Consider the following 72,089-nt stretch of genomic DNA (forward strand, 5'->3'; position numbering starts at 1 on the left):
CAAGACCGGAGGTGCCCTGATGTACTCGCCCAGAAAGGTGTGTCAGATTGTGGTGGCATGCTGTATGCTCCACAACCTGGCCATTCGCAAGGAGATCCCTCTGCTCCTGGTTGCTGATGAGCAGCCAAGGCCCCTGACTGCAAACCAACCTGTGTCCAGTGACGAAGGTAGTGGAGATGAGGAAGGTGTCGACCTGCGTCTACAGCTCATCAACCGCTGCTTCACTTGAAGGTGAGTGACGATGTACAACGGACCCATTGTATGATGATGTTGCTGTTGTTGTCAGGGTGTATGTAAGCTTTGTGACTGCAGCCGGTTGTTGACTCAGTGGTGGCTGACAATGGTTCTTGGACAGTTCATTTGGGTACATCTACAGGATGTGTAGGTTGGCAATGTTGCTAATTGTGATGTGTGCATGATGAATTGACTTGATGGTAAGTGTTGTGTGATGTCTGTGATGCTGCACCCAGACTAGTGAACATTGTTCTGTTGTGTTTCCCTAGGTCCCTTAGCCTCTCCTTGCATACATACATTCAATACTCCTGGTACATTGCAATCATGGTGGAGATTGCACATCCAGGAATAAATACGGGGCAGAAACAACGTCATGTGTGTAAGGATTATTTATTTACAATGGTGACATGCGAGGGTGGGTGAACATTTACATTGAGGTGATTAGTGAAGCAGTGAGTTGACAGTTATGGTAAAAGAGAGAATCGATTAGTCACCACATTGATGCAGTGACCCGGTCCAACAGATATGCCATTCACAAGTCAGTATGGGTAAGGAAAGTCCAAAAGAGTCAATGCAGTAATGAAGAGTGTTGCCATATTGGCTGGCTCCGTGACTGACGTTTGGCAGGTGCTTTGCCACGGGATACTCCCAGGGATTTCATGGGACAGCCCCTTCGTCTCTTGGCAGGGGGGCCTCTGCAGTAGGGCCAGTTGGGTCTGAGGACTCACCCCTCTCTGTGGCCGCAGGGGAGGATGTTGGACTGTCATCCTACAGACCACTAGTGGGAGGGGGAGGCATTGTTTGTGGCGCAGACCTGTCCCTCTGTACTGCTACTTGGTGGCCCAAGAGGTCCACAGTTTGGCCCATGCGCGTGTCCATGGACATCATCAGCAGGAGGAGCTTATGGGAATCATCTTCTGACCGGCCTGTTCATCCCTGACTGACTGACTGACTGACTGACTGACTGACTGAAGTATTTGTAGAGCGCACGAATGCCGCGGCGTCTTGGCGCTAACAGATCCAGAAAAGAGAGGCAGAGGAGCAGGTTGATCTAGACAAAGAGCCAGGTTTTTAGATCTTTTCTGAAGCGCGTTTTAGATTTTTGGGCACGAAGAGCTGGGGGTAACGAGTTCCAGATTTTTGCCACGTGGAGAGATCTGTGGACCAGGCAGAGAGCTTTGAAATGTATGCGGCGCCTGACTGGGAGCCAATGTAGCTCTCGAATAGCCTTGGATGTGGGGTGTTGTCTGGGAATGTTTAGTAGGGCTCTGGCTGCCGCGTTTTGGATTGCCTGAAGTTTAGACAGCTGTTTTTCTCCTGCTCCCAGATAGAGGGAGTTACAGTAGTCAATGCGGGATAAGACCAGGGCTCCCATTACCCTTTTCATAAGGGTGTCTGGGATGTAGGGAAGTACTTTCCTGATCAGTTTGATGTTATGAAAGCAAGCTGAGGTCACCTGGTTCACCTGGGCTTTGCAGGAGAGTTCTTTGTCAAACAAGAAACCAAGGTTTCTGACCTTGTCTACGGGGAGAGGGCAGGTTCCTGCTTTTGGGGGCCACCATAGGTCGTTCCAGATGGAAATTTTGTGGCCGAACTCGATGACTTCGGTTTTATCCGTATTCAGTCTTAGGAAGTTGTTGCACATCCAGTTTTTGACCTGAGAGAGGCAGTTCCTGAATCGTTCTGCAGTGGCGTCGATAGATTGGGAGATGGACACTATGATTTGTGTGTCGTCGGCGTAAGACACCAATTGTAGGCCGTGGGATCTGGTCAGAGCAGCTAGGGGAGTGACGTAAAGGTTGAAAAGGGTTGGAGACAGTGCTAAGCCTTGGGGGACTCCGCCTGGAAGAGAGAATTCAGCGGATTGCAGTCCATTCCAAACCAGTTGATTGGTTTGGTTGGTTAGGAAGGAGGCAATAAGGGCCAGCGCGGAACCGGTGAAGCCGAGTGACATGAGTCTTTTTAATAGGACGGCGTGATTGACAGTGTCGAAGGCCGCTGTGAGGTCTAAAAGTATTAGGGCGGATCGCCCAACTTCGTCCATGGTTTTGCGAATTTTTTCAGTGGCCATAATGAGGGCTGATTCTGTGGAGTGAAGGGGTCTGAAGCCGTGTTGAGATGGATCAAGTAGCTTTTTTTCCTCCACATGGCGCATTATTTCCTGATTTATAGCTTTTTCCAAGATTTTTGAAGGTAGGGGCAAGCAGGAAATGGGCCGGTAGTGTTTGGGTTCAAATGGATCAAGGGAATCTTTCTTGAGGATAGGTCTAATGCAGGCCATTTTCCAGTTTTTTGGAAGTTCTCCTTGGGAGATGATTTTGTTGAGCAGGGGAGTCATGGTGTTTGCGATGGTCTCGGGAATTTGGTGAAGCACATTGGGGGGGCATGGATCCAGAGGGGAGCCGGATTTTATCTGGATTAGAAAATCATGTACTTGTTGTTTTTCAAGTGCAGGGAAGCTGGAAAAGCAGGGGGGAGTTATGTTGGTATGTCCTTCTATGTTAGGACGTATGGTGGAGACCATGGTGCTAAGGTCATCATATACTGATTGTACCTTTTCTTGGAAGAAGGTGGCCATTTTATCGACGAAACTCTGATCAGGGTTAAATACTGTGTCTCGTGGGGTTTTTGTTAAGTGGGCCACAGTTTTAAAAAGTTCCCTGGAGGAATTGGCCGATTTCTGGATTTTTTCTGTGAAGTAGGGGGCCTTTGCCTGAACTATTATGGATTTGTACTCCTGTAACGTATTTAAGTATTCAAGTTTTTTCTCACAGCTACAATCAGAGTGCCAGCTGCGTTCTGCGCGTCGGCACTTAATCTTGGCAGTTTTTACCTCAGCCGTATACCATTGGGCGGTTACGAGCCGTTCTCTGGGTTTCTTTGATTCAAGTGGGGCAAGATCGTTCATTGCATCAGTGATCCATTGATTAAAGTTGGAAGCCCAGTCTTCACTGCTTCCGTGGTCGAATTCAGGAGAGTTATTTTCCAGAATCTCGATGAGTTGGTTGGGTTCGAGTTTTTTCCAGGGGCGGGAGGTTTCGGGGGGAAGGTAGCTTCTGCGCTGAATTGCAGAGTTTTTTATTTGTAAATTGAAGTAGATGGCGTTGTGATCTGACCAGGGTATGGGAGTAATGGATAGGATTTTGATGGAGTGGCAGTTGGAGAATATCCCATCAAGGGTATGCCCTGCTGTGTGGGTGGGTTTGTCTATCAGTTGTTTCATGTCGAAGCTGAGAAAGTTATCAATGAGGGTGGCGGAATCTGAGTCGTTCTCTAGCTCTAGATGGAAATTGAAGTCGCCCAAGATGGTATAGAAGGCTGCATCAAAGGTGGTTTCTAAGAAAGTGAGTAGAGCTTTGGTGAAGGGAGTCCTGGGTCCGGGAGGGTGGTACACCAGCAGTCCCTCAAAAATCAAATGATTGTTTTCTTTGATCTTAAAGGACATTGCTTCTGCTTCGAGTTCAAGTTGGGGGCAGGAGGTTATTTTGAGGTGCGATCGGTGGATTATCGCTATACCTCCTCCGGTGGTTCCTGTGCGATTCAGGGATTCAACCGAGTAGCCTATGGGTGTGGCGGTGTTCCAATCTGGTCCTGAGGTCGAAGAGGCCCAAGTTTCCGTTAAGAACATGAGGTCAATGCTGTTGTCATTGAGTAAGGCTTCAATCTCATGTTTGTGTTTGGGCATAGATCTAACATTAAGGAGTATGCATTTAAGCGACCTATTTTTGTGGGGCATAATCTGGGACCTGTTGTTAGAGGTAAAGGGGGTAGCTAGTAGAGGGTTGGTCCCACCAGGCTGTGAGGATTCGGTAGGGGGAAGTAGTGGTGAGTTATGTGTGAGGCTCAGTGGAAAGGCTGGTATTTGGGTGCCACAGGAGGGGCATGTGAAGGAGCTATAGATTTTTCTGAATCCATTTTAGTCGGTTGGTCACAGGGGCATTGATCAAGTTTATATAGATCAGGTTTAGAGTATTGAGGGTAGGGAAAACGGGCAGAGTTTCTGGCACTAGGCACGGAACCGGCGCGGACGGGCGCAGACGGGCTTGCCTAAGGCGCGCCTTCGGCGAGTGGAGTCTGTTTACCGTCGCGCTCTTGATCAGCACGTTAAGTAGTTGTGGGAGGTGTGGACGTGGCCGACCGTAGTGGGCGTGGCCTCAGGGAGTCCCCGTCAGTATCGTCACTGGCAAATTAGCAGGGGTGGCGGCAGCGTTTGATCCGCTACGCGGGAAGATTGGTTGTGGTGCAGCTGTGCACAAATGAAGGTAGGCAGCAAAGGACGATTTTAGAAATACAATACAAACAATTTTGCTTTTAAAAACAAATAGCTAGAGCCTATCTCCCGGCTGTGCCTCAGGAGAGTGGAGTCTGTTTATCGTCGCGCTCTTGATCAGCGCGTTAAGTAGTTGTGGGAGGTGTGGGCGTGGCCGACCGTAGTGGGCATGGCCTCAGGGAGTCCCCGTCAGTATCATCACTGGCAAATTAGCAGGGGCCGCGGCAGCATTTGATCCGCTACGCGGGAAGATTGGTCGTGGTGCAGCTGTGCACAAATGAAGGTAGGCAGCAAAGGACGATTTAAAAAATACAATACAAACAATTTTGCTTTTAAAAACAAATAGCTGGAGCCTATCTCCCGGCTGTGCCTCAGGAGAGTGGAGTCTGTTTACCGTCGCGCTCTTGATCAGCGCGTTAAGTAGTTGTGGGAGGTGTGGGCGTGGCTTACCGTAGTGGGCGTGGCCTCAGGGAGTCCCCGTCAGTATCGTCACTGGCAAATTAGCAGGGGCCGCGGCAGCGTTTGATCCGCTACGCGGGAAGATTGGTCGTGGTACAGCTGTGCACAAATGAAGGTAGGCAGCAAAGGACGATTTTAAAAATAGAATACAAACAATTTTGCTTTTAAAAAACAAATAGCTAGAGCCTATCTCCCGGCTGTGCCTCAGGAGAGTGGAGTCCCTGGGCCCGTTGATAGACCCCAAGGACTCTGTTTATGTTGTCTAGGGCTTCGTTCCCAGTCTCTTGTTGTCTGTGACTGGCCCTGCCCCTCCCACCTGCCCTGCTGCTTTGGACCTGTTTTCTCACTGGTATGTGCCTCTGCATCCTCTCCCTACCCTCCTCAGTTGGTGGTGTGGGGTGGTCATCCTCTGTGACAGGGAGAGTGTTGCAGGCAGCACTAGTGGTGATGGTGGTGGTGGTGGTGGTGGTGATAGTGATGGTGGTGGTGGTGGAGGATGTACTGGCCGTAACAGCAGGGGTCTGCAGAGAGTTTGGTGTTGCAGCAGATGTGATGGGAGGACAATGGTGTCCTGGGACCTGTTGCACCCTGGCACACCAGATGGGCTGGCTTCGAGCTACTAGGAGTCAACATCTGAGAGTCCATGTTCCTGGTGTGAGTAGTGATGGTGTGTTGATTTGCCTCTCATTTGTGCTCTGGTGTTGGGCCCTTTAGTTGTGGAGTATTGCAAAGGATTCTGGTCGGGGAAGGGGCTGATTTTATACTCAGCTATGTTGATGTGTCCAAATGGGGTATTGCTGTCAGGTGTGCTGTGTGGGTTGTCCTGGGATTTTCTATTCTGTAGTTGCCATGTGGTTGTGTCAATGGGGTGTGTTCTGCATTTTTGGGGGCATGGCTTGTTTGCTGTGTGCACTTTGTGGCCATGTTGTGAGCATTTTCTGTTGACCGCCATATTTGTCACGGAGCGTCCGCAGCGGTGGCTATGTTACAGCTCTTCCGCTGGCTCGCCCATTCATCACAGTTTGCGAGTGCGGCGGTCGGAAACAGCAGAACGTACTGCGGTCACATCAGGGGTATCCTCATTTTCCGTGCAGTATCTCCACTGTTGTGGCTGCGGTTTGGTGATTTTCCGCCTCGAACATAACCGCAGCAGACAGATTTTCTCCTTCTCCACCCGCTACAGGTGTTTTTTCAATGCCTCGTTCCGCCGAGTTTGGCTTTTTTGGGAGGTTGATCCTAATTGTACCGCAGTTTTTCCTGTGGTACTGGCGGGGAGTTGATTTCAAACTGCCATCCTGATGGCCCCCTAAATTTGTGTAGTCTCTAAAAGGGTGCACAGACAAAATATCGAGTTGGGAATATCTAAGTCCCATAATATTGAGTTGGAAATATCGAAGTTACAGAATATCAACTGCAAGAATATCGTGGACCAGAATATCGACTTTAAGGTAAGGAATATTGTTTTTGTTAACATCGAAACCAGTAATATCGTTTGTAAAAATATTGTTGTTAATATTATCAATGTTTCTATTAGTGTTATGTATTTTAGTATGTATTTTAAATGTATGTGTTCTATATTTTTGTTTAAGTGTTGTATTTTTTTTAATATGTATTACATTTTTTTAAGTTATTAATTTCTTTCAAAGTAAATGTGCTTTTATTCCAAAGCGGGTTTTTGTGTGCGAAGTAATTTACTTATAATAAATTAATAAATATTTTTATTTAACTAATATTTATATATTTAATATTTTATAGTGTTAATTGTGGTAATTAAATCATTATCAATCCGCTATTAATTGGTTGTTAATTATTAATAATTATTTTGATAAATATCTTAATGGTGTTATTTTTTCAGGAGCGGGTTGTACGTTTATAGGGTAATTGGGTGGGAAGTAATTTAATAATAATTTATTTATTTACATTTTTAATTATTTAATATTTATGTACTAAAAATGGCATATTGTAAATTGTTGTAAATAATAGATTGTTCATTACTTATTAATTGGTTATTAATAAATATTAGCTACTTAATAATTATGTTACTTGTGTCATTTTTTTAAAAGCGGGCTGTGGGTTGGTGGGGGAAGAGGCTGGGAAGTAATTTAATGTCAATATACTTTTGTATTTGTTTATTATAAAATGTATTTTAAGTTGTTTATACTGTTAATTGTGTGAATTAAATTATTATCGATTATTTTAAACTGCTTGTTAATTTTAATTACTTAATTCATTAAATATTAGGTAAGGCATCCAGATCTCCACTAGCTGAACTGACAAGGTTTCTTTTATTAATTTTCCCCATTCCCTTTTCAACGCTGGGACTGTTGTTGGTTGATGGATGTAACTGCAACATCAAAAGGAGTGCTAAAAAGTAGAGGGGAGAAGACATCGCACATGTGGAAAATGTTGGTCTTATGTGAATGGTGAGTGTTACATGCAGCCCCTATTCTGCTCGGTACTTAGGCGCTCTATAAAACATGTGCAAGGCTTACCCTTGCAGCCTGAATGCCAAGCCTAAAATGTAGCTTTTATTACAGAGTGGTCAACCCAAGGGAGGCCCTAGGAATTCCATAAGACAGGGTTCTCTGTAACTGAAAGGTTGACATGTACTCTACGTTATACTTGTCCTGGTAATGAAAAACTCCTAAATTAGATTTTCACTACTCTGAAGCCTACGCCTCCCTTAAGATAACATTAGGGATCCTTCACACGGCAGGCATCTATCACCCGTGGAGGATTGCCAATGTGAAGTGCTATCCCACCCAGCCACGACGCTTGACCTACACCTTATGCCACGCCGCCGCCGCCGTGGCTCTCTTGTTGCTCCCTGTGGCCCCTTGCAATGTGAAAGGAACTCTTGGCTCAAAAAAGAGAAAATTCAGCAGGACTAATCAGAGACTGTATCCAATCCACGCTCCATCACGGATGGCCTGAACATTTGAATTGTACCTGGTCTAGTGCGACCAGAGAGCCACGGTAGGTGCTTATGCTTTTGGGCTCTATTCCACACCTTGAAAAGGCACTCTTGCATTGGACTCACACCGCGTGCTCCGAAATTCAGTGTGAGCTACTGCCTGCCTATCTCTTCATACAGCAAGCATTGATCACCCGTGGAGGACTGTCAATGTGATGTGCCAACCCACCCAGCCACAACGCTTGACCTGCTCCTTGTGCAATGCCGACCACCACCTGTGACTCCTTGCTCCCTGTGGCCCTTTCCAACAAGAAAGGAACTCTTGGCTAAGGACTTTACAGCACACTCCTCAGTCACTCTATGCCATCAATTTCTTGTTTATCATTGGCACTAGTTTTGTGACAGATATTTAATACCACTGTGGTGCTACGTTTGGATTGCTACAGGACTATTTTTTTTCACCATTATTATGTTTGCACTTGTAAAGCGCGCTGCTACCCGGAGGTTTCCTGGTGCTTTGCAACGCTGGGGAAACCCGTCCTGGCTTTTCCTGTGGGATGGTCCCTGCTGGGAGTCCCCAGGGTGGAGCCAGGCATCCCCGGCGTTGGGGGGGGGGGGCCGTTGTGGAGATTAGGCAAGCTAATGCCCAGAGTTGCCGAGTGTGACCCCAGATTAGAGTAGGCACCGAAGCGAGAATTATCGAGTCCGCTGACCCAAGTCCACAACGCGGGGAAGTGAACCCTGGTCCTGGCTGACTTCTGCTCCCGGGTCTGCCGCCTCTAACTGTTGAGCCACACCACATCACACCACGTGTCTATTGAAGCTGACTACTACTGAATGGACACTATCTTATGTGAAAGAACTGCACCATACCTCATGGTTCGAGAAGTACAATTGCATCTTTCTTGCCAGAGAAATCTACGAGATCTGTATGCTGCAAACATTACAGCTTATCCTGTGCTGGAGAGCATGTTTGAATAGGGTCCCTTTGTAGGTTATGGTACACACTGAGACATAATAATTATAATTTTTTTTTTAAAGTATAAGCAAAGGATGTTATTATTCCAGGTTCAAATTCACATGATTTGGGACACAGAAACTGTAAAAGGCATGATGTTTGACTTGCATACGACTCTTGATTATGAAGTTCCTTATTTGAATGCATTTAATTACAAAGAAGCACCTTGTTTTCATCAGTATGCACACTATTATATACATCGAACTAGTTAACCACACGAAATATATAGTTACGCATAGTGGAACAGTGAGGCTCTACCCCTTAATAATCATTCAAACATTTTAAAGAAATTCTCCTATTTTTAGCATGGAGACAGGTCTCATCTTACAGCATTCAGAACGACTGGAGAAACTCATGAAAAACCTAATTAACACCAATAAATCTTGCCATACAGGGATAATAGTATTGCAAAGAAAATATTGAGGGGGAAAGTATTTGGGGACCTCAACATTGGTAAATTCAAGGAAAATAATCCCTTTTCCGAGCATGCATTATACCCAATGAAATGCTTTTTTCTGACTGAAACAGTCCAGCAGACAGCCTGTCAGTGATTTGGAACTATGAAAGACCTTAAAAAACCCTCCATTACAAAAGTTGACTTAACACAGCTTTCCAACTCGTGACCCAAAATAAACATTTCAGACTCTGAATTAAATAGTATGGTCCAAAATGAAACTCATAATTCTTCACAATTCTCACCTGAAAGTTTAGCCCAGTAAGCCACTTGATTCAAATAACATGCATGCATAATTTTCGTTCCAATACTCCTGGTCCAAAAGCTAATCACCCTTATGACAAATGCATACCTGTGGTCTTTTTTATATATAGTGTGGGTGTGCTTTGCCAACGACGGTTACAGTCTGTCGTCTGTGAAGGAGCATTTGTCAGGGAAAATTTATTTTTCCGATTACCTCCTGGAACCATGCCCTTCTTGAATTAAACAATTCGTTGTAAAAGTCGTATATGCTATTTACAACAAATGGAGCGCAAATTCAGAAACAGAAGTGGCTGAAAGAATTTGACGAGTAGATAGAGAAAATAAGCAATCCGTTTTTAGTAAACTCAAACTCAAAGAATAACATTATGACCTCAGCATTAGTTCTCCTGAAAGGAAACTTAGGTCTTTTGCAACATGCCCGGCTCAGTTAAGGACCAGACTACATACTACTTTTCAAGCAAATCACGCACCTTTGCAACTCATGAATGAAACAGCCATGTTTGAGCCCTACGACTTAACATTAACAGAGAAAGCAATGACTGAGAAAGAATCAACATACTCTTTGTTGAGTAGTTAAAAAGTTGAGGTAACCCCTATTTCTGCTAGTGGAAATCCACAGTTTACTTGGCTAATATTCACTAATTTACCTTCAGATCACAATGTTTCATTTTTATGAGTGCAAGACATATACATCTATGGGCTGGTGAGGGAGAAAGTGCCGAAGGTACATCTATATAATTTGTGAAATTTTCCCCATTTCCATATGTGTTTAAATGAAGATGGCTCTTTGTTTATTAGTGTTTCTAGCCACAGAAATCTACTAGGTCACTCACCACTGTGTGATTCTATTTCTTTGCATGGAATGTAAAACCGTTTGAAGTTAAGGTTAACCTCTGTCTTTTCAAATCATGTTTCATGAATCCAAATTTACCACACACTTTAAAATAATTGTGCGAGTTTAATGTTAACCAAAATCAGATGTTGTGGGTAGGAGCCTGTCCAATTGTATGCGATTTCGCCTCCCGAAGACACTCCAGACTATACAATACTTAGCTGCAAGACTCATCCTCAGAATAGGTGGGAATTGGGGGACTTGTTCCAGCCAAATCCCGCCAACCGCAATTGGTAGATTACTTCCAGGGACGCTTCAGAAATGTGACCAAGAGTGAGAATTGGAATACCCTAGCGCCATTTTCTAATGCTGGTGGTTGTACCAAGAGGGTCGCTTCTTGGGTATATTTGCTGCTGCTTGAATAGATTTCTTACTCAAGAGGTAGACAATCACTTTGAAGGCCACACACTCTTGCCTGATCTTTTAGCACTGCTCGTGCAACTGGCACAAAATTGCAGTGTGAGCAGAACTCCATGAAATCTCATGGAGTATTTATGTAACTCCACAGAATTTCACAGAGTGAAGCTGAGTGAGTGCCACCCATCCCTAAAGAGGAGCTTACTTTGACCTCTACGGCTAAGACCTACGACTTGCAAATAGCCATAACTACTTTGGAAATACAGAGGATGTAACATACAAACTACTCATTTTGCGGATTGTGTACACTCAAAGCTCCACACATGTAGTTCAACTGGTATTGTACACTTGCTTATGAACATTGGATATTGGTGACTGAATTTAAAGCTGTTTTTGGGTTAATTCTCTCATTAGTGCACTCATGTTTTTTGGGAGGATTCCACACCATCCTTCTAATAATCCATTGTGGTGTTGTTTCCTTCCCGATAAAATAAGGGTATCAAACTATTGTGTAGTTCCAACAAATCTATATGGGATCTGTGCCTTTAGATAATATACAATAAGGGTTTGGTGTCCAGACTGACTCCAGACACCCCTAAAGGATATGTTAGTCTGTAGACCATCTAGTTCACAGTGCCACTATGAACCCCTCTCACCAAGAAGCAAGTAGCTTTTGGCAACTATCAGACATGACAACCATGCTCCTTCAGGGAATGTGGAAACAGTACAATACTTTTTGCTCAGTCACTCGTGCTCACTTTGTCTGAGGGAGATACACAACATAAACAATGGGGTTGTTTTCAATAAGTATTCATTGAACCAGCATCATTCTAGTCAAAAATATGTGTGCTGCAACAACCTGAGACAGATATGTGGTGGTTATAAGCACCAGCAGAGTAAAAAAAAGGTAGAAATGTACCATAGTGCTAAAACAATGAATATATGCAGGCATATTGATACATGACAGTAATAATGCGTACTCCTATGATACCAGCCCTAACCAGATGCACCTAAGTGTACCTAGCAGGTATGTAGATGTAAATCCTCTTTGGATAAAGCCAACCCCATTACCTAATGTGGGAGAGCAAAGGATCATGTCTTGGTCTCAAGAAGGACACAGTTTATAAGCAAAGAGAATCCACCCATTTAAGATAGGTGAAAGGTGGGAAGGAGAGAAGGAAGAAAGAAGATGTGTCTCCTACAATGGTGGGGTGCACACAGTGTCCTTTAAATACCCCTCACACACCAAAAGGGTTCTTTGTGACATGCTTCATCATAGGGGTCTTCCAGTCCCTCTACGAACGCGGCGTGCTACTGACCAGCAAGGAGCACTGATAACTTCGCTATGTGTTGTGTGTGAGGGTTGTGTACATCCCCTCAACGGCTCTGTGGTGATATGAGGAGAGGAGTCGGGGAGTGTCAAATATATATATATATATATATATATATATATATATATATATATATATATATATATATATATATATATATATATATATATATATATATATATATATATATATATTACCTACTGGCGTTCGCCAGTAGGTATATATAGTTAGGATTTTTTCCCTATGGCATTTCTGAAAATTCTATGTCTAATAACTTTGGCGTTTGTGGACGGAATCGGCTGAAATTTTCAGGAAAATGGCACATTTTGTTTCTGAGCAGCCCCTTAAAATTTGGTGGGGTTTCGTCAAGGGGGGGCTGAGAAAAAAGGGGGGTCCCAAAACGCGTTTTTTACATTGAGTTTTCCATAGGGCGGTTGGACTCACTTTTAGCTCGAACGGCTGAATGGATTTGCACGAAACTTGGCAAAATTGTAGGGACTGTTAGCCCGATGTGCCTTTGCTAGGTCTCAATATATGTGCTTCAGTGGATTTTGAGAAATTAACGTTCAAAACAAGATATATATCTGTAACAGCGCTCTGGGCAGCGATCCGGTCCGCTTACTTTTCGCGAAACGGAACTTTGCGCGCAGAAAGCTGATTGGCTCTCCGGTGTCTGTCAACATTCTAAACAGTCCGGAGCGGCCGCCATCTTGTCTCTCGGTAGGATCGAGAGAGAAGAAGAGGTGAAAAACGAAAGGGGAATTTAATGAAAGGGGGCAAGGTATCCCCCTCTTGACCCCCTAGGAATGTTGTTGGGGTTATTAAAGGGTCCCGTGGGGAAAAGAAAAAAAAAATGATTTTTCACGGTAGAAGCGCTTCACGGGCCGCGAACTGGGCCGCAAACTGGTAGCGAAACGGGAATTCGCCATTTTGTGCTTCGTTAATTAAATTATTAGGTATAAGGGGGTGCGGGAGACGTATCCTAATCCCCTATGTTTCCTGAGGGTGGCTGAGAAGGCTGATATATGTTGATACATCTCTTCCAGCGGCTGTGCGTGAGCTTTTTTTTTTTTGCTGCGTGACAGTCCGGAGCGGCCGCCATCTTGTCTCTCGGTAGGATCGAGAGAGAAGAAGAGGTGAAAAACGAAAGGGGAATTTAATGAAAGGGGGCAAGGTATCCCCCTCTTGACCCCCTAGGAATGTTGTTGGGGTTATTAAAGGGTCCCGTGGGGAAAAGAAAAAAAAAATGATTTTTCACGGTAGAAGCGCTTCACGGGCCGCGAACTGGGCCGCAAACTGGTAGCGAAACGGGAATTCGCCATTTTGTGCTTCGTTTTAATTGTTTAGAGATAAAAATTATCGCCGCACATCGGCCACAATGCATGAGTATCGTTGAAAAGTCAACGATATTCATGCATTATCCAGCAAATGCTCCTAGCCGTGTTATCCACCTTCCATTGGATAACATGGTTAAAAACTGCTCTGTGCGTGAGCTTTTTTTTTTTTTTTTTTTTTTTTTGCTGCGTGACGTTTGTTAACGTTCGATTCGATGGAAATCAGGAAGTGTTGACCACCATTTTGTCACTGCGAGTAAATATTTTGTTATAAATGAATCCTTATTGAAAAACATTGTCTGCGCCATCTTGCCTTTTTGTCCAATGCCACAATTTTGTCGTGCACGGCAGCCATTTTAGATGCCTTGACCAGGCCCACTCTCTGCACGCCACCGATCCTCAGCATGGCTTCCCACCCTCGCAAGCATCTCCCCCACGCACTGGTCATCCCCGCTCTCTCTCTCATGCATGGGCCATATACTTCCCCCCATCTGCGCTGCTCTTCTCTGAGAATCACACCCTGTGCCCTCCCGACACCTCTCTTTCACCCTATTCACTACCGCACCCTCTGACACTCCTCTTCCTCTGTGTCCGATTGTCCAGGCCGGACCTAGGCTATCACCTACCCCTGCGGATGTAGTTTATGGCCCCAGCTGTAGAGAATTCAGACATGCCAACCCTCCCGATTCAGGCGTGTGACTACTGATTTCAGTGCTAGTCTCCCGCCTCCCGATTTCTGCAAGCAAAAACTCGGGGGCATATTACGAACAACTAGCGATAATTTTTGTCTCTAACTTGTTTAGAGACAAAAATTATCGCCGCACATCGGCGATTTTTATCGCAAATAAACCTTGCTTTTATCGCAGAAAAGTCAGCGATATTCATGTATTATCGAGCAAATGCTCTTAGCCATGTTATCCACCTCCCATTGGATAACATGGCTAAGAACTGCTCAGGGCAGGTGTTAGATTTTGGAGATATTCGCGCTTAGCGCGAATATCTCCAAAAGTTGGTAATAGGAGATAGCGATGTTAGGGACTGTTTCCAGTCGCTAACATCTTGGCACGCCCGCTTTGCATGTCATTAGTGATAAGTATCACTGACATGCAAAGCGGGGCCCAAGATGGTCGCTATCTCCTTTTAGCTGTCACTAACTGGTGTTAGCGACAGCTTGGTAATAGGGAGATATTTTTATCTCCGCTTTCTTGGCTTTTAAAGCCAAAAAAGCGGAGATAAACCCCCTTGATAATATGCCCCACGATTCCTTGGGGGTTTCAGCTGACAGGGCTTGGTATTGTGTTACATGGTAATTTTTCCAGGAAACGTCAGAGGGTCGATGCAGGGGTTCTAGAAGAGGTGATAAACCATTTAAGCCTCATGAACAAGCGCATGGTCTTTTAAAGATTTGTGAAGTACTCGGGGCGGCGGTGTGTGTGTGTCCTCTTTCAGGAGCGGGCGGGGGGGGGGGGGGCACTGCCAGCAACTTGCCAGGTCAGGTAGTGTTCAACACGTGCATCACCCTTTCTCTGCCTGCTATTGCGCTCCATGCTTCGGAAAGGTAAGAAAAAGAACGTGCATTTGAGTTTGAAATGTCCGATCCTGCTGCAGCACACTTCCAAAGCCCACACATGACAATAACCCGATTCAAGGCCCCATTCACCCGTTTTAAAAAAAATAGATAACACTCCAACAAAGTAAGATTATAAAACTTTATTAACTATTAACTATAACGAACGGAACAAAAACTAAAAACATTTAAACATTTTTCAACACAAAAAGCAACAATGGTTAGAAGCTGTCTTTTGTGCGAATAGTCCCAAGGCAGCACAACGTGCAGAGTTCTGGACGGCACCCAGGTGATGTCGCCTGGGTGCCGCACTGGTTTTGGGATCCTACAATGCAGCACAGAAAAACAGCGTGGGGCGTCCCGGGTGGTGCAGGGGGAGGCCTCGTCAGTAGCGGTCTGTTGTGCGAATAGTCCCAAGGCAGCAGAACGCGTTGAGATGTTGATGGGACTGTGTCCAGTGTCACATGGCTGACACAACATGTACGACAGGCACCCAGGTGATGTCCTGTAAACTGCCGCACTGGTTTTGGTATCCTACAATGCTGCTCCGAAAATTGGCGTGCGGCGGCCCGGGGGTGGGGGAGGCGGCGTGAACGGGCCTCCCCAGGTGGCGGCCATCTAGCTGAGTTGCGCTCGCTTTTGCGGCTACAGTGTCTCGCTCACCATGTTGTTGAGTTGCTTCCACTCTTGCAGTGCAGCGATAGGCGGCTGCCACATGGCTCTTAAAATGGCGGACGGCTCCTCGGTTTTGGGCCTGGTCCACTGAAATGGCCCTGGGACACCTTGGAACTCGGACGCTTGCCTGCTAGGGCTTGGGCTCCATTCTCGAAAAGCGTCCCCTCAGCCGTGAAGATTCTACAAAAGTCTTGGGGGCCCCCGACTCCCGCAGGCTTCCGGTGGGGAGCGGCTGCCATGATTGCTCGCGGAATGACCACGACGGAGCCACGAGATGGTGGTGCTCTCATGCTGACGCCAGCTTCAGTCTGAATGATCCAGAAACAAGGTGGGGCTTTCATCGTTTGGGAAAAAAAAATGTTCTAAACCAATGAAAAGTGTTATTTTTAGGTCATATGACCAAGCCTTCCATCTTTAGGAAACCAAAAGTAAAATGAACCAATGAAAAGTTTTATAAACAAGTCACATGACCTGTTATGCGGCATAGGGCTACAAAAAGCGTAGAAAATCCGTTGGCACGTGAGGCGGCGTCAGTAGCGGACCGATGTGCGAATAGGCCGAAGGCAGCACAACGCGCCGAGATCCGGATGGCACCGAGGTGGTGTCCAGCAAATTGCCGCACTGGTGTGGCCATCCTACAATGCTGCGCCGAAAGACGGCGTGTCCAGCTGAGTTGCGGTCACTGTTGCGGTACAGTGACTCGAACGCGCCGAGATCCGGATGGCACCGAGGTGGTGTCCAGCAAATTGCCGCACTGGTGTGGCCATCCTACAATGCTGCGCCGAAAGACGGCGTGTCCAGCTGAATTGCGGTCACTGTTGCGGTACAGTGACTCGAACGCGCCGAGATCCGGATGGCACCGAGGTGGTGTCCAGCAAATTGCCGCACTGGTGTGGCCATCCTACAATGCTGCGCCGAAAGACGGCGTGTCCAGCTGAGTTGCGGTCACTGTTGCGGTACAGTGAGTCGAACGCGCCGAGATCTGGATGGCCCCGATGTTGTGTCCAGCAAGTTGCCGCACTGGTGTGGCCATCCTACAATGCTGCGCCGAAAGTCGGCGTGGGGTGCCCCGTTGGCTTATGAGGTGATGTCAGTAGTGGACCGATGTGTGAATAGGTCGGAACCAGCACAAGGCGCCAAGATCCGAATGGCAAGTCCTGGATGTTGAGTGCCTCAGTTGAGAGTTCTGAGCAGTGGTTGTAAGACTATCTGAAGTTTATTATAAGAATCAGAGTAAGTTGAAGACTGTCTGAAGCTTATTCGCACCTTTTGCAGCTTCACTATTGCCCAAGGTGGTGTTCAGCGGAACTTTTTTCCTTTTCCTTTCTGCTTCTTTTCCTACAATCCGTTTCATCTGAAGACACGACCAGGTCCCTGAATGTGTGTAGGGGGACGCTATTGAGTGAATGAAAATGGCGGCTTGTCCAGCTGAATTGCGGTCACTGTTGCGGTACAGTGAGTCGAACGCGCCGAGATCCAGGACCGATGTGTGAATAGGTCGGAACCAGCACAAGGCGCCAAGATTCGAATGGCAAGTCCTGGATGTTGAGTGCCTCAGTTGAGATTTCTGAGCAGTGCTTGTAAGATTGTCTGAAGCTTATTTGCATCTGCTGCAGCTTCACTATTGCCCTTGTGTGGCCAAAGGTCGCCCATGACATAGGCGGCCGGCTCCTGAGGTCCGGCGGAACTTTTTGCCTTTTCCTTTCTGCTTCTTTTCCTACAATCCGTTTCATCTGAAGACACGACCAGGTCCCTGAATGTGTGCAGGGGGACGCTATTGATTGAATGAAAATGGCGGCTTGACACAAAGCTGACTCAAGCGTTACTGTTGATGCTATACAGACAAAAATTGGTTTTCAGTTTGTACATTCTTCATGTTTTTTTTTTCCATCCAAGTCTGATTGAGAGTTTGTAGAAAAATGGCTTCAGATTTTCCACATACTACTCTTCAACATTCTTCCTAAATGTAACAATGTGAAACTCACTAGGAGAACGGCTGTTTCTGTTTCCTTTCAAAATGCTGCCAACAATATTTTCTGAATGGAAGACACCATCTTGTAGCATAAAGGGCCGAAAGGGGTTCTGGTCTGGCCGATGGTTGGTGGAGACATTTTGACTATATCTTGGACCTGCCCGGCCTCGCCCAAAATGGCGCCGGTATAAATGGGACTCGTAACTCCTTGCCCGCAAATGTATATCTAGAAAATGTTATTGTAAGTGGCCCTGTCCTATTTTAATTACAAAATGTATGTCCACCGATTCCGCAACTGTTAGACACCTTAGTTCTTGCAACCTAATGGCCCGCTCGTTACGTTCCTCTACAGGGTAAATGTCTCCTCATCATATACGATTTCAGTTTGCTCCGTGGCCGGCCCACGTGGTTATAGGCCCGTATTTGTATACTGACATTTTCACAATAAAGGTTTTTAAAACAAAACACGGTAGTAGTATTTACATTGGTAAAGTTTTTACTTTTAGTCACTGTTTTCGAATCAGTAAAAGGCAAGTGAAATAAAGCAGTCCAATTACATGACGGATAAAAGGTATAATATGTAGGAACGCAGTAAAGATAAATGGTCAAGGGCAGTTGTGTTTTTCATGTCTGCAACATAAAGTGATCGATAAGAATCTGATAATCAGGCGTATCGGCGACTAAGACAGCAGGCCGAATCTCTTTTACTCAACGGTCCCGTCATGGAAGGAAGAAACGCCCTTTTTCTCGAAAAAGGAATATATTTTACTTGCAAGACAGTTGTAAATTTTCCGGGAAAGTACATTAGCCTGGAATATTATAACATATGTTTGAAAAAAAAATATTGTTCGAAAACAATAAAAAGCGTAATTTTTAGGTCATATAACCAAGCTTTTCATCATTAAATTAACAAAAGTAAAATGAACCAATGAAAAGTTTTATTAACAAGTCACATGACCTGTTATGCTTACGTTACGCGCTGCGCGCCGCGCCTCGGATCACTTCCGGGTGCGCTAACGCGGCGTGTCATATAACGCATTACGCGACAACGTAGGTCAAGAATATAGTCAAAATGTCTCCACCAACCAGCGTTCAGAACACAACCCCTTTCAGCAGTCCAAAAAGTTCTGTTAAATGACAACAGAGGGGACAGGCAACAAGAACCATCAGTCAAAGAGGGGAGGGCAAGTTCTTCTCTTCCGGGTCATGTTGGGGCGCTACCGGAACTGATCGAATTGGTAGTCTACAGTGTTTCTGGATGTTTCAGACTAAAGCTGGCGTCAGCATGAGACCACTACCATCTCGTAGCTCCGTCGTGGCCATTCCACGAGCAATCATGGCAGCCGCTCCCCACCAGAAGCCTGCGGGAGTCGGAGGCCCCCAAGACTTTTGTAGAATCTTCACGGCTGAGGGGACGCTTTTCGAGAATGGGACCCAAGCCCTATCAGGGAAGCGTCCGAGTTCCAAGGTGTCCCAGGGCCATTTTAGTGGACCAGGCCCAAAACCGAAGAGCCGGCCGCCATTTTGAGAGTCCTGTGGCAGCCGCCTATCGCTGCACCGCAAGAGCGGGAGCAACTCAACTACATGATGAGCGAGACGCTGTAGTCGCAAGAGCGGGCGGTAAACAGCTGAATGGCGGAAGAGGCACAGTGTAGCAAAAGCGGGCGGAATGGCAACTAAAATGGTAAAGGGGCACCCCACTACAGCTTGTCTTCAGGTGAAACGGATTGTGGGACAAGGTCCAGAATTGAAGAGTCATCAAAAGGCAAAAAGTTCCGCCGGACCCCGGGAGCCGGCCGCCTATGTCGGGGGCGATCTCAGGCTACACCAGTGCTATAAGACTTGGGGAGGGTGTCGGAGCCAAGCGTCTTCTCCGAGTCCATGGCCATCACACCGCCCAAGTTTTCTAATGCAGTCAGGTCCACAAACGACAATCACTTACTTTGAGAATAGTGAAACTGCAGTAGGTGGAAATAAGCTTCAGACAGTGTTACAAGCGCTGCTCAGAACTCTGAACTATGGCACCCAACATCCAGAACTTATGCTATTTGAGAATGGCAGTGACATCGAAGCATCTCAGGGACCAAAACCATTAACGTACTTTCACGTATGAAAATCTTACTTGGGGAGGGGGCAGGAGCGAAGCGCCCCCTCCCAGTCAGCGCCACCACACCGTATGTTGAAAATTTGAAGCCATCGTTCTACAAAGTCAACCAAACTTGGATTGAAAAATCTAGAAAAATGTACAAACTGAAAACCAGTTTTGGTCTGCATAGCATCAGTAGCAACGCTTGAGTCAGCTTTGTGTCAAGCCGCCATTTTGATTCAACAAAGCACAGGCATTGAAAAAGGCTCAAATTCAGAACTCTAAACTATGGCACCCAACATCCAGGAGCTTGCCATCCGGATCTTGGAGCCTTGTGCTGCTTTCGATCTATTCACACATCGGTCCACTACTGATATCATCTTATAAACCAACGTTATGTAAATAGTTTTTTAATAAAATGTTTTACCCTGTTTCTTTGCTGGTGTGTTGTCTATATTTTTAATATTTGCATAGGGTTTGTCGTTATTTTGTGCGGGATGGGTGATGGAGCCGAGCTGTCTTGCAGCCCTCATGGTGTGGAGCTCAGTTCATCTCACTATTTTCATATTTCTCATGTATGGTTGTTCCTAATATTTCTATTTTAGCGAGGTCAAAAAGAGATCCAATTAGTGGCCTACTGATTTTGCTCGATTACTTTTATTTTTTTTACACGATTTTTCACTATCTGCAAAGACTAAACAGAGTATTGCGACTTTGTGCTTGTTTGTAAATAGAGAATGATCCAAAGAGAACCAATTCTAAAACAGTAAATGCTTGGACAACAATCAATCAAATGGAGAGACAAGCAGGCACGACGGGTTAAAAAAGGGGGAAAGGCTTGCGTTAACTACCGTTCACTATCTGCAAAGAGAGAGTACTACTAAGACAAAAGAGGGGAGGGGGGGGGGTGCAGCGTTCAAAGCACATCAGCGTGCATAAATACGAAAATGTTTTCATCTATCACGTACTTGACATTTTAAAGCTTTTCATATTTGCTATTAAAAAACCATTGAAATTCACAGAAAAAACCATAGGTTATAGTGGATATATAGTTAGGAATTTGCATTTACAAAACCTTGAAAATTCTATGAAAAAACCATTGGTTTTAGGCCATATATAGTTAGGGATTTGCATTTACAAAACCTTATTTTACTCGCATAAAACCATTGAAATTCCATATATAGTTATAAGCGCTAACTATATATCGCCCACCCGCAATCCACTGCTGATGATGTCACATATTACATCATTCATGACATGGTTAGTGACATCACTGATGACATCACTGATGACATCTCAAATGACATCACTGATGACATCACTGATGACAACATGCAGTGACTGTATGTTTCTGTAAAGTTAAAATATCTCTTACATATTGAAGAATGAGTGGTTTTAACAGAATAAAAAGGATGTTTCCTGTTCTTCTGCGGAGTGGCGTCTCTGAGCTCTGGGGCATCTGGAATAATTTTGGCACGGCGGCCTCGGCCGTGGGAGATTGCACCGCCTCATGGATCGAAGAAGAGGTCTGTCTGGCAGTTTTAAAAACGGCAGCCAGTCTTCAGCACGGAGGAACTCTGTCATTGAAAACCGGAGCACTTTCCAGAAGCCCACTGGAGGGCTACAAACATTGAACAAGAACATTTGGGGTGCAAAAATGATAGCAACTACACGGACCCCACCAGAGGGTGTAATTCGGACTGCAATACCCAGCATGCCACAAATTGAGGGGTGGTTACATTACAAAGGGTGAAAAGTAATTGCAGTCTGCTCCGTGTTTTTGAACTTTCCCCTTCCCTATTGAATAAGATGCAGGTGCATTGAAACGCGTCAGGGACAGAATCATTTGGGAAAGTGAGCTGGTTTTAACAGAATAAAAAGGATGTTTCCTGTTCTTCTGCGGAGTGGCGTCTCTGAGCTCTGGGGCATCTGGAATAATTTTGGCACGGCGGCCTCGGCCGTGGGAGATTGCACCGCCTCATGGATCGAAGAAGAGGTCTGTCTGGCTGTTTGAAAAACGGCAGCCAGTCTTCAGCACGGAGGAACTCTGTCATTGAAAACCGGAGCACTTTCCAGAAGCCCACTGGAGGGCTACAAACATTGAACAAGAACATTTGGGGTGCAAAAATGATAGCAACTACACGGACCCCACCAGAGGGTGTAATTCGGACTGCAATACCCAGCATGCCACAAATTGAGGGGTGGTTACATTACAAAGGGTGAAAAGTAATTGCAGTCTGCTCCGTGTTTTTGAACTTTCCCCTTCCCTATTGAATAAGATGCAGGTGCATTGAAACGCGTCAGGGACAGAATCATTTGGGAAAGTGAGCTGGTTTTAACAGAATAAAAAGGATGTTTCCTGTTCTTCTGCGGAGTGGCGTCTCTGAGCTCTGGGGCATCTGGAATAATTTTGGCACGGCGGCCTCGGCCGTGGGAGATTGCACCGCCTCATGGATCGAAGAAGAGGTCTGTCTGGCTGTTTGAAAAACGGCAGCCAGTCTTCAGCACGGAGGAACTCTGTCATTGAAAACCGGAGCACTTTCCAGAAGCCCACTGGAGGGCTACAAACATTGAACAAGAACATTTGGGGTGCAAAAATGATAGCAACTACACGGACCCCACCAGAGGGTGTAATTCGGACTGCAATACCCAGCATGCCACAAATTGAGGGGTGGTTACATTACAAAGGGTGAAAAGTAATTGCAGTCTGCTCCGTGTTTTTGAACTTTCCCCTTCCCTATTGAATAAGATGCAGGTGCATTGAAACGCGTCAGGGACAGAATCATTTGGGAAAGTGAGCTGGTTTTAACAGAATAAAAAGGATGTTTCCTGTTCTTCTGCGGAGTGGCGTCTCTGAGCTCTGGGGCATCTGGAATAATTTTGGCACGGCGGCCTCGGCCGTGGGAGATTGCACCGCCTCATGGATCGAAGAAGAGGTCTGTCTGGCTGTTTGAAAAACGGCAGCCAGTCTTCAGCACGGAGGAACTCTGTCATTGAAAACCGGAGCACTTTCCAGAAGCCCACTGGAGGGCTACAAACATTGAACAAGAACATTTGGGGTGCAAAAATGATAGCAACTACACGGACCCCACCAGAGGGTGTAATTCGGACTGCAATACCCAGCATGCCACAAATTGAGGGGTGGTTACATTACAAAGGGTGAAAAGTAATTGCAGTCTGCTCCGTGTTTTTGAACTTTCCCCTTCCCTATTGAATAAGATGCAGGTGCATTGAAACGCGTCAGGGACAGAATCATTTGGGAAAGTGAGCTGGTTTTAACAGAATAAAAAGGATGTTTCCTGTTCTTCTGCGGAGTGGCGTCTCTGAGCTCTGGGGCATCTGGAATAATTTTGGCACGGCGGCCTCGGCCGTGGGAGATTGCACCGCCTCATGGATCGAAGAAGAGGTCTGTCTGGCTGTTTGAAAAACGGCAGCCAGTCTTCAGCACGGAGGAACTCTGTCATTGAAAACCGGAGCACTTTCCAGAAGCCCACTGGAGGGCTACAAACATTGAACAAGAACATTTGGGGTGCAAAAATGATAGCAACTACACGGACCCCACCAGAGGGTGTAATTCGGACTGCAATACCCAGCATGCCACAAATTGAGGGGTGGTTACATTACAAAGGGTGAAAAGTAATTGCAGTCTGCTCCGTGTTTTTGAACTTTCCCCTTCCCTATTGAATAAGATGCAGGTGCATTGAAACGCGTCAGGGACAGAATCATTTGGGAAAGTGAGCTGGTTTTAACAGAATAAAAAGGATGTTTCCTGTTCTTCTGCGGAGTGGCGTCTCTGAGCTCTGGGGCATCTGGAATAATAATAAATATATATATATATATATATATATATATATATATATATATATATATTCACAGACAAAACCATAGGTTTCACACAAGTTATAGTTAGCTTGAAATTTTACTGACATAAAACCATTGAAATTCCCACGTTGTAGTTAGTTGGACTCACTATAACTTGCGCGCCTGCAATGCACTGCTGATGACGTCACATATTACATCACTTATGACATGGTCAGTGACATCACTCATGACACCACTGATGACACCATCCAGTGAATGTGTGTCTTTCTGAAACATAAATATTAGTGAGTAATGTTTAAATATTTAAATATATGTATTAGTGTTTCACTTTGTGTATAAGTGGCTGCATGGGTTGGTGAGTAGCTACATGTGTATGTATATGGGTTATTAGATGTTTTTCTTAGTATCAGTATGAGTGTCTATATGGTTTGGCGGGGGTATTACTTAGCACATAGATGCATGAGTGACTGACTCTCTGTTTGTATGTGTTTTGAAGACAGCATATGTGCAGGACTGTAGGGGTAGATGAGTGTGCATATGTGTATGTTAGTGAGTGAATGACTGTCTCACTAGTGTCTTTATCAGTAACTACATATGTTTTAATCTAGTATATGTGAATATTGATGTATATAAGTGAGTATATGTGAGAGTAAGAGATTGTAATAGTTCCTGTTTAAATAAGTATGTATTTCTATAAGTGATTGTTTAAGAGAATAAATATGTGTACGTTTCAATAGAAGTAAGGTGGTAGTGTGTGTATAGCTCTATATGCAAATAAATGGTTGTTCAATAGTTTATTTGCATGTGTGAGTATGTGTGTGAGTAACTTTTGGATGACTGTCGGTGTGTAACAGGATGTATAGGTGTTTCCCTACATATGATGAGTGAATATATGTATGAGTGACTATGTAGAACTGTTGGTGAATGAGTGGATGTGTATATAGATGGTGGTATTACTGAATTGGTTGTTGTAACTGGTATGGGTATCTCTATTTATTTGAAAATTTTAGTTTCTATTTTTGAATATGTGTTTCAAGGGTTACATTACACTGAAAGGAGGTCTGTCACAAGGATGATGTCATCAGTGATGTCATGAGTGATGTCACTGACCATGTCATGAGTGATGTAATATGTGATGTCATCAGCAGTGCATTGCAGGCGCGCAAGTTATAGTGAGTCCAACCAACTATAACGTGGGAATTTCAATGGTTTTATGTCAGTAAAATTTCAAGCTAACTATAACTAGTGTGAAACCTATGTTTTTTTCAGTGAATGTAATAGGTTTTTTGAATGCTAATTCCTAACTATAACTGGTGTGAAACCTGTGGTTTTTTCAGTGAATTTCATAGGTTTTTTAAATGCTAATTCCTTTCTATATCGAGTTTGTAACCTACCATTTTTTTTAATTTGCTGTTTTGTGTGAGTATTAATTAGTATTATTTTTTTTTATAATAATATGTTTTAATTTATTTATTTTTTCATCATTTTTTCCTGGGGCGCTCAGGGTGCACGCACCGGTAAGCTTTCCGGGAAGCGCTCCCAGAGCGCTACTTGCATTCATGTAAAAAAATATGAATGAAAAGTAAATAATAACGCAAGACATTTAGTACCATACATATAAAAGCAGTTTTTTTGAATAAGGAAATAAAAATAAATTAGCATTTCCGTGAAACTATCAAAACGTCACTTAGGCGCACCGCGTAAGCGCCCCCGGAAGCGCCTACGTTTGCGCCGCGTATGCGCCCCCGGAAGCGCCTACGTTCGCGCCGCGTATGCGCCCCCGGAAGCGCTCCGGTGCACGCAGCATCAGCGCGTCAAGTCATGTGACCTTAAAGTAACACTTTTCATTGGTTGCTAACAGTTTTTTTTACAAAGAATGAAATCCCCACCCATTTCCTTCACTTCTTCTTTCACTTTTGTGAAAGAAAGACCTGCCTTAGGATATCTTGGATAATCATGGCTGCCAGACCATCCAGCAGTGAAGATTACTCCAATGAATTCCTTGATGAAGAGCCTCCTCAGCCGAAGGTCAAAGAGCATTTCATCTGGAATTTTTTTTCCACACCTGATGACCAAAAGAAGGTCAATGCTCCAAAAGTGGAGTGCAGGATCTGTCATACAGTCCTGTCACGGGGTGACCCCACTAAGAAATATTCTTTTGGGAACTCCACAATGCTTCGCCATGTGGAGAGGAAGCACCCCCAGAATTTTGCCCGGGAAAGTGTCAGGGCTCTGGCACAAGAGGTTCCCAGTGATGGGGCCTCTACATCAACCGGAGGACCAACAACATCGGTGAGGGGGAGATCACAAGAGCTGGTTCCGAACATTCAGCCTGCATTTATTAAAGGCGTCCTGAAATGCAGAAACTGTGATCAGCTACTTACCTTTGGAGAGCAAAGTGTTCTGCTCATGGTTCGAGCATTGGAGAACCATCGCTGCCGTTCCCAGCCCTAATTTTTTTTGTTTTTTTTGCTCCTGTTGAGCAGTTTCCATTCCCTGTTTTTGTTTTTGTTCTGAAAAAAGAAAAAAGAAGAAAAAAAAAGTTCTTTTCAGAACTACCTCCAATTCTCATCAAAGAGCAATATTCTAAAAGAAAATGAAAACGAGTAAGTGAAGTGGAGTGCATTGATAATGGAAAGGAAAATGAGTAAGAAAGAACAGAAAGGTATGAGAGGAGAAAAGAAGTGAAGTAGGGGGACTGAAAGAAGGTGAGTGTTGGGAAGGAAAGTAAGCAGAAGGAGAGTGAACATGTGAAATGTGGATATTCAAAGAAAATGTTGAAAAGGAACGGGGGTGTGGAAGGGTAAGAAAAGATGCATTGCTGGAGTTGCATCATTTTTGTGACACACTCCAGCAATGCACCACTTTTGCGCTTACAGATACGTCTGAAATACTGACGTATCTGTAAGTACTTCTGACATAATACGTCATATATTTAATATGACGCATGACTAGAAGACGGAAAGCCTCATTTATTTGGCCATGCGTCACTTTAACGCCACCGGTGTGTCACTTTTTGTGACACACCAGTGCTGTAAAAAATGTACCTTATTCAGTCATATTTACAAAGTGATGCATCTAGGTAGATGCGTCACTTTGTAAACCCCTGCGCCACATTATACCTACGTCAGGTGTAATGTATGCAAAAGGGACGTATTGACGCAAGAAAGGGTCATAGAGGTGACGCAGTGAAATCTATGAGATATCACTGCGTCACTTTTATGACGCTGTTGCGTCCAAATCTTACGCCTGTTTCACAGCAGGCGTAAGACTGATGCAGGCTCTTTCACATGGGGTCTGGCCCCATGTGAAAGGAAGCATTGCTGTAGTTGCATCATTTTTGTGACACACTCCAGCAATGCATCACTTTTGCGCCTACAGATACGTCTGAAATACTGATGTATCTGTAAGTACTTGCGACATAATACGTCATATATTTAATATGACGCATGACTAGAAAAGAGAAGGCCCCATTTATGAGGCCATGCGTCACTTTTACGCCACCGGTACTTCACTTTTTGTGACGCATCGGCAGCGTAAAACATGCACCTTATTGAGTCATATTTACAAAGTGACGCATCTAGGTAGATGCATCACTTTGTAAGCCCCTGCACCACCTTATACCTACGTCAGGTGTAATGTATGCAAAAGGGACGTATTGACGCAAGAAAGGGTCATAGAGGTGACGCAGTGAAATCTATGAGATATCACTGCGTCACTTTTTATGACGCTGTTGCGTCCAAATCTTACGCCTGTTTCACAGCAGGCGTAAGACTGATGCAGGCCCTTTCACATGGGGCCTGGCCCCATGTGAAGGGATGCATTGCTGGAGTTGCATCATTTTTGTGACACACTCCAGCAATGCATCACTTTTGTGCTTACAGATATGTCTGAAATACTGACGTATCTGTAAGTACTTGCGACATAATACGTCAAATATTTAATATGACGCATGACTAGAAGACTGAAGGCCTCATTTATGAGGCCATGCGTCACTTTTACGCCGCCGGTACGTCAGTTTTTGTGACGCATCGGCAAAGTAAATCATGCACCTTATTCAGTCATATTTACAAAGTGATGCATCTAGGTAGATGCGTCACTTTGTAAGCCCCTGCGCCACATTATACCTACGTCAGGTGTAATGTATGCAAAAGGGACGTATTGACGCAAGAAAGGGTCGTAGAGGTGACGCAGTGAAATCTATGAGATATCACTGCGTCACTTTTATGACGCTGCTGCGTCCAAATCTTACGCCTGTTTCACAGCAGGCGTTAGACTGATGCAGGCCCTTTCACATGGGTCCTGGCCCCATGTAAAAGGATGCATTGCTGGATTTGCATCATTTTTGTGACACACTCCAGCAATGCATTACTTTTGCGCTTACAGATACGTCTGAAATACTGACGTATCTGTAAGTACTTGCGACATAATACGTCACATATTTAATATGACGCGTGACTAGAAGACAGAAGGCCTCATTTATGAGGCCATGCATCACTTTTACGCCACCGGTACGTCACTTTTTCTGACGCAGCGGCAGCATAAAACATGCACCTTATTGAGTCATATTTACAAAGTGACGCATCTAGGTAGATGCGTCACTTTGTAAATCCCTGCGCCACATTATATCTGCGTCAGGTGTAATGTATGCAAAAGGGGTGTATTGACGCAAGAAAGGGTCGTAGAGGTGACACAGTGAATGAACTGGGTTTTCCCCATGCTACGCTGTACGCTCTCAGGTGCGCGTACAGGGCGCTCCCCCCATGAAAATTGTCAAAAAAAAAAAAAAAATGTTGCTCCACGGGGCCCTTTTATGGCCCCCACATCAAACCTAGGGGGTTAGGGGGGTCTACCCTGCCCCCTTTTGGTAATTTCCCCCTTTGTTTTTGCCACCTCTTGTGTCTTGATCCTACCTAGACACAAGATGGCGGCCACTCCGGACTGTTTGGAATGTTTACAGACACCCGAGAGCCAATCAGCTTTCCGCGTGCAAGTCGCGTAGCGCACCCGGTACGCTCCCCGGTGCGCGTACCGGGGCGCGCCTATAGATATTTATATTTTTTTGAACCTAAATTACTCAAAAACCAAATGAGCACTTTTCTTGAGACATAGCAAAGGCACATCAGGCTACCAGTCCCTACAATTTTGCCAAGTTTGGTGGAAATCCATTCAGCCGTTTGGGCTAAAAGTGATGTTGACCGCCCTATGAAAATTAACATGGGGAAAACACGTTTTGGGACCCCCTTTTTATCTCGGCCCTTGCTTGACGAATCTCCCCCACACTTTCAGAGAAAGATCGGAGCAAAGAGAGGCAAATTTGAGGAAATTTTCAGGCAGATTCGTCAGCCGGCGCCAAAGTTATTCGCAATAGAATTTTGAGATTTTGCATTAAAAGAAATCCTAACTATAACTACCTACTGGCGACCGCCAGTAGGTAATATATATATATATATATATATATATAATAATATAGTATAAGCACTTCCCTGTTTCTGATGCGCTGTGTGAACAAGCTCTCTCGCAGAGTGAAACGCGTCATCCCTTCATTAAAATGTCTTCCCTGTTCTCCATTGTTGGATGTGTTTTTTCCTGAGGCTACGCTGGATTGCTGGGCGCGAGGTGTTTGAGGTCCTGACCTTTGGCTCCGTTACTATCACGGAACCTGGACTGCTTTTCTCATATATATATATATATATATATATTCAATCAGAACAGGTAGCTTTAAGGGAAGCACTGCCACACAAAGTTTTTCAATGAGCACGTTTATTTGAATCCATTTCACTGCATCCTGGGCTTTGTAGTACACTGTCCTTTAACCCTCAGTGGGGCTGCGTCTTCAACCTTGCAATTTGAAATCAATGTTCTCCCTGTGGAGCGAGGAGGGCACTGGAACTTGACTGTAAGCGCACTTGCAGCAGTAAATTCGTGTCCAAGGCAGCACCACCTGCGTTGGCGCTGCGCCTGCATTCGTTCCATGACTGCAAGCTCCTACCAAAAGCCTGCATGGACCCTCATTCAAGGTGGGACTTGCATCTTGACTGGGCAACAGCCAAAATTATTCAATCAGATCAGGTAGCCTTAAGCGAAGTACTGCCACACGAAGTTTTTCAATAAGCACGTTTATTTGAATCCATTTCACTGCTCGCATCCTAGCAGATTTCAGAGTCTCCTTCGAACATAAAAGCCTGACGCGTTTCAGGGATGACCCTTTCCTCAGAGGCAATGTTCGTGAAGGTCAATCAAACAGTTTCTAGTAGTGTCTACTCAAATAGCTCTCACCTGCCTCTATGGGCGTGTGTCAGGCACACTGCATCCTGGGCTTTGTAGTACACTGTCCTTTAACCTGAATGTAACCTCCTCCACACAGAAAGAGCAGTGACCCAAGGGGGAAGATAAGGAAGCACTTTATTGAAAGTCTCAGGTGGATGCATTTCGGCATGTCAGCCTTCTTCAGCGCCCCTCTCAGTGTGCTTCCTCTGCTGCGGCGTAGGCAGTCCTGCCTTGCTGTAGATGTAAGTACCCTGCTCCGCCCCCTGTTGTAATTAAGCTCTCCTGTGTAATCCCTCGTAGAAGGACTGCATGTCCCAGAATGCCGCAATATGGTGCATACAGAACCGGAGATGCATGGTGGGGTGACACTTGAGAAGCCGGAATCGAGGACAGGCACAGCATCAGAAGCACTGTAGGAGGTGGAACAGTCCAACAGTACGGTGCCTCCTGAGATTCCCCTTAGTGACCATTGCAACCCTTCCGCCAGAAATCCATTGCGGGGGCCGGCACAGAAGTCAATGTCGCCCAAGCAGAAGGTTTGAATACCTCCCAACCGCTGTCTCCTCCTGGAGTTGCGGTGGGTACTGGACGTATCTGTTACCACAGTAGGAATCCATTGCTCAGCAGAGCGGGCCAGGACGCCCAGACCACTTGTGCGATGGGGGTACACTGAAATGTGCCATGGCTTGGCGCATAAAATGTGAACGTAACCTCCTCCACACAGAAAGAGCAGTGACCCAAGGGGGAAAATAAGGAATCACTTTATTGAAATAAAGTCTCAGGCGTGTCAGCCTTCTTCAGCGCTAGTGCGCTTCCTCTGCTGCAGCGTAGGCAGTCCTGCCTCACTGTAGATGTAAGTACCCTGCTCCACTCCCTGTTGTAATTAAGTTCTCCTGTGCAATCCCTCGTAGATGGACTGCATGTCCCAGAATGCCGCAATATGGTGCATACCGAACCGGAGATGCCTGGTGGGGTGACACTTGAAAATCAGGAATAGAGGACAGGCACAGCATCAGAAGCACTGTAGGAGGTGGAACAGTATATATATTCCATTAACCTTAGAAATTGTCACGAGGTACGTCCCATGGAGGGGATGTACGCAGCAGGTAGCAACTCTACGATTGTCAGTACGGCATAGCCGCCTTGTCATCTGGATTCAGTGTACCCACCAACTAGTGAGTATCTCCAAGGCTGTGTTCCGGTTTTTATTCTACAGAGTGCCATTGAGCCCAGTTAACTTCCCCATTACAGGCTCATGATGCCATTGGCTTCATTCTAGCAAGTATGTGTTTTTACCTTTCACAACCCCTTTTTTACAACTAATCCACAGTTTCAACCAAACCGACCTTGTGGACCTAGCTAGAGTGTGTGCTTTACGTTATATGTTTGTTGTGTCTACTGTACGTAATTTCTTTTTACAGGGCACAGACACTGCACTGATAGACTGATAATTGTGTTAGGACACTATATGAGTCTCTTTTTGCAGGTCACAATCACTATTCGTGAGTGCCATGTTCAATCTTCTTTTTCAGATTTTATGAGGATTCATCTCAAGGCCAAGTACCATAGTCGGCACACTAAGCTTTTCCAGACATGAACAATGTTGTTTATACCTATACAACAGTATGTTATTACATTTGAGTAAGGTAGGGATCTGTGCACCTGTACTGAAGAAGAGGCTTTAGGCCTCGAAACATGTTGACGTATTTAGGAGGTATTGTACATTAATTACACTACACCTCCATTACACCCCTTTTAACAGAGGTATAATAAAGTTTTCTAGCCCTCATTCACCAGGTATTTTTTAATACTCACTTAGCATTCACCTCTGACCCTACCCTTTTTACAACCCTCACACACAACACATAGCGAAGTTATCAGTGCTCCCGCATATTTGCTGGTCAGTAGCACGCCGCGCTCCGTAGAGGGACACAAAGGCCCCTATGATGAAGTATGACACCAATGGTGCTTTAGGAGTGTGAGGGGTATTTAAAGAGCACTGTGGGCGCCCCACCATCATAGGAGGCACACCTTCTTTCTTCCTTCTCTCCTTCCCGCCTTTCACCTATCTGAAATGGGTGTATTCTCTTTGTTTATAAACTGTAACTGGGGAGATTGAGTCCGCCCCTAGTGTCTGTCTAGACACATTTCCTCTCCACTCCCTCCTTTGATTTATATGGCTCAAGAAGGACACCCCATGAGGGATGGCAGACCACTGCATGCTGGAGTGTCTACATGCAGGAACCTCAGTGACTCGCATCAGCATGTCAGCATGGAAGTCTTTTTCTCCTCTGGTTTGCTCAGCGTAGATGTAGTGCTTATATACCTGAAATGTACCCTTCACAAGCATCCGTTCCTATGCCTACAGTGCCAATTCATCTTAAATATCATTTATAACCCTGGGCAAAGCACTACGCTACGCTCGCATAGTTTGCGCTACTTCGCACTACGTGAATTGCACGTACTACAGTGCAAACATGCGTAGCGTAGTGCAGCAGTCATTTTTTGCTTGCTCGTGGTCCTCAATGTCAAGTTGGGGACCGTGAGCAAGCAAAATGACATCCCGGCGAGACGTTTTCCTAGTTCGCGATCAGCAACATCAAGTTACCAATCGCGAGCATGAAAAAAAAAACTCCCTGCGAGATTCTTAACGCGGGGTGGTCAGGATTCTCATTGCGAGTGGTCACGTATGCTCGCAACCACTTGCGATGAGAAACTACCAGTCTGCGTTGAGAAAGCTGCAGCTCGATTAAAAATCTATAAGTATGGGCGCAAAATCTGTTCCGCTTGTGGAATTTGCGGATTTTCCGCAATTTCACGATCCACGAATCTTGCAAAATTGCTGCGAAATCCGCAAATCCGCTCGCGGGCAGATTTTTTTTTCTTCTTTTTGCACATGCCCGATTTGAAGCTCAAATTCAGTAACGTTTTCATCAGCCCCAAAAATTAGTGAGCACGGTCGAGGTTGGGCAAGTGTGCTTTATCCCCATATCTGCTGTCGAAAATTAGCTGTAATCCTTGATGGAGGTCTTTGCATCCAAGAGTTTCTCAAGCCCAATCACCGTGTACTTCCTGTGACCAGGAGGCTGCTTCCTTCTCATCTGCTGCTCTGATCAGTCTCTGACCCTTTATAAATAAGAGGCATGTGAACTCGCATAGAAGCCCCGCCCGTTTGGCCCCGTCCCACACACACTAGGGTATGCAACGTCTTCGCGCCCTTTCCTCACTATGATGGACATCTCACTCGAGGGACCTCGGCGCCTCTCGACGCTGTGGCAAAGTTACAGACACACGTGGTCACTGGAGACAACTCTTCTGGCACTTTACGCAGCTGCAGTGTAGGAAAAGCACTATACATTTACCCAACGAGCTAGCACTTACTTATTAGCCAGTAGAAACAGAACTCTAGAATATATTTGTGCAAATCCACAGATTTTTTTACCATTTCGCGAGATTTCACGGACCGCAAATCCGCAAAATTCGCCCATACTTAAAAATCTACTCAAGCGGCAGAAAACTACAGCTCGCACTGTGCAAGATGCCAATTTCAATGACTGCACAGTGCCGGATGCTTGTCCACACTGTGCAATCGTTGAAAACCACATCTTGCAAAGTGCAAACAGGGTACTACGCAGTTCGCGTAGTCCTACGCGTAGCTCACGTAGTGCAAAGTGCACTTTGCGTAGCTTCGCGTAGCACTACTTCGCAAACTACGCCCAGCCCTAAATTTATATGCTGCTTTTGTTTCTGCTGCCATGGCAAAATCGTTGATCAACAAGTAGAGCTAGGTGTCCCACAATCCAATTTTCTAAATAAATAGAATCCAATGTTAAATGAAAGAGACGGTATCCTCTATTTCCCTGAAAGAGTGCTGTCATTAAACTTTTTTTCCTTTTTCTTCAGTTTTCACGAGCCCTATTATTTTGAATTAAGCATATTTGAATATCATGTCTGGTCTGCTTAATTTTCAAAACACAGCTCTGCTCAATTGACAATATCTTTTAATGTAATACAATGTGTTTTAGAATTACTGCTTGAAACTTGCAATGCCGAAAAAAAAGTAAACATGCAAAAGTTAATGCATAATTTTGTGCTGTTTTACTTATGTTCATTTATGCAGACTTTATTAGTTAAATTACTTTAAATATAACGTTTTACATTTAATTCTTTTAAGAGCATGGATTTTATTTAGTTTTATCAATTTTTTTCATAAAAAACAGAATCCCTAAAATTGCGTCATCCATATTATAACATTAATCAAAAGTTCAAGCCGGGGATGCTGCAAAATCTTAAAGTTAGACTCCATTTTATACACGTTTTAATTAGCCAATCTGCTTTTAGTCCGCATTCAGCATGTCCTTACCTATCACAGAACCTGAGAAGGTTTAATTTCATCTAAACAATAACTTGCTATCACAAAAGGCGACACAAGTCTGCCACAAGCTATGCTAAAGCCACGTTTGAAGGATGAACAGTAAACATTTAAAATAAACATTTAGTCCACGTTCGCCTATTTTGCTCATGCTGGTTTAGACCGAGTATATCTCGGTTTAGTGGAAATGTCCCCAATGTAGTCTAAAAGTCAATGGTCAACCATATATAAACTCCTTGACATAACCTCTGAATTCGGGAATCCCTTCATCTAAGGTTATCACGAGGTACTGCCAGACTGCCACAGCATTCACGCTTATGCCAAGAGTTGATACAGAGACGAGAGGAGCTGAGCCCAGCTGACTGTGTGTTTTCTCTTAGAGGGAACACTCTCTCCCAGTTAAAATCTGATAGTCACAGCTGATCTGCTGTGAACCGGTATGCAGCGAGCTGGGACCCATGAAACTATAGAGGGAAGTTAGCTATTCCATGCACACATAGTGTAGCACATAGAACCAGTTATGGTGTAATAGGCTGCTAGGAACATTCTAATTCAACAGTTAATTGTATTGTAACTGCTAGCCACATTCATCTGCTGTTTAATTTATATTCGGTGTGATTACTACTCATGTACTAAACAACAGAATGAGACTGTGTTTTTTTCTTTTTAATGTATATGGTGTCTTTTCTTAATACAGTGCTTGATTATGCTAATGTAAAAAGACAAAAATCGGGTTTGAATTGATACAGCCTGTCTGAGCCCTTCTGGGCCTATTATTAACTCAGAAAGCACAGACACCCCATCATTCGTTATGTTCAGTGGGTTGTATCAGGCTGCAAATACCTGGAGCCCCCTGCACAAGCAATGCTGCCCTAAACGCACTCTGCATCCGTGTGTTGGGAAGCTAAACCTTGTAGACCCAAGCTAGAGTAACAGGTAATGCAACACAGGGGAGAAAAAGAGAGAGCATATATTTTAAGTGACTAAGAGAGCAGTTCATATTTAAGAAACAAGTTGGGGCAAACATTGACAAAACATTGTGTTTGGTTTTATTGAGTGCTTTTACACTGAAACAGATCATCAATACACTTTTTGACATAACGCCCATATGGATATAACAAGCCAGAGACTATCTCCATTTAGCCCTGGAACGCACGAAACTCAAGGGGCTATGGGATGCCCAAATTGGCTACCACAACTTCAAAAAACTGGTTTGGAAGACCATCAAACAAATCTCATTGGTGGAAGATAAGGCAACCTTTTCAAACAGAGCTAATGCATGGATGACCCTCAACACATTTAAAGCATTCGGTCCTCAAACATACTTCAATCAGGGGTACCCCGAGGCAACAAAAATGAGTTTCATGAGGCACAGACTGGGAATTCTGCCTTGTGCTCAGCACCTTCCACCATGGCAAAGGCAAACACTACAAAACACCTGCAGTCTGTGCAACGCTAAATCAGGAGACATATTACATTTAATCTGCATATGCAAAGAAATGATTCAAGCACGGTGGAATCTCCTAAAAAAACATTTAATCTAAAAGGCATTTGCACCAGGAGGCAAGCTGTGTTAGCCTGTCTAAATCCAGAAAATACCCAGCTAAACTGCCGTCTAGTAAAATTCTTAACAATAGCCGAACAAAAACTGCTCAAGAATGCGTAAGACAAACAAGGTTTAGCCGGATCTATGACAGAATATCGACTACAAAAATATCGACCTACAAGAATATCGAGTCAACAATATCGAGGGCAAAAATATCGACATCCTATCTACAACATGGTAAGTACAAAAATATCGAAAAAATAATATCGTTGTAAAAAATATCGATGTTAAAAATATCGATTTTTTTTAAATATATATAAATGTAAAAGTAAGTATATAACACTAATAAATAAAATAAACATATTTAAAAGTATCTAATAATGTTTAAAATTAATAAATAAAAATATATACAGTAAAGATATAATATATATGTACTAAACAATAAGTATTAATAATTAATTTACTAAAAATACCCCTTTACCCAAAAACTGAAAACTGACCCTGAACCCTAAAAAAACACCCCTTCACCCAAAAACTGAAAACTGACCCTGAACCCTAAAAATACCCCTTTACCCATGAACTGAAAACTGACCCTGAACCCTAAAAATACCCCTTTCCCCATGAACTGAAAACTGACCCTGAACCCTAAAAATACCCCTTTACCCATGAACTGAAAACTGACCCTGAACCCTAAAAATACCCCTTTCCCCATGAACTGAAAACTGACCCTGAACCCTAAAAATACCCCTTTACCCATGAACTGAAAACTGACCCTGAACCCTAAAAATACCCCTTTACCCATGAACTGAAAACTGACCCTGAACCCTAAAAAAACACCCCTTTACCCAAAAACTGAAAACTGACCCTGAACCCTAAAAAAACACCCCTTTACCCAAAAACTGAAAACTGACCCTGAACCCTAAAAATACCCCTTTACCCATGAACTGAAAACTGACCCTGAACCCTAAAAATACCCCTTTCCCCATGAACTGAAAACTGACCCTGAACCCTAAAAATACCCCTTTCCCCATGAACTGAAAACTGACCCTGAACCCTAAAAATACCCCTTTCCCCATGAACTGAAAACTGACCCTGAACCCTAAAAATACCCATTTACCCAAAAACTGAAAACTGACCCTGAACCCTAAAAACACCCCTTTACCCAAAAACTGAAAACTGCCCCTAAACACTCAAAATACCCCTTTACCCAAAAACCCAAAAATGACCCTGAACCCTAAAAATACTCCTTAACCCAAAGTTAAATAATATTTTTTAATTAGCAATTAATAATTAATTAACAATAACAATAAACTAAATATATTAGCACATAAGCTGTAATTAATATAATTTAATAATTATTATCATTTTTCCCCAATTAATTAATTAACAGTAACTAAAAATTATATATAAATAAATAACTCTAATAATGTAATTAACTAACTAATATTATTTAATTACCAATTAATTACTAATTTAAAATATGTACCAAATTATATTAATTAATTAACTAATTAATATTAATTATTTGCCAATTAATTAGTTATAAATATTTAAAAACATATATTAATTAATTAATTAATATTAAATTACTCCCCACCCTATTCCCCTATAAACCCACATCCCGCTACAGAAAATATATATCAATTAATCAATTAATTATTTCCCAATTAATCAATATTAATTAGCAAATAATTATAATTAATTAATTAATCCTACTAATTATTAATCAACTTACCATAATTAAATTACTTCCCACCCTATTCCCCTATAAACCCACAACCCGCTCCGGTACTAAAACATCAAATTTACTTATAAATTTCTATATTATTATAGAAAATGTATACACATATAATAGTAATTATTTTAAATACTTAAATTAAACATATAACACATACATAATAAAAAACTATAAAATAATACAAATATCGATATTAGTGTCATCGAAATTATTAACATCGATATATATGCTATCGATATTACTAACTTCGATATTACTTACATCGATATTAAGTATTTCGATATTACTTACCTTGGGTCGATATTCTGTCCTACGATATTCTTGCCTTCGATATTATGCTCCTTCGATATTACAGACTCGATATTATGGTAAGTCGATATTTACAACTCGATATTTTGACTGTCTACCGGTTTAGCCTCCTCACTCTACCTATCTCCGGGAACGCCCTCCAAAAAAGATCATCATCTCGGATTAATCTCCAATCGCATTAGAACCATGTATGCCGTATGTAAACGTATCTTCAATCAAACTATGACTAAGATCTGGGTTCTGGCCGATGTGCTATGATGCTAAAGCCACTGTGGGCCACCTCTAAAGAACATACAATAACTTTAATACTGACTGCACAGAACATTTTTTGTAAAAGACTTTTTATCACAGGATCTTTTGCACAAATCTAGAAACACTCCGCCAAATGTTAAAAATGCTAATAGTTTTAAAGCCGGTCTGAGATGCTCATAATTTTACTTTTTATATCCTTTTTATCTTGTGTATTTGATTTGGTTTTACTGTAAGCAATGGTTTTAATTAACTATGCAAATAAATAAATGTAAGCCCATATGGCTATAAAGCAACACACCCAGACCAGCACAATTGCAAACAGACCATCTACCAACTCTTGCAGAAATGGACAGACGCTGGAAATGCCATTTGCCATACATATACTCCAGTACATGTTCAACTGTCCATTTACAAAGAAAACATCACATGTATTTGTAAAGGGCACATGTATCCCTTGTGGAAACTTAGTGCTGAATAATAGATGTGTATTGTTACCAAATCCATCATATCAATTTCAGAAGGATGAAGGATGAGTTGGCCCAGCAAGATTCAAACCAGTGACCATGAGTCAAACACAGAGTCCTGAATTTAATGTATTTGTCCAACCTGCCACCAGCCCTTGCACAACCCTCAAACTTGTAATCACACATGTACCACATACACAGACATGCAGATAAAGGCATGTTTATCAACATTTCAGGCAACGCAGGGCAGCAACCAAAGCTGCTGTTCTGCGTTTTGTAAAAGGTAGCCAGCAAAAAAGAGCCATATCTATTAAGACATGGTGGTTTTCTGCTGCATTCTAGTGCTGGCGCAGTGTGTGCTGTGTCGCGCCAATGCTGACAGAATGCAGTACATATGGAAAGAGGAAGGAACAAGGAGAAACAAAGATCTTTTTTCTGGTTACTCCTGCTTCAGGGAGGCGTTCCTTTTTGGTGCAATCCCAGATTTACTCACTTTAGTAAACCTGAGATTGTGTCCCTAACCATGGGTCAGTGCATGGAATTCCTCCCCGACGCAAACTAACGCAAGGCAATACTATGTGCTGTCTTGCAATACTTTTCTAAACTATGCAGAACTGCATGGCATGGCTTTGTGTGGCTTAGAAAATGGCAAAAAGGATTTTGCATTGCAGCTCTGCCACAAATGTGGCACAACCCCAACGGAACACCATATTAAATATGGGCCATAGTCATAAACAGCTCACATACAGTCAAGCAGCACATGCGCAGACACTCAAAAGCACAAAGAGGGACTGGACAACAAAACAAAAAGGTAAACAGATAAATTAGCAAATGGCTGGTCAAATTTAAAGATAGACAAACTAGAAGGTACTTAATTGATGCTATTGAAATTCAGGCTTCACTTATTATTTAGTCCATCTGCAGAGGACATCATATTCGAGGTCAAGAGAGTAATAGATTATCAACTCCCATTTAATCCTCAGCTTCACTAGGAGCAATCACTTCTACAGTTAATGAAAGATTGTAGTCTTCATGCCCATCTGATCGATCGCCAAATTAGTCCAATCACCAGTTAACGGTGCAGTGTGTGCACAGCTGCATGCTTATTCCATTCATGGCTTCATGGTTTAATCATACAAATTTAGCACTGCAATTCAATACCCCATTCTCTTTTGTATCCGTTCTATCCTTTAAAAATGTGATTGACCAACTGGGTAAAATGAAGTTAAATAAGTTTACAGCTCACAGAATTAATCGATTTTTTTTAAAGTAAACCAGAACTACAAACATAGTATTCGGTGTATTTAAAACTGTGTGATAACCCATGTTATGATAACACATGTTGTGCATTGTATTATGCATGCTTTAACTGCTGCAATTGTTAACGTTTACTACAGGACAGGAAAAAACAAATATGTGACATTGACAACGTTGGCAATTTAACTTAAACTCATTTCCCTCACGTGGGAATGATTCTAATTTCGAGCAAAAATGAGGCTAAACCTGTTTTCTAAATTTGATTGTCGGTGTCAAGCCTTAATATGGATTGAAAAGCAAACCAGGGAGAGGAGAAGTAATTTGGAAGGATCATTGGTAGGGAGGAAATCTTTGCCTCCAACTATACTTGGATGGATCCAAGCATCACAAGGAAGTAACACAGCTTCCAGTCTGAGGGGACCTTGCAGGCTGATTACACCATGGAGAAAAATTGGCTTGGTACTGGCAATAATAAAATTAACGAAATACGCCTTTTTTTAATTCACAAACTGTTTTTTAAATGTCCATTTCCAGTTTGTTATTTTCAGGAACTAGCAGGCAGCAACCAACATATGGGTTCACACTCCCAGGACACCCTTTCTGTGTTGTTCTTCTTAAAGGATGTGTGTATAACAAGATCCCAAGATGGGGTTACGGAGTGGGCGTCTCTTTACCACAGTGGAAGAGGTGATGTATGAAGTTATATGTTAATTAAGTACACGTATATGAAAATAAAAGCATATGACGCATAAAATGCCTCGAAATATCAAGGAATTTCTCTGAACTAAAGAACAACAAATTCATATCCATTTTATAGCTAAAATTCCATTCGTGTGCTTTACACTTTGGAAAATGAAAGCTACTGCCTCTGCAGGGCTTTCTTGTCAAGACTGATCTACTTGAAAACTGCACACACTGTTTTATGTTTTTTTAAGAACAGTTTCAGAAAACATCTGCTGACACAGCTGCTTCTTGCCTCTCAGCAGTATTTGTGCTATTTCCCATTGCCAAATGTATTGACTACACATCAGATATTCATGTTAAATGTTAAAGCTATTCGTGTTAAATCGTTTTGTATTAAACCCTAATGGAATATTCACAAATCATATCAGAATAATTTAGAAATGATGAATGGCTAAAATTGATTTCTTTTCATGAATTCATACTATGAGACTTTTGTATGAAATGTGTGCTCTAAATGATTCATTTGTCTCCTTGGTGCATAATCTTGTCACTGCAAAATAAGTGCTAACACATATGGGTAGTATAACATAGATGAACTCGCACATGTCACATTGACATTTCCAGATTACATAGATTGAACTGTGTTTGGTGTTATTTTTCATTAAAAAATGCACTGCTTGAAAAGTGCAAAATCACAATTTTTCACCTTTTGTTTGGTTCAAATGTTTGTCACAAGATTTCTCTGGCACCAGTGAAAACTATGTAATCCAAGAAAGACACATATTTGATGGGGCTACACTTTGGTATGGTGGCAGCTAAACAAATATTCCATATCCTTCATTTTCCTGCAGGGCCCAGCGTGTACCTCATCTTGTATTGGTGCATCTGACTGAGTTGGTAAGTGTTTCTGGTGCATGGTTGACATCCCAAAGTGTCTTGGAGATGGTAGTAGGGACAATCTAATTCCCCAAAGGAGTCTGCATTCAAAAGGGTGTTCTCCCAGTGGTGCACCATCCACCAGAGCCCGACCAGCAGAGATGACAGAGCGCAAAGTGCGGATAGACCGATATGCCAAACCTTCCATGGCTAGTTCCACTAAAATGTTAAATACATGTGTGACATCAGTGACCACGTAATCCATACCCCATTGCAGACACCAGCATTTCTAATCAGTCTAAAATGACCTGTACACCTTGACAGTACTGTCTGCCCAGGCCTTGGACAGGTGTTCCTCAGCCTGGCCCATCCATCGTCCATTCTAATCTGTAAAACCATCAAGGTTAGAAAGCCCTTCAATACCAATTTTTGGAGAATCCAATCTGAATTGAGAAGGAGGTGAGGAAACTGGGGGAGCTAGATTGGAGAATCCCAAGAAAGTTCCAGTAATAATAATAATAATAATCCACATTTGTAAAGCGCACAATCACCCGTAAGGGTCTCCATGCGCTGGGGTCTGTCGGGAAGATTAAGCAAGCTATTGCCCAGAGTTACATGGTGCAGGGCTAATCTCCCTCCAGTGCCGGGGATTGAACCATGATCCCCAGATTCCGGAGTCAGTCGCCCTAGCTGCGGCGCTACACCAGTAGAACTGGAAACCACACTTGAGACCTATGGGGTGACAAAGACCAAATCTGCCTGCTGTTGCCTGATTTGGGCTGGGACAGGGGGGAAGACATTCCCCTTCCCAGGAACCTAATCCTGTAGAAATGCATTCATTGTGGCTGCCTGTGGGTCTGGTCTTGAGCTGAAGTACGGAAGCAACTGATGACCCATCGGGATGCAAAGAGGTCTATAAAAATGGACCACATCTGTCCTGCAACTGTGAAACTTGTCTGGTTCTAGTTTTCATTGGGTGGAGTCCCTCAACTGGTGGGAGTGCCAGCCTGCCATCTGATTCTCCTGTCCCTGTAGTTATTGTGCTGTCATTGATACCTGATGATACAGGCAATCTTGGAAAAAGCTGGTTGCTAAGTCAGAGAGGACCTTAGAGCACATGCTTCCAAGATGGCTGATGCATCTGATGGCTGACACATTGTCCATCTTGGCCAGATACAAGACTGCCCCTCATCCAACATCGGACCGCAAAGCAGTCGACTAACAGTTCCAAGCAGTTGATGTGCAACAATAGCTCTTAAGGAGACCATGATCCCCTCTGTCAAGAACTCACCACAACCTGCGCCCCAGCTGGACCTGCTGGCATCTGGCTCTATGACGAGGTCTGGGGTCAATCTGAAGATTGCACTTCCATTCCATGCACCCATGTGCGAGAGCCACCATGAAAACTTTGCTCGCATTTCGTTTGTGAGGGTGACCATCTGAGAATAAGTAAGACTCTTGTGAAGGTGTGATGCCTTGAGCAGTTGCAGGGCCAGATAATGCAAGGGACCCTGGAATGTGCCCTGAATTGAGGAATACAGGAGTCCTACTAGGCCCCGCAATTTGGAGAAAGGAAGTGAGTGGTTTCGCCAATGTGTGTTGTAATTTGCGCGTTATTTTCGTAATCTTTCAGGATGGTAAAACTGAGAGTAGAGTTTTTGGAATTGATTGAAAATCCCCAAAATGGTCGATGTTTGAGATGGAACCAAAAGGGATTTCTGCCCGTTTATCAAGAACCCCACATTTTCTAAGAGTTGTATCATGGTCTGCAAATGGACGACAGGTGATGGGGGCATTGGGTCCTGAGGAGCATGTTGTCCAGATGAACAATGAGACGGATTCGCATGCTTGAACATGCTGCATTACTGGTCTGAGAATCTTGGTGAAATATCAAGGAGCAGAGGACAGTCCGAAGGGAAGGCTTGAAAATTTGAACGCATTTTGGCACCAAAGAAACTGAAGGAAACACTGGTGTGGTTAAAATATGGAAATCACCAGATACATGTCATTGAGGTTGAGGCGCACCATCCAAGAAGGACATCTTGTGGGAGATCAATGCCCTCCAATTTGAAACTCTGGTATACTAGTCATTAGTTGAACTCTCATATGTTTATTATAAGGCGTTGCCCCCAATTGGCTTTGTCCACTTGAAAAATGTTTCTGACAAAGCCGTGGGGGTGAATGGCCATCAGCCAAATTGCTGGCTTGACCAACAAAGCATGGATCTCTGCATCTAACAAGGCAGTTTCTGCTAATGAGAATTTGATTGGTTGCATTCTGGGCACCTGAAAGAGTGTACTATAAAACTCTGTTTGAATATCCTGCATTAATTGTAGTACCCCAGTGTCCCAGTCAGAGCCCACCAAGCATGGGCAAAACTTGCCAGTCTGCCTCCCACATGTACCCACAAGGAAGGGTGAACACTCATCTGAATAGGTGTGGTTGGCTTGTCTTCTGAAGCCTTGTTGTCCGGAACCACTGACACCTAGTGGGATAAAATTTTGCTAAGCGGAATTGGTCCTGGTAACCATAGCCTCACCTGGAGCCTTGCCCTCTGGTGTAGGGTTGGGAAGCAAGGCAGCTGGCCGAGTGGCTCCTAGCAAAACCAGCCCCTTGGAAAACCCAGGAGGGGAACACCATACTTATTGATGTTTGAGCCTTATCTAGGAAAGTGAACGTATTCACAAATATAAAAGTTCTCTGCAGAGTCCCCCTTCGGGCATTGCTACTGCTTCTGAGACAACGAAGGTCTCCAAGTTTCGGGTCCACTTTCATCAGTAGCGATCATCTGCACTTCATAGACAGTGTGCAGTTGGCATTACCAAGAAATATTACAGCCCTCTGTGCCAATTCTAAAAGAACCTCTGGAGAAATCATGGCATCCGAAGCCTTGGCATCCTCTGCCATGTCTATGATTTTGGTTAATAAGTAAGGGTGGGCGTAGTTCGCGAAGTAGCGCTACGCGAAGCTACGCGAAGTGCACTTCGCACTACGCGAACTTCACGTAGCACTACGCAAGCTGCGTAGTAGCATGTTTGCACTGTGCAAGAAGTGTTTTCAATGATTGCACAGTGCGGACAAGCATCCAGCACTGGGCAATCATTAAAAACGACATCTTGCACAGTGCGAGCTGTAGTTTTCTGCTGCTCGAGTACATTATTACTCGAGCTGCAGCTTTCTCAACGCGAACTGGTAGTTTCTCATTGAGAGCGGTCGCGAGCATTCGCAACCACTCACAATGAGAAACCTTACCTGCCCGCATTGAGAATCTCGCCGGGATGTCATTTTGCTTGCTCGCGGTCGCGGACATGACGTTCAGGACCGCGAACAAGCAAAAAATGAGCTCTGCACTACGCTGCACTGCACTACGCGTGTTCGCCCTGTGCTACGTGCAGCTCGCGTAGTGCGAAGTTGCAAAAACTTCGCAAACTCCACAAGCATAGCGTAGTGCTTCGCCCAGGCCTATTAATAAGCTTAAAGTGTCCCACATGTGCTTGCAAGCATGCCAGGATGGCTCTATCCCTTTTTAAGGACCTTTAATGAACTTGGCTAGGAACGTGGCCATTTTTGGGACTATGTCAGGAGTTTTGGCTTCTTTACCCCCAAAACTGGCCCATGACACTCTGCTCTAGGACAACTGAGCGTCTCTTTCTCTAATGGTTTGTGTAGGTGATTGGCCACAAATTGTGCCACCTTGTAAAATGGAACCCATTCTGCAACCCATGGATGGAGGATCTGGTTGAGGTCCACAATGTCAGACTATAGCGTCCCCGATGGTACCTTATTGGGATGGGGCATGGATTCCATGGCCTGGATTACCCTGCCAATTCATCAGAAGGAGGCTCATCATCCTGCAGGTCTGGGGATAAAGGGGCCGGGGTTCCCTGCTGGGCTCTGGGGCTTAATTGGATAAAGTAAGGAGACTCTTTGCCGTAAAGGTGTGTTTTAGCCGCTGCCATCAGCACCTTCTTCTCTGGGACCTTTTGCCAGTGTCAAATCTGCCTCCACAGTAAATAACACAGTATACGTTTTGCCCCAGGGGCCTCACAAACCATATACTAAAATAGTGGTGTAAGATCCACATGAAGTAGGTGAAGCTTGACTCTTCAGCCTTGAGGACCAGAAGGTGTTGACGACGACCAGGAGCTGGATGTCGAGTGCTGCAGTGTCAGAATCCGTAGTGGACCCAACTAGCCTTGGCAACGGCAACCCATGCAAGATGCAACGATTGGCTTCGGTGCAGACCAGCAGGACTCACCCTTTGGAGAGGAGTCAGAGCACGCCTGGAGCGACCAGGAAAGCTCAATAAACAAAGGATTGTCCTTTGTGGGGAACCACTAGCCACCGGACTAGAGATCGCGAAGGAGCCTCGAGCTGTGGTGAAGAAAGCAGGCCCAAAGTTTCACTTGTGGAGTGTAGACCTCTCAGCTTCAGTGCAAAGGTTTCTCGGGGCAAGGGCAACAAATAGCCCAATGCACACACTTCGGGAAACTTTGGGAAGTAGGTGCAGTTGCAAACTTGCAGGATGTCCAGGAGTCCTGGCCCCACGTCTCTCGTGTTGGCTGCGGGTCTCAGCTTTGCTGGCATCTCGTGTCGGCCTCAGAGATGTCTAGAAGTCCGTGTCCTGTGTCACAGATTCTTCATGACCCGGCAGGAGCCTTGGAAGTGTAGACCGGCAAGATGCTCTTAGGTGCCTGTTTGAACAGGGAGGTAACTCCTTGACCTCAAGGGAGATTTTTTCCGTCTTCCAGTCGATATGGAAGGTTGAAGGTCCAGGATTTCGTCTTCAGAGTTTTGTCCAGTGTAATCTAAAGTCGCAGTGACTGGGTTCCTATACTTATACTAAGTTTAGGGGATGGATTACCTCTAGGGTCCAACATATGGGAGGATCTGGGGGGAAGGTTACACCCCTTCCCCTTTGTCTAGTTTCACACCAGAGGTGGGGCTGAGTGCCCCAGCAACCGGTTTGAACAAGGAAATGCATGGAGCGCCTTGTGTGCCCCAAGCAGTGTCTGAAAAGCATTCAGCTTGTAAGATCGGGGTTCAGCACTGACTGCTAGCGTTGCCGCCGGTCGCTCTGTTTTAAAATTTGAATGTGATAATTGTTTTTAAGAATTTGTGAAAAAAAATGACTTGCTGCTAAAAACTACTTGCACCCGATGCTAGAATTATAGGACCTGACAGCTAGCATGGAAAGGGGCGACCATTCGGTCCCCCCGAACGTATGGTGGAGTACCACGATCCCCCCGGGAAGCCATCTTGGGCGGGAGGCGAGTCTCGGCTGGTATGCCCGAAGCGGCGTAGCCGGGGCGCGCCTTTTTCCCGCCCTAGAGTGGGCTGGCCTAGACACCGACGCGGCCGTCCACGCCCTCGGAGGCAGGCGGGGGCGGGTTTACGCCCACCCTGAAGACGGATAAAAGGAGCGGAAGCCAAGAAAGCATCCTCTTGTTCCTGTGCTCTGAAGCTGCACCTCCCCGCTGCACGTGAGCTCGAGACGGAACGAAGAGCCAATTTTGAGCGTTGTAATATTTCTTTTTGTCTTACAGATATCCCGTCTGAGAATGCCCAAGAAAGTCGGAAAGCGGGTCGGTACCGAGCAGATGCTCCGAATGCTCATGAAGGAGATAGCCGATCTGAAGAAAAAGGTGGAGGCTAAGGACGGGGAGGGAGGACCGAAACGGCCTTTGCAGGGAACAATCCCCGGTGGAAAAAGCAAGAGGCCCAGAAGGGGAGCACTTGGGGGGGACACCCCGGTTTCCGATACCCCACGTGAGGAGCCAATCCCGGTGCCGAAAGAGGGGAATCCAATTCCTGTGGTGGTCACCCCCGTGAACAGGGAGGATATGCCCCCCGAGTTGGCGGCACAATTGGCAGCGTGGCTGGGAAACGATAGCGAGGGCGCCACGGCTGACGACGCCCGGGCAGTAATGAGGCAACTGCGGGAATCTAGGGAGGCTGCGAAGGCAACGTCTTCTGTTCCCCCGCAGGTTCCGGCGGCTGGAAGTACAGCAGGCCCAAGTTCGGCGACAAGCGCGGGGTCTACTTCAGGTAAGCGGCCATTGCCAATTGCGGGGGAGGGGTCTGTACCTTCTCGAAGGGAGAAGATTGCCCAGCACGTCCCACAAGAAATTAAGGAATTGATTTTGGCGGATAAGTATGTAAACATGTTTTCATTGCTTACCGACCATTACGAGATAGAGCATGTGAAGAGTCAGAAGGAGCTCATGCATCCGAGTGTTTGGCGCGCGAAAATGGCCGCCTTTAAGGTCGACGAGACCATTGGTACTTGGGGCAGAGCGTGGGGCATTTTTACCTCCATCATGGGCGAGCGCAGGCCCGAGTTGCTGACCGAGTTACCCATTTATCAGTCGCGCATTATGGAGTATTCTGTGGCATATGGGGGCAATCAGTGGTTCTGCTATGACAATCTGTTTAGAAAAGCTAAAGAACACAATCCATTGTTGACTTGGGATTGTTACGACTCTGTGTCATGGCAAAAAATGGAGAGTACAGGAATGTTGAAGGTACCATTGGTAGGGAGTAACGGGGGGAATCTTCCCGCCAAAATTCTGGGACACCCTTTTGGACGGGTGCAGGTAACGAGTACCACTCGAAGCCGAGTGGCAACACAGGTAAAAGGGGGATCTGTTGGAATTTTAACAGAGGGAAATGTACGAGGCCCCAGGGGTCATGCAAATTCAGACATGAGTGTGGAGGGTGTGGGCAGCCATCCCATCCTGAGTCCATGTGCAGAGCCAAAACGGGTGATAACGGTGGTAAGGGAGGCGCCAAACAGGTCTAATACAGTCCGAGGGGCGCCTCTACCTACCCCGATTGATACCATGGCAATGATTCCTTGGCTCAGCGAATACCCGGATCATGCTTCCGCTGGGGTGTTACGAAACGGGTTTCACATGGTTTCCGCATCCCAGTGGGGGATTTTCAGGGTGTACCAAACTGTAAGAACCAACTGTCGGTCTTGCAGCACACGGCGGTGGTGCAGGTAAAGATTGGGAAAGAGGTGACTCGAGGTCGTGTCGCCGGTCCATTCGATTTGCCACCGGTTGCTAACTTTGTTTGTTCCCCGCTAGGGGTGGTCCCCAAGAAGGACCCGGGTGAGTTTCGGCTGATACATAATTTGTCAGCCCCACGTGGTCTTTCCGTGAATGACGCGATAGACCCGGAAGTGTGTTCGGTACGGTACGCATCTTTCGATGAGGCCGTTGCCATGTTGAATCGCCTGGGGCCCGGGACGCTGATGGCAAAATCGGACATCGAGTCAGCGTTCCGGTTGCTCCCGGTACACCCAGACGATCAGCGTCTCCTTGGTTTTCAGTTTCAGGGTCGCTATTACATGGATAGATGTATGCCAATGGGTTGCTCGATTTCATGTGCCTATTTCGAGAAGTTCAGTTGTTTTCTGCAGTGGGTATTCACAAGGAAGACAGGTTTTCAACATGTTATGCACTATCTCGATGACTTTCTGTTTTTGGGGGCAGCCGGGGATCCTGAGTGTGGACAGGCTTTACATGAATTTTGTGTCCTAATGAATCAATTCGGTGTGCCATTGGCGCCAGGTAAGACTGTGGGTCCCTCGACCTTGATCGAGTTTCTGGGGATCGAGCTCGACTCGGTGGAAGGTTGTTTTCGATTACCCAAGGAAAAAGTGTTAAAATTCAGGTTATCCCTTGAGACATGTATTCGTGCAACGAAAGTAAACCTGCATCAATTGCAACAGGTGGTAGGTCAGTTGAATTTTGCCCTAAGAGTGATACCGATGGCGCGCCCCTTTTCCCGCTCGATTGCACAATCCATGGTCGGCTTGAAGGAAGGACATCACCGCACGAGACTCTCGGCAGAGGTTCGCCAGGACATGCGCATTTGGATTGCATTTCTGGCGGATTTCAATGGTCGAATTGTCTGGAACAAACCAGCGGTGTCTTCCGAGGAGTTGGGCCTTTGGACAGATTCGGCGGGGAGTATGGGTTTTGGCGCCATATTGGGTACACAATGGTCGGCTCAAAAATGGCCGTCATGGTGGCATGAGTGCGGGTTGACGAGTAACATTGCTTTTCTCGAACTGTTCCCTATTCTGGTGGCTTTAAAAACATGGTCTGAAGGGTTTAGGGATCACTCTGTGGTGTTCTGGTCTGATAACATGACCGTGGTTGAGTGTATCAATAATCAGGCAGCTCGATGCAAATTGATTCTGAGACTGCTCAAGGAAATTGTGTTGTTATGCATGCAACTGAATGTACTGTTTAGGGCGCGACACGTGCCGGGGGTGATGAACCAAGCGGCTGATGCGCTTTCTCGTTTCCGTATGCATGCCTTCTGGGGTTTTCTGCCCACAGCGGACCCGGTGGCGGCACCCTTTCCCGAAGCTCTCTGGTCTCTCGGTGCCCCGGACTACAAAACCTCGTGGGAGAGAGTTTAGCACCCAGGACAAGGAAGGCATACAAAGGGGCGTTCCGTTCCTATTGGGCCTTTTTGGGTGCTGCCCGGGGGGAGCTTTGGGGTCAGGAAGAGTTTGTAGTGAAATTCCTGCTCTCTTTACATCAGGCAGGCAAATCAGTAGCTACGGCCCAGAGGCATCGGGCCGCCATTTCCTTTATGGCAAGGGCTCATGGGATCCAGGACCCGACAGCGTCTTTCGTTGTGCAGAAAGCGCTACGGGGGTGGCAACGCCTTGAGGGTCGCAGAGTAGACGATAGGCACCCGATAGGTCTGGATAGGTTGACCCTGTTATTGTCCGTACTACCGGCAACGTGTTCATCCCAGTACGAAGCAGTGTTGTTCCGAGCCGCGTTTGCACTAGCATTCCATGGGGCTATGCGGATAAGCGAATTAGTGGCAAAGAACAAGCAAGATACGTTGGGGGGACTGTGCCGGGAACACATTCAGGTCAGGGAGGAGACGATGACGGTCTCGTTTGTTAGGTCCAAATCCGATCAGGGTGCAATCGGGGACTGCGTAATCATTCAGAAGATCCCCGGGTCTTCCATGTGCCCTGTTGTGTGCGTAGAGGAATATTTAGCGCAGAGGGTGGCAGCATGGGGGGGGACCTTGTTAAGACACGCTGACGCCACTCCACTGACGAGGTTTCAGTTCCGGAGGGTGCTTGCGATGTCTATTTTGGCCGCGGGCTTGAACCCCGGTGAGTTCGGGACCCATTCCTTTCGGATAGGGGCTGCTACTGAGGCGACAGCCAGGGGTCTGAGTGTGGAGCAAGTAAAACGTGTGGGGCGTTGGTCCTCTAACTGTTATAAAAGGTATGTGCGGTTGCACATGTTGTGAAGCTGTAATGATATACTCACGCTTCTTGTCTCTGTTTGATTTTCAGTTTCGCAAGCTTACGAAGCGGGGCGGACTGTACAGTCGACCCGACTCCTGGGGACCAGCGGTCAGAAATCACCGTCTACGAATAAGGAGGTGTGGGTCGTGGGCCACTCATATGTGAGGCGTGCCGCGGACGTATTCAAAGCAGGTGATATGAGTCACGTGGCTGGGGAATACGGGTACAGGGTGTCCTTCTACGGAAAGGGCGGGCTCTGTATTGACCAGTTTCAATTCTTTTTTGAGGGTTTGTTAGAGCGGACGAGGTCACCGCCGTCTATAATCATAGTCCATCTTGGGGGTAACGATTTGGTGGCCACTGGTAGACGACTTCTTCTTGAGGCAATGCTTTCCACAGTAAGTTGGTTGGCAAGAAGAGTTCCAGGGTGCACAATTGCATGGTCCCATATGATCCCACGGAAAGTGTGGCGGGGGGCTATTTCGGTCACTGCACTGAATCATTCAGTAAGGAAGATAAATAACAAAGTGAGTAGATTGTTTCGTTCAAATACACTGCATTCTGTTTCGCATGGTTGAATCAAAGGGGACAGTATGTATTTGGGGGACGGTGTTCATTTGTCCCGGGTGGGGAATGAGTTACTCATAGGAGACTTCATAGCCTGGTTAAAGGGTTTACAGCATGACCTTTAGGTAGGAGTGTGTTGTGGGGGGTCCGGATAGCCGGTCAACTATCCGGCCTGTGGCGGTAAGGTCATGATCGGTGAGCAGTAATTCGAAGATCCCTATGAGGGGGCGTCACCCATTACGGATGGGAGCGCGCGGGGGAGGTGGCCAATTGGCCCCTCAACGGGGAGGCGGTCCTGTCTAAGGAGAGGCCACCGGAAGGAAAGGAAAGGTGGTCAAGGCCCCTTCCTGGATAGGAGGGGCTACGGCCCCTCCTGGGGAATTTCCCGGGGCCAGGACATCTGCGACGGCAGATGGGTAAGTTGTGTGGGGTGCGGGAGGGGGTTTACGCTACCTTTTAGACACCTCACACGAGTCCTCGAACGACCGTTAAATGGCGTCGAGTTTATTGGGGCCCCCGTCAAGTACAAAGGGAAATTGGTAGATGCACTTGAGGTACGCCTCTGTGCGGTCGCTCCTCTCACAAGTGAGGGGGGTATTTCTGGTTTAGGGATCTGACACCGGTTACGACCTTGCCGTTGGCCCTTAACGTTAGGATGTACAATTTCAAGTCAAATGTTTTGTAGGATGTTAGTTCGGCTAGGAGAACCTCTGTATTAGAGATCTGTTAAGGTTAGCCAAACATCGTAATGTGGAAATGAAATTGTACATAATATGAAACTGTTATTTTAATGTTTTATTTTTGTTTCATATTTTAATAAATACGGCCGGGAAGGGTGACTCCCTTCCCGCCTTCCAAAAGTTCAAGAACTGTTTCCGGTTTCCCAATTCTTGGGGATTGTGTTGAGAGGGGGTGGCGGGTATCTCAGCCATATGGAAAGGGGCGACCATTCGGTCCCCCCGAACGTATGGTGGAGTACCACGATCCCCCCGGGAAGCCATCTTGGGCGGGAGGCGAGTCTCGGCTGGTATGCCCGAAGCGGCGTAGCCGGGGCGCGCCTTTTTACCGCCCTAGAGTGGGCTGGCCTAGACACCGACGCGGCCGGCCACGCCCTCGGAGGCAGGCGGGGGCGGGTTTACGCCCACCCTGAAGACGGATAAAAGGAGCGGAAGCCAAGAAAGCCTCCTCTTGTTCCTGTGCTCTGAAGCTGCACCTCCCCGCTGCACGTGAGCTCGAGACGGAACGAAGAGCCAATTTTGACCCACCCACCAGCCCCTGAGGACAGCGATTCGTTGTGAATACAGTCGATATAGTATCTTTTTTGTTCTCTCTGTTTTCTTACAGGTTGTGATGATTATCGTGGAATTTCTTAAGATGCAATAAAGATTGGTTATTTTCAGTATGTTTTGCAAATAAAGTAATTGGGAACAAAGATTGATCAGTAGTTATGCTGGATAATAAGTGATGTTTGCTTTGTAATCTTAGTAACTTAGGTAGAATTGACGTATTTATTTTTGGTCGGGCGGTAAGGTCATGATCGGTGAGCAGTAATTCGAAGATCCCTATGAGGGGGCGTCACCCATTACGGATGGGAGCGCGCGGGGGAGGTGGCCAATTGGCCCCTCAACGGGGAGGCGGTCCTGTCTAAGGAGAGGCCACCGGAAGGAAAGGAAAGGTGGTCAAGGCCCCTTCCTGGATAGGAGGGGCTACGGCCCCTCCTGGGGAATTTCCCGGGGCCAGGACATCTGCGACGGCAGATGGGTAAGTTGTGTGGGGTGCGGGAGGGGGTTTACGCTACCTTTTAGACACCTCACACGAGTCCTCGAACGACCGTTAAATGGCGTCGAGTTTATTGGGGCCCCCGTCAAGTACAAAGGGAAATTGGTAGATGCACTTGAGGTACGCCTCTGTGCGGTCGCTCCTCTCACAAGTGAGGGGGGTATTTCTGGTTTAAGGATCTGACACCGGTTACGACCTTGCCGTTGGCCCTTAACGTTAGGATGTACAATTTCAAGTCAAATGTTTTGTAGGATGTTAGTTCGGCTAGGAGAACCTCTGTATTAGAGATCTGTTAAGGTTAGCCAAACATCGTAATGTGGAAATGAAATTGTACATAATATGAAACTGTTATTTTAATGTTTTATTTTTGTTTCATATTTTAATAAATACGGCCGGGAAGGGTGACTCCCTTCCCGCCTTCCAAAAGTTCAAGAACTGTTTCCGGTTTCCCAATTCTTGGGGATTGTGTTGAGAGGGGGTGGCGGGTATCTCAGCCATATTGTTATTGCTCTTGCGACCACAGTTACGACTGTAACAGCGGATCCGTGTAGTGGTCTAGTCTTTCACTATCACACTCCCCTTCCGGCTATAAAGTACCGGATGTGGTGAGTGGGCATCGTTGTAAGATCGGGGCTCATCGCTGACTGCTAGCGTTGCTGCCGGTCGCTGTGTATTAAAATTTGAATATGATAATTGTTTTTAAGAATATGTGATCAAAAAACGACTTGCTGCTAAAAATAATTGCACCCGATGCTAGAATTGTAGGACCTGACTGCTATTTTATTTATTTATTTTTTGCATTTATAAGGTGCACAGCTACCCACAAAGGGTTTCCCGGCACCGAGACATTATAGCTGAGCAAAAGGTATGGAAAGCGGAAGAGTGGACAAATCATTTCTCAAAAAGCCAGGTCTTAATGTTTCTCCTGAATCCTGCATAGTTGTCCTCTTTATGGATGTGAGAAGGGAGTGAGTTCCATAGGGTGGGCCTTAGATGGGAGAAGGACATCCCTCCAATTCTTGCCAGGTTAAATCTGGGTGCCCCAAAGTTGGCTGCTGATAGGGAGCGCAGATTTCGTGTAGGAAGGTAGGGACTGGCTAGCTCTTGCAAATATTTAGGTGCCATGCCGGCTTTGACTCTGAACATGTAGCTCAGGGCTTTAAACCTGACCAGGTTCTCGACCCTGAGCCAGTGTAGTTCCCTAAGGTATTTCGATACCCTGGCAGTTTCGGGATTTTACACAGCAATCTTGCAGCACAATTTTGGACAAGTTGAGGCCATCTCAGGACCGCCTGATTTGAGCCCAGGTAAAGGATGTTGCCGTAGTCAAGCCGAGATGTAATAAGTGCATTGACTAGGGTATTCTGGGTAGCAGGGGGCAGCATTCACAAGATTTTACGCAGCCATTTCATGATGGTAAAGCATAGGCCAATGACTTTGTTTGCTTGTTGCTTCATAGAAAGTGCATTGTCGATGGTAACCCCCAAATTTCTAACTTGGGTGGCTGGTGTGGGGAGGTTGCCTAAAATAGGTGGCCAGTGGGAAGAACTCCATAAATCTTTGTTTTTCCATAAAAGGAGAATCTCAGTTTTTTCCTCATTTAGCTTCAGTTCGTTGTTAGACATCCAGCAGAAGACCTCTTGGAGACCTTGTTTAAGTAGAGAAGGGGCAAGGGGATCGGACTTTGACAATGAAAAAACGATTCGCGAATCATTCGCATAAATCATAAGGGGGAGTCCAGACCTTTCTGCTAAATCAGCTAATGGGCGAAGGTAAAGGTTAAAAAACAAAGGGCTCAAGATTGAACCCTGGGGCACTCCATGTGGGGCACTAAACGTATCAGAACAGGCAAGGGAAGAAGCGATCTGAAACGTGCGTTGTGAAAGGAAGGACCTCATCCATTCCAGTGCTGCACCACTGATACCATTTCTCCTGAGCGTGGCTAGTAATTTATTGTGAGAAATGGTATCAAAGGCCGCACTCAGATCTAACAGAATGAGTGCGACCGTTTGGCCATCATTTAGGAGTTTCCTAATCCTCTCAGTTACTCCAAGAAGAGCAGTTTCGGTGGAGTAACCTGCCCTGAAACCGGATTGAGAGGGGTGTAGGAGGGAATTGTCTTCAGTAAATGTGGCGAGGGCAGAATGGATGTGTCTTTCAAGGATTTTCGAGAAAACCGGGAGAAGGGATATGGGCCGATAGTTAGCTAAAATCTCGGGATTGGCAGTTGTTTTTTTTAATAATGGGCTGACCATGGCATGTTTCCACAGCGAAGGGATGGTAGAGAGTTGGAGGGAAGAATTAAGCGTATCGGCAAAGATGTTTAAGGAAGGATTGTCCAGTTGATTTATGACACTAATGGGAATCGGATCACGAGGGGAGCCTGACTTGATGGATTTGAGGAGGGACCTCAGAGTCTCGAGGGTATTAGAAGGCCAGTGTTCTAACATGCACCCTTCTGTTATCACAGGAGTGGTATCTTCTTCTTGTGGGTCATTGACTGGGATATTCTTATTAACGTCAGTAATGATTTTCTCAATTTTTTCTGTGAAAAAGAAGGCCAGATCTTGGCATTGTTGGGTGTTTAGTGGGGAGGCCGCAGCAATAGATTTTTCAACTGCCAATTCCTTAACGGTATTGAAAAGTGTCTGGGCCATATTGGGAGCTGAGTTGATAGTATTTGCTTCGTAGAGGACTTTGGCCTTGATGCAGGCAGTGTGGTAAATATTACTAGCCTTTCGGTATAACTCTTTCTTTATGGGGTCATAGTTTTTCCGCCATTGCCTTTCAAGCGCTTTACACTTAGATTTTTCCATTGTCAGAGACTCGTTAAACCACGGAGCTGGGGGGCGATGAATATTGCCTTTAAAGTGGGAAGGAGGCAGACAAACATCTGCTGCGTTCCCAAGCCACGTGTGAGTTGCGTAGGCAATACTTTCCATGTCGTGGCCATGGACAGGGTTTTAGCCAGGGTAATATTCATTTCTTCAATGTTCAGCATTTTCCAGTTTCTCATGAAGGTAACTGGACGGACGGGGTATGGTTGGGAGGATGCTGCTAATGTGAGGTTGAAAAGAATTAGATGGTGATCAGACCAACAAATAGGGGTCGTGTTTAGCCATTTTAGTTCTTGCATGTTCGAAAAGATTGGGTCTAAAAGGTGGCCTGCTTTGTGTGTGGGGCCTGTATTAAGCAATGTCATAGTCAGTGCTGTGAGGTCGTCTAAGAGGTTCACACAGGAGACATTGCTAGGTCGTCGAGGTGTAAATTAGGATCTTCTATCAATGAGAAGTTTTTGGAGATGAGATGAAAAGGTGTAATATGGCTTGCTAAATTTGCGGCCTACAAAGTAGCGTTCCCCGGTGGCCGATAGATCAAAAGACCGGAGAATGTAAAATTGGGGTTAAGAGAGATTTTAAAAAACGTGGCTTCACAGTCAGGGATGTCAACCGATTCGAGGCTACACGTGAGATCCCTACAGTAAATGATTGCAATGCCCCCGCCAACTTGCTCAAATCTGTCCTTTCTAACAATGGCATAGTTAGGAGGGAGAGCGGTAGCCACATCAGGCCCTGCGCCATCATGGAGCCAGGTTTCTGTCAAGAAGAATGCACTGGGTTTATTGTCCAGTAGTAAGTTGAAAATATCGAGTTTGTGTCGCGGTAAAGATCGGTAGTTTGCACTGTACAACGTAAACTCAAGCGTTTGCGGTTTTGGGGGTGGCCCTGTTTGATAGTACCATCGCTTATCACTGGATAGGGTTGGAAATCAGTGAGAGTAAGCGCGCATTTAGAACAGGAAAGGTTACCAGTGTGAGAAGGCATGAGTGTAGTGCATTCAACATTTTTCCTTGGACGAAGGGCCCTTAGCTGCTCAGAGTTCATCATACCTGCATTTAATGGGGCTGATGTAGCATGTGACCAGGCCTTGCCCGGACGGGCCCAGTTGGGCTGGTCTTAGGCTCATCTCCGGCACGGGTTTGGCGCGGGTGCTGCGCGTACTCGCTGCACGTCATAGAGGGCATCTGGCTTATGTACAGGACGGGCTAGTCATCAGCTCCGCCTCTACACACACGCCCAATCAGTGCCTGCCCCGGCCTGGAAGCCGGAAGAAGGTCCCGCCCTGCACCCTCCACACAAACAAGCCTAGCGCTTGCGGTGGAAACGGGGCTACAGGGGTGACAAATGCCTCAATGGTGAGTGGGTACAAATATAATTAAAAGGCCAACACACACTGCTAGCATTGTTATTGCTCTTCCGACCACAGTGCCCGTCTCTAACAGCGGGCCCGTGTAGCGGTCTATTCTTTCACTATCGCACTCCCGTTCCGGCTATAAAGTACTGGATGTGGTGAGCGTGAATCGTTGTAAGATCGGGGCTCTGCACTGACTGCTAGCGTTGCCGCCGGTTGCTGTGTTTTAAAATTTGAATGTGATAATTGTTTCTAATAATCTGTGATAAAACAATGACTTGCTGCTAAAAACTACTTGCACCGATGCCAGACTTGTAAGACCTGACTGCAAGCATTGTTATTGCTCTTCCGACCACGGTGCCCGTCTGTAACAGCGGGCCCGTGTAGGGGTCTAGTCTTTCACTATCACACTCCCCTTCCGGCTATAAAGCACCGGATGTTACGAACGCGCCGCAGGTTAGCGCAGCGGGCGTGCCTAAGGCGCACCAAAGGCAAGCTTGTCTGTGCCCGTCGGCGCCTAGAGTGCGACCAGTGCCATAACCCTTGCCCAGATTTCTAGACTTTACTACTTGCGTGATCTTCTGAGCCTCAATAGTGGTAACTGCCCCGCTTTCCATATAAAAACAGGCTCGAAATGCCATTCTCGTGCATCTTGCACTCAGTGTAACACTAAGTAGAAATTCCCCAATATGACCTGGCCTACGGTAAATTCACAGTTGCTAACGTGAGGCTGGACGCAGTCGCAGTTCGTGTCCACCCAATCCCCCAATGCTCACTTCAAAACGTTATCTGTGAATAGTTCCAAGTCTATTAGATGTGTTCTGATTAACGCGAGGTTAATTATGAAACACAAGAATGATTTAGAGTGTTTTCTTCAATTTGACAACCCAGATCTAATTTTCTTAACCGAAAAATGGGCTAATGATGCTAGTCTCCCGACTGGAGTTTTTTTGTCCCAGCTGATTATTCTGTTACCAGTCTGGATAGGACAGGTAAAAAAGGGGGAGGGCTAGAACTAATTTATCGATCCTGTTACAAGGTGAAAATGTCACCAGAGCCACTACTGGATGCAGAAGCCATACATTTACAAATAAAGTTGAATAATATTGAATGTTTTCCAGGAATCCTATTATACAGACCTCCTGGTCCAAGATTAGCTTTTATCACTGCCTTACAAACCCGTATGGAGTTGTATTTCTATAAGGACTCTTTCACACTATTGGGAAATTTTAATTTTCATCTTGAGGCCTCGAATAACTTGGATACTTCTAACTTGATGGACACTTTGCTCAATTTCGGATTGCAGCAAATTGTGCGAGAACCTACACATCAGGCAGGACACACCATGGATGGCATCTTTACTAACAGTACCATTATTGAATTAACCAGCCTGTAGCCCCTACTATGGTCAGATCACCATGCTGTTAATTTTATCATCAATATTCCTAACAATAAACTGTGTCACAGGACTCGACCACCTCTTAGCAAGGTGCGTTCCTGGAAGAAAGTCCCTCAACATGACTTAACTTCGGCCTTGAAATTGAAATTGAATTTAACCTACAGTGCCGACCCTAACGAGGCCGCTAAGGATTATAACAATTGGATTTGCCAGGCAATCCATCCACTTTCCCCTGAAATAACCAAGATGGCCACGAAAAGATTGGTATCCTCTTCCTGGTATTCAGCAGAGCTAAAAACTATCAAAATAAAATGTTGGCTTATGGAACGCATTTGGCGATTCTCATATAGTTTAGTGCATAAGACAGAGTAAGGCCTCGCACTAAAAGAATACAAAGAAGCATTTTTTTTAGCCGAAACAGCTTATTTTACTTCTAAAATTTTAAAGGCCATCTACTCTTCCATGAGCTGTTTAAAACAGTTACTGCTCTGACCCATCGCCCAGGAGACACTGTTTTTACCCCTGACCAAGCTTTTGTTGACAACCTTGCGGTTTTCTTTCAAACGAAGGTAACAACGGTATATGAAGAGCTTTTGATCTCTGTGGAGCCCAACATCATAGACCCATTCCAGAGATGGGAAATACAGCATGTTCAGGGCAGCTTATCTCAATTCACTAGTCTAGATGAGAACCAAGTGGTAGACACACTCTCCTTAACTAAATCAGGATCTCATCTTGACCCCTGTCCTCCTCACATTTTACATCTAGCTATTAATGAGGTTGGGGCACTGCTGACCCCTCTTCTCAAGCTAGTCCTTAACCCTTAAACTTTTCCTGAAGGTCGGAAAATGGCCTGCATTGGGCCCATTCTAAAATAAACCTCCCTCGAACCTTTAGAGGCAAAAAACGATTGTCCTATTTCCTGTTTACCTTTGCCCTCTAAGGTTCTTGAAAGAGCTATCAATTCGGAACTGACTGTCTATCTTGAAGAGAATGACATACTCGATTCCATCCAGCATGGTTTTAGAGCCCACCACTCCACTGAGTCGGCCATAGTCATGGCTACTGAAGAGATTAGAAGGGTACTGGATGAGGGTGGTAGGAAGGCCCTAATACTGCTAGACATCACAGCAGCGTTTGACACTGTAAATCATACAGTGTTAATTAATAGGCTGCAGACCGTGGGAGTCAGCGGTAAGGCTTTGTCCCTTCTCTCCTCTTTCGTTGACGCTAGAGAACAAATAATTTACGTGGACGACCTAAGATCGGAGCAGTTCACCCTTCCCGGTGAAGTCTCTCAGGGCTCGGCCTTATCTCCCACCTTACTCAACATTTATGTAACACCACTGGCAAGATTAATTAAAAGTCATGGTCTGCAGCTTGTGACCTACGCTGACGACGCTCAATTGATGGTGTTGGTTACTCAAAATGACCCTATGTTCTGTGACGCTCTTTCCTTTGTGAAGTCATGGATTAAGGCAAATTTCTTAAAACTAAATACTGAAAAAACCGAGATCTTGGAATTTGGTAAACAACCCTCATTTTGGAGCCACTCTTGGTGGCCCCCTGTAGCAGGGACCTGTCCATCACGGTCAGTAAAGCCAAAAACCGCTGCTTTCTCATTGATAAAGGTCTCACCTGTGCTTCCCAGATTAACCAAGTGGTCTCCACCTGTTTTATTAAGCTTAAGATACTACGTGAAATCCTTCCTTTTATTCCATTTTCCCTTAGGAAAACAGTGGTCGGCGCTCCCATTCTATCTAGGATATATTATTGCAATGCACTCTATTTAGGTGCTGGAGTGAAACAGATGAATAAGCTCCAGTCACTTCAAAATGTGGCTGCTAGGGTCTTGTATGGTCTACCCTAACATCACTCCACCTCGGCCAGCATCAAACAACTGCATTGGCTGCCAGTCAGATGCAGGGTAGATTTTAAAGCATTAAGCATGGTGCACAAAGCTCTCTATGGAGGCGGGGCGGAAGACATACAACAACTCTTCCCCCGGTATGTTCCAACACGCTGCCTAAGATCACTGGATTCTGGGCTGGTTCTTCTTGTAAATTGAAAATTGATACTTGTATAGCGCACTACTCACCCGCAAGGGTCTCAAGGCGCTTCTACGAATACCGCTGTGGAACGCATCCTGGCTTTTCCTGTGAGGCGTCCACTCCTGGGCACCCGCAAGGTGGAGGCCAGGCATCCTTAGCGTTGTGGGGGCCGTTGTGGAGATTAAGTAAGCTATTGCTCAGAGTTGCAGAGTGGGACTCCATGATTGGAATAGGCACCGAGACGAGAATTATCAGGTCCGTGGAATTTTTTAGCCCAAGACCCGCCGAGGCGGGGAATTGAACCCTGGTCCCGGGACAGACCTCTGCATCAGGGTCTGCCGCTCTAACCATTGAGCCACACTTCTCCACTTCTTCCATTGATAATGCGAGTTACATGGGATGGGAACATTTCTCCTTCTTAGCAGCTAAGTTGTGGAATGCTCTTCCCGTCTCGCTTCGACTCCAGCCTTCGCGGACCATTTTTAGGAAAGCTATTAAGACCAGGCTTTTCTTTCAAGGCTAGAGTCAGCTGTGTGCCTTGATCTTTTACCCAGCGCCAAGACGTCTCGGCATAAGTGCGCTCTATAAGTACCTTCAGTCAGTCAGTCATTCACTGAATGCAACCCACCCTGCCCCAATCCACTAAAGCCTGTATGGGGAGGTGTTGGCACCTCCCTGGACAGGAAACCTATTGTCCTGGCTTCCCCTGCTGGAGTTTCGTCCAGCAGGAGGAGTTCAGACTTGTGTCTGTGGCAGCAGCATCCATTTCGGCATGCTGGGGCTCTTTTAAACATTTACTGGGAAAGTAAGTGTGTACATGTCTTCTCCCTCTAGAAAGGTAGAATGCTACCCCCGCCGCCAGTACTGGCGGGGGTAGTATTCCAAAATGTTTGACACCAAACATGACATGTTTTGATAAAGCCAAACCAAAGTTAGCATTAACCGTCAGGATTAGAATGCACTTAAGAGTATTTGGTATGGCCATATAACAGTTATAAGGAAGGTATTCTGAAAGCTGCAGAGGGGCTCAGCTCATGCTAGGGCACCCTCTTACACAAAACCAAGCACTGGCATAGGAGTGACCTATAGGTCAATATGTGTCTGTTTTAAATGGTGGATATAGGTATACTATATCCCAGTAAGGGGTGCTTACACCAACTTACCCAGGCTGCAAGTGCAGACCTGTGGTGTCATTTTGGAAGGCTTCCCAGAGGTAAAATCGTTGTATGGCGTTTTAGGATCCAAGCGAAATTTCCTGATTCATGCACTTATATAGGTACAATTCTCATTGCCCTACTATAGGCATAGAAATCATACCCATATTTAGACATAGCCCATGCAGTCCAAATACAGGTATGACTACTTTCACCCGTACCAAAGCCTCACAACGATTTCTTGGAAAATCGGCTTAAGCAGTCAGGGACCTCCCCTTTCTTGAATATTGATTTGTCCAAGAACTCATGGACTTTACAAAGAACTACTTTTCCCTTGGGGTTCTTTACTGACCTTATCATGCCTGGCTTTACGTCAAACTAGGCACCTTCAAGGTATAAATATGCCTTCATGTGCTCTACAAGACACAGTGGTTCGGAGCAGCTCGACTATCTACTTGCCCGACGCAGCTCGCTACAGCAGGTGCCGAAGGAAGTCGACACTCCAGCTGAGGCACTAATCAAGAAGCTGTCCTTTCTCTCGCCGAGAATCCAGCTCCAGTGTTTCCAAGCTCCCCTCGCGGGGTGTTGGGACATCGAGTCCCGAGACAAAGATACCAGACCTCCTTCACTCTAAACTAAGGTATGGAGCTGATTAGACCCTAAGAGAAATCTTGGATAGATTCTTGGCCAAGAAAACCAAACCTATGCAACACAAATACTTACTCCCTTCCACGTACTAGACTTAGGTTAGGTACAATGGGGTAGGTGTATTCTAGAAGCACCAGTTAAGTGTTTTTTAGCCATTGTTATTTATGTATGTACTTTTATATGGCTTAGAAACCATATAATGTTGTTACAGTATTATTTTATAATTCTATTCTCGCTGTACGTATTATACTTTGCAACCTGCATTATGATTGTAGCAGTTCACTTTACTTGCATGAGAAAGAAGAATGTTCAATAAGTCCTTTTATTGAAAACGCCCGTCTCTCTATTTATCTGCATCTCTGTTGAACCGAAGCATGCACGATTGACTGAGTAAAATATTTATCTATTGTTTCCACGACTCTGAAGATACATTTATTCTTGGGGAAACAATGTTGTCATGTTTATGCGGTTGTCAGAAACTAATCCCTTCAGGTGTATTCAAGAAAGTTACTAGTGACCTCTGAGATAGCTGGCACTCACTATTAAGTTTAGTATATTCAATAGAAACCTAGTCGACCTCAGTCCTACGTCTAATCTATAGGATATATTATTCCAATGCTGCATTATGATTGGCTGTTTTTGGAGTGCATTCCCAGAGTCACATGGTTCTTCATTTTCAAGAAGAAAGTTAAATGAAGATGTTTTTAAAAAAAAGGCTGCTATGTTAATAAAGCAAAGAGAGTAAAGCATAATCCTCACCTCCATTCCTGACAAAGATTCAGATACTAACAAATACAAAACCTCATACAGATGCAGCCTTGTATGTGACCAGGTGAGACAGAGTAGCAGTTATCTGTGGAGTGCAGTGACCTGGGATGCCAGAATTTAAAGGTGTTCATATGCCCCAGCTATTTCTTTCCGTGTTTTTCAGTGTTTCTGACTGGCCTGAGCTTTTGGTTCTCCTCAAATAATTCACACTAGAAGACTGAGCTGGGTTAGATCCCTCTGTAGGCATGCTTGTTCTGTGGTTCAGCATACATACCTTGAAAAACGAGCGCAACTGCCTGGCTGTTCATAATGAAAGAGCCTTTTTTGTGAACATTTGCAGCAGGGTGAGCAAAGCATGCACATGCACAAGCTCAGTCAGAGCCTACTGGGACAATCATTTCTCTAATGATCCATTTTACATTGTGCGCAACATGCAAGCCCTGCTACTTGGTTTCCCGGGATACGAGAGGCCAACAAGGACCCTGAAACAGAGAGAACAGTGGTGTAATCAGCCATTTGTCCGGGATGTCAGATATAAACAATCATAGTGCAAACCAATAGGTCTGTCTTGATTTTTCAATTCTGACCTCAAACATGTAAAAAAAGCCTCATGAAGTGAAAAATCTAAATAAAAAAGATTGTTTTCTGTATTCGGAACATCTATGACAAAATTAATTTAATATTCGAATACAGAGTGTAATTTTAATATGTTTAATATCCCCTCTTGTAATCCAATTCAAACATCACTTAAATGGAGAAATGATACACCACTCAGCTGGAAGGACGAGGCAAGAGAAAAATACTTCTCTCTGTGGAGACAAAGCATACTCTTTGTGTATTTCAAAGAATTAGCAACAATAGGTATGGAGGCTGCTGCATAAGAAATACAAATTAATGATGTTTTGGTAGTGTCTGAGAACAGTGGAACTGTTTAAAGTATGAGCTACTAGATGTTAATGCAGCTTGCAGTGAGGCTCAGGGAGTACTACAGCCACTCTAGCACCCCATGCATGTTAGCTATTCTTTGCATCACATGTTTAGTGATGGAGAATGTCTAACAGGACAGGAAAGCACGTTGTGGAAAAATAGACAAGATTGTGGACATTCCCATAAAAAAACAGTCTGCAGCAGTCCTGTGAATGGTTGAGTAGGGTGAAGGCAGGGGATTAAAGGGTGCTACCACTGTCATGAAGCACTGTGCACTAATAGGGGGGCTATTTTGCGATGTGTTTTGCGTTGTAAAGATAAATCTATGCAAACAGCTAAGTAAATACTTCAATGCACTGAATTCAACTAGACACAATTGTAAGTTTACTTCTAGCTGCAGAGTCCTCATCTTTTAAATATCCCCAAGTGCTGGACTAAGTCCAGAAACTTTGCAGTAGCACTCCTGTGGCAGGTGGCTGCACTCGGCTTAGAGGCCGATAACGATGTTGTTCGGAAACTGTTCCAAATGAATCAATCTCGGAATCCTTTCCATACGAATCTGAACGACTGATTATGATGCTTCCCAAAATCATTCGGTCAGACTCGCATTGACTTCAATCGGACGCCTCCAGGTAAAGGGGGGCCCATGAAAGGCCCCCAAAGACAGATTCTGACAGCCGTTTCATGTTAGCCAGACCGAATCGGAATGGCTGTCTGGATTGCTCATCGTAATTGCTCGTTCAGGAACAGTGTCCATAAAGCTGTACGATTCTGCTCAGAAAGATAAGGGCTGTCGTAATGTCTTCCGAACTGATTCAGACTGCCTGAATGGTTTCGAGGCATCGTAATCGGTCTTTGGGAAATGTGTACGATGTGTACGGTAACAAGAGTTCCGAATTGGATTCTGCAATACCGAATCCGAATCAGAGCCTTTTTGAACGACATTGTAATCACCCCTTAGTTGGGGCATCAACTACCACCCATAGTATATTAATATAGACATATTGCTGCACTCCGGCTCCCCGAAGTCAGATCACTTTCTCTGTAACCTTTGACACAAATCTGTAACAGTTGTCCGTAGAACATTTTTCACACACTTTACAGTGGAACATTACTCAATTTACTAGGCAATAATGTCTACCAAAAAGTCAGGGTTTAAGCCTTGTCAGACCTGCCATGGACAAATGTTAATTTTGGGCTTCCCAATAGTTCTGCTTGTGGTACTAGTGGCACAAGCACATTTCCAAGTCCGGGTACCAGTGTAGCCTCTTGCATTTGAAGGGTATAAAACAATAGGAGGCAAGACTGTTTAAGAGGCGGCTGTGACAAGAGCCTGGCTCATGCTGTTCATGTTGCAGATCGAGTTTAAGGTCAAGATCGTCTCCTTCCTCAAATTCCTAGCAAGAAAAAGTAAGCTAACACAGGAAATGACACAGATGCGGTGACTCCATGTCAAGACACTGTTTTTGCTCTGAGGGTCTGTCTCTGCATTGTTTTCTTCCTCAAGTGATTGCTTCTTCTTCAGAACTGGGGCTAGTTGACATCACGCAAACCCAGCATTGAAACCAGACCCTTATTCAGCATTGATTCCTACTCCAGTTTATTTGGAGTTCCCGGCGTGGATCCGGCTCTGGTCATGGTTTTCAAATAGGCCATGCTGATGCTCTTTTGTGGCACTAAGGTTCTCTCTGGTGCATCCTTGTGCCCCATTGTAGGAAAGTGCCCCTTTTGGCATGGTTGCCCCAACTTTTTGCCAAACTGTTGATGTACTTTGACAGAGTGTGTCCTGTGTTCCGACCAACCAGGTAAACAGAAAAACTGGAAAGGGGCGACCATTCGGTCCCCCTGAACGTATGGTGGAGTACCACGATCCCCCCGGGAAGCCATCTTGGGCGGGAGGCGTGTCTCGGCTGGTATGCCCGAAGCGGCGTAGCCGGGGCGCGCCTTTTTCCCGCCCTAGAGTGGGCTGGCCTAGACACCAACGCGGCCGGCCACGCCCTCGGAGGCAGGCGGGGGCGGGTTTACGCCCACCCTGAAGACGGATAAGAGGAGCAGAAGCCAAGAAAGCATCCTCTTGTTCCTGTGCTCTGAAGCTGCACCTCCCCTCTGCACGTGAGCTCGAGACGGAACGAAGAGCCAATTTTGAGCGTTGTAATCCCTCTTTTTGTCTTACAGATATCCCGTTTAAGAATGCCCAAGAAGGTTGGAAAGCGGGTCGGTACCGATGAGATGCTCCGTATGCTCATGAAGGAGATAGCCGATCTGAAGAGAAAGGTTGAGGCCAAGGACGGGGAGGGAGGACCGAAACGGCCTTTACCGGGAACAATTCCCGGTGGAAAGAGCAAGAGGCCTAGGAGGGGAGCACTTGGGGGGGAGACCCCGGTTCCCGAAGCGCCACGAGAAGAACCAACCCCGGCGCCAAAGGAGGGGAATCCAATCCCGGTAGTGGTCACCCCTGCGAACAGGGAGGATATGCCCCCCGAGTTAGCGGCGCAATTGGCAGCGTGGTTGGGAAACGATAGCGAGGGCGCCACGGCTGACGACGCCCGGGCAGTGATGAGACAACTGCGGGAATCGAGGGAGGCTGCGAAAGCTCCATCTCCTGTTCCCCCGCAGGTCCCGGCGGTTGGAAGTACAGCAGGCCCAAGTTCGGCGACAAGCGTGGGGTCTACTTCAGGTAAGCGGCCATTGCCGATTGCGGGGGGGGACTCTGCACCTTCTCGAAAGGAGAAGATTGCCCAGCACGTCCCACTAGAAGTCAAGGAGTTGATTTGGGCGGACAAATATGTAAACATGTTTTCATTGCTTACCGACCATTACGAGATCGAGCATGTAAAGAGTCAAAAGGAGCTCATGCATCCGAGTGTTTGGCGCGCTAAAATGGCCGCCTTTAAGGTTGAGGAGACCATTGGTACTTGGGGCAGAGCATGGGGAATTTTTACTTCCATCATGGGGGAACGTAGACCTGAGTTGTTGACCGAGTTACCCATCTATCAGTCACGTATTATGGAGTATTCTGTGGCATATGGGGGCAATCAGTGGTTCTGCTATGATAATCTGTTTAGAAAAGCTAAGGAACACAACCCGTTGTTGTCCTGGGACTGTTACGACTCTGTGTCTTGGCAAAAAATGGAGAGTACAGGTATGTTGAAGGTGCCATTAGTAGGGAGTAACGGGGGGGAATCCTCCCGCCATAACTCTGGGACGCCCTTTCGGACAGGTTCAGGTAACGAGTCCCACACGAAGCCAAGTGGCAACACAGGTAAAAGGGGGATATGTTGGAATTTTAACAGGGGCAAATGTACCAGGCCCCAGGGGTCATGCAAATTCAGACATGAGTGTGGGGGATGCGGGCAGCCATCCCATCCTGAGTCCATGTGCAGAGCCAAAACGGGTGATAACGGTGGTAAGGGAAGCGCCAAACAGGTCTAATATAGTCCGAGGGGCGCCTTTACCGACCCCGATTGATACCATGGCAATGATTCCTTGGCTCAGCGACTACCCAGATTATGCTTCCGCTGGGGTGTTGCGGAACGGGTTTTCACATGGTTTCCGCATCCCAGTGGGGGATTTTCAGGGGGTACCGGACTGTAAGAATCAAATGTCGGTCTTACAGCACACGGCGGTGGTTCAGGTAAAGATTAGGAAAGAGGTGACTCGAGGTCGTGTCGCCGGTCCATTCGATTTTCCGCCAGTTGCTAATTTTGTGTGTTCTCCTCTAGGGGTGGTTCCCAAGAAGGACCCGGGGGAGTTCCGGCTGATACACAATTTGTCAGCCCCACATGGTCTTTCCGTAAATGATGCGATAGATCCGGGAGTATGTTCGGTGCGGTACGCATCTTTCGATGAGGCCGTCGCCATGTTGAATCGCCTGGGGCCCGGGACGCTGATGGCCAAATCGGACATCGAGTCAGCGTTCCGGTTGCTCCCGGTACACCCAGACGATCAGCGTCTCCTTGGTTTCCAGTTTCAGGGTCGCTATTACATGGATAAATGTATGCCAATGGGATGCTCGATTTCATGTGCCTATTTCGAGAAATTCTGTTGTTTTCTGCAGTGGGTATTCACGAGGAAGACAGGTTTTCAGCATGTTATGCACTATCTCGATGACTTTCTGTTTCTGGGGGCAGCCGGGGATTCTGAGTGTGGACAGGCCTTACATGAATTTTGTGTCCTGATGAATCAATTTGGTGTGCCATTGGCGCCAGGTAAGACTGTTGGTCCCTCGACCTTGATCGAGTTTCTGGGGATCGAGCTCGACTCAGTGGAAGGTTGTTTTCGTTTACCGAAAGAAAAGGTGTTAAAATTCAGGTTATCCCTTGGGACATGTATTCGTGCAACGAAAGTGAACTTGCATCAATTACAACAGGTGGTGGGTCAGTTGAATTTTGCCCTAAGAGTAATGCCGATGGCACGCCCCTTTTCCCGCTCGATTGCACAGTCCATGGTCGGCTTGAAGGAAGGACATCACCGTACGAGACTCTCGGCAGAGGTTCGCCAGGACATGCGCATTTGGATTGCATTCCTGGCGGATTTCAATGGTCGAATTGTCTGGAATAAACCAGCAGTGTCTTCCAAGGAGTTGGGACTATGGACAGACTCGGCGGGGAGTGTGGGTTTTGGCGCCATATTGGGTACACAATGGTCGGCGCAAAAATGGCCGTCATGGTGGCACGAGTGCGGGTTGACGAGTAACATTGCTTTTCTCGAACTGTTCCCTATTCTGGTGGCCTTGAAAACATGGCCAGAAGGGTTTAGGGGTCACTCTGTGGTTTTCTGGTCTGATAACATGACCGTGGTCGAATGTATCAATAGTCAGGCAGCACGTTGCAAATTGATTCTGAGACTACTCAAGGAAATTGTGTTATTGTGCATGCAACTAAATGTACTGTTTAGGGCGCGGCACGTGCCGGGGGTGATGAACCAAGCGGCTGATGCGCTCTCTCGTTTCCGTATGCAGGCCTTCTGGGGTTTTCTGCCCACAGCGGACCCGGTGGCGGCACCCTTTCCCGAAGCTGTCTGGTCTCTCGGTGCCCCGAACTACAAGACCTCGTGGGAGAGAGTTTAGCACCCAGGACGAGGAAGGCATATGAAGGGGCGTTCCGTTCCTATTGGGCCTTTTTGGGTACTGCCGGTAGGGGGCTTTGGGGTCTAGAAGAGTCTGTAGTAAGATTCCTGCTCTCTTTACGTCACGCAGGCAAGTCAGTGGCTACGGCCCAGAGGCATCGGGCCGCCATTTCCTTCATGGCAAGGGCTCATGGGATCCAGGACCCGACAGCGTCTTTCGTTGTGCAGAAAGCGCTACGTGGGTGGCAACGCCTTGAGGGTCGCAAAGTAGACGATAGGCACCCGATAGGTTTGGATAGGTTGGCCCTGTTATTTTCCGTGCTACCGGTAACATGTTCATCCCAGTACGAAGCAGTGTTGTTCCGAGCCGCATTTGCATTAGCATTCCATGGGGCTATGCGGGTAAGCGAATTAGTGGCAAAGAACAAGCAGGATACGATGGGGGGACTGTGCCGGGAACACATTCAGGTCAGAGGGGAGACAATGACGGTCTCTTTTGTAAAGTCCAAATCCGATCAGGATGCAATCGGGGACTGTGTAATCATCCAGAGAATCCCCGGGTCTGCCATGTGCCCTGTTGGGTGCGCAGAAGCATATTTAGCGCAGAGGGTGGCAGCATGGGGGGGGACATTGTTAAGGCACGCTGACGCCACCCCACTGACGAGGTTTCAGTTTCAGCAGGTGCTTGCGATGTCGATTTCTGCCGCGGGCTTGAACCCTGGCGATTTTGGGACCCATTCCTTTCGGATAGGGGCTGCTACGGAAGCTACAGCCAGGGGTCTAAATATTGATCAGATAAAACGTGTGGGGCGTTGGTCCTCGAACTGTTATAAGAGGTATGTACGGTTGCACATGTTGTGAATCTGTAACGATGTACTCACGCTTCTTGTTTTTGTTTGGTTTTCAGTTGCGCAAGCCTACGAGGCGGGGCGGACTGTTCAGTCGACACGACACCGGGGGGCCAGCGGTCAGACATTACCGGCTGTGAAAAAGGAGGTGTGGGTCGTAGGCCACTCATACGTGAGGCGTGCCGCGGACGTATTCAAAGCAGGTGACATGATTCACGTGGCTGGGGAATACGGGTACAGTATGTCCTTCTACGGAAAGGGCGGTCTCTGTATTGACCAGTTTCAAGCATTTTTCGAGGGTGTGTTAGGGCGGACAAGGTCACCGCCGTCTGTAATCATAGTACATCTTGGGGGCAATGATTTGGTGACAACTGGTAGACGACTTCTTCTTGAGGCGATGCTTTCCACGGTAAGTTGGTTGGCAAGAAGAGTTCCAGGGTGCACAATTGCATGGTCCCACATGATCCCACGGAAAGTGTGGCGGGGGGCTATTTCTGTTTCTGCACTGAATCATTCAGTAAGGAAAATTAATAATAAATTGAGTAGATTGTTTCGTTCAAGTACTCTGCATTCTGTTTCGCATGGTTGTATTAAAGGGGACAGTATGTATTTGGGGGACGGTGTTCATTTGTCCCGGGTGGGGAACGAGTTACTCATAGGAGACTTCTTAGCCTGGTTGAAGGGTTTGCAGCATGACCTTTAGGTAGGAGTGTTTTGTGGGGGGTCCGGATAGCCGGTCAACTATCCGGCCTGTGGCGGTAAGGTCATGATCGGTGAGCAGTGATTGGAAGATCCCTATGAGGGGGCGTCACCCATTACGGATGGGAGCGCGTGGGGGAGGTGGCCAATTGGCCCCTCAACGGGGAGGCGGTCCTGTCTAAGGAGAGGCCGCCGGAAGGAAAGGAAAGGTGGTCAAGGCCCCTTCCTGGATAGGAGGGGCTACGGCCCCTCCTGGAGAATTTCCCGGGGCCAGGACATCTGCGACGGCAGATGGGTAAGTTGTGTGGGGTGCGGGAGGGGGTTTACGCTACCTTTTAGACACCTCACACGAGTCCTCGAATGACCGTTAAATGGCGTCGAGTCTATTGGGGCCCCCGTCAAGTACAAAGGGAAATTGGTAGATGCACTTGAGGTACGCCTCGGTGCGGTCGCTCCTCTCACAAGTGAGGGGGGTATGTCTGGGTTAGGGATCTGACACCGGTTACGACCTTGCCGTTGGCCCTTAACATTAGGATGTACAATTTCAAGTCAAATGTTTTGTAGGATGTTAGTTCGGCTAGGAGAACCTCTGTATTAGAGATCTGTTAAGGTTAGCCAAACATCGTAATGTGGAAATGAAATTGTACATAATATGAAACTGTTATTTTAATGTTTTAATTTTGTTTCATATTTTAATAAATACGGCCGGGAAGGGTTTACTCCCTTCCCGCCTTCCAAAATTCAAGAACTGTTTCCGGTTTCCCAATTCTTGGGGATTGTGTTGAGAGGGGGTGGCGGGTATCTCGGCCATATGCAAAGGGGCGACCATTCGGTCCCCCCGAACGTATGGTGGAGTACCACGATCCCCCCGGGAAGCCATCTTGGGCGGGAGGCGTGTCTCGGCTGGTATGCCCGAAGCGGCGTAGCCGGGGCGCGCCTTTTTCCCGCCCTAGAGTGGGCTGGCCTAGACACCAACGCGGCCGGCCACGCCCTCGGAGGCAGGCGGGGGAGGGTTTACGCCCACCCTGAAGACGGATAAGAGGAGCAGAAGCCAAGAAAGCATCCTCTTGTTCCTGTGCTCTGAAGCTGCACCTCCCCGCTGCACGTGAGCTCGAGACGGAACGAAGAGCCAATTTTGACCCACCCACCAGCCCCTGAGGACAGCTAGTTGTGTTGAGTAAAGATTTGATCTGGTAACTCTGTTTCTTGCAGGTTGTAATGATCATCGTGAAATTTTGAATATGCAATAAAGATTGGTTATTTTCAGTTGTTTTGCAAA

This window comes from Lissotriton vulgaris, chromosome 5 (genome assembly GCF_964263255.1).
Source record: "Lissotriton vulgaris chromosome 5, aLisVul1.2, whole genome shotgun sequence".
Classification (NCBI taxonomy): Eukaryota; Metazoa; Chordata; class Amphibia; order Caudata; family Salamandridae; genus Lissotriton; species Lissotriton vulgaris.